The sequence below is a fragment of the Ostrea edulis genome, chromosome 1 (genome assembly GCF_947568905.1).
Source record: "Ostrea edulis chromosome 1, xbOstEdul1.1, whole genome shotgun sequence".
NCBI classification, from domain to species: Eukaryota; Metazoa; Mollusca; class Bivalvia; order Ostreida; family Ostreidae; genus Ostrea; species Ostrea edulis.
This window is the reverse complement of record NC_079164.1, coordinates 66033838-66105926: the sequence shown is the minus strand read 5'-3', so window position 1 is coordinate 66105926 and position 72089 is coordinate 66033838. Positions and strand designations below refer to the sequence as shown.

The 72089-nt window shown below is 35.7% G+C and overlaps 2 protein-coding genes across 3 annotated transcripts in view; both read left to right on the top strand.

Annotated features, from left to right (window-relative positions):
* LOC125664881 (short-chain collagen C4-like) overlaps positions 1-1678 on the top strand; it is a 2617-nt gene extending 939 nt beyond the window's left edge. The window contains exons 2-3 of the mRNA XM_048897683.2: positions 1017-1088; positions 1173-1678. Coding sequence (XP_048753640.2) covers positions 1017-1088; positions 1173-1633 — 533 coding nt within the window. The 3' untranslated portion in view covers positions 1634-1678. The remainder of the gene's footprint in view (positions 1-1016; positions 1089-1172) is intronic.
* A 29231-nt stretch (positions 1679-30909) lies between these two features.
* On the top strand, positions 30910-60526 carry LOC125647036 (cholecystokinin receptor type A-like). Of its 2 annotated transcripts, none has more exons than XM_048873734.2 (4): positions 30910-30965; positions 44755-44848; positions 45353-45578; positions 59389-60526. In XM_048873734.2, exon 4 carries the CDS (start codon positions 59402-59404, stop codon positions 60479-60481), a length of 1080 nt encoding a protein of 359 aa, XP_048729691.1. In that variant the 5' UTR covers positions 30910-30965; positions 44755-44848; positions 45353-45578; positions 59389-59401; the 3' UTR covers positions 60482-60526. The 2 variants fall into 2 exon arrangements, with proteins under 2 accessions (XP_048729691.1, XP_056012953.1); XM_056156978.1 differs by lacking the exon at positions 30910-30965 and adding an exon at positions 33408-33485.
* The last annotated feature ends 11563 nt before the right edge of the window (positions 60527-72089 follow it).

Genomic DNA, 72089 nt, shown 5'->3' with positions numbered 1-72089 from the left:
CCCTTAAGAGTTGAAAATTCCCTAGTTCGTGAAAACGACTTTTTAAAAATGTCAAGATACAATATACCTCATCTAACCAAATATTCATCACAAATCATGAAACAGTAAATAATGTAGCATACGCAAGTTTTGACCATATCCTGAATTACGATCCTCTGTTGCCTAAACACTGTAGAAGCCCCACTCGCGCCGGTAAAGTGAGAAAGTTTTCCAGATTACTTTCGGAAGGTCGGTGTTCTCTTCCCAGGTATATTGTATCTGGGTTCTCTCTTCCACCAATAGAAACTGGGCGCCACCAGATAACTGAAAAAATGTTGAGTGTGGCGGAAAACATCAATCAATCACTGTAGAAGGAACCTTTATCCGATACGCTTCTCGTCGAAGACGGGGCGTATTATGGTATGGCGTCGTCCGTCCGTCTGTCCAGACCTTGTGGGCAGGATGCAGACCAAACCGTAAGCTCCAGGATTTTACAACTTGGTACATTTGATCACCAATATAAGAGGAAGATGCCTATTGTTTTTCAAGATAAAAGATCAAGGTTGTAGTATCACTTAGTAGGAAATCCTTGTAGGCATGATACAAACCGAAACGTAAGCTCCAGGATATTACAACTAAGTTTATTTGATCACCATGATGAGAGGAAGATGCCTAATGTTTTTCAAGGTCAGAAGTCAAGGTCATATCATTACTTAGTAGGAAAACTTTGAGGCAGGATACAAACCAAACCATAACCTCCAAAATATTGCAACTTGGTACATTTGATCACCATGATAGGAGAAAGATGCCTATTGGTTTTCAAGGTTAGAGGTCAAAGGTTAAGGTCATATTATCACTAAGTATGAAAACCTTGTAGGCAAGATACAAACCGAACCGTAAGCTCCAGGATATTGCAACTTGATACATTTAATCATAATTCTAAGCCGATGCGGCGATATTTCAGCCATATACACTGTATTGGCTTTGTACATGTAGTGGATTATTAAATTTATATACATTTCTCTCACTTCTAATAGGACTCGGTGCTGTGTATGTTCGTTGGGGTAAAAAGAACTGTCCTGCCAATGTGTCAAACATTGTCTATACGGGTATGTTTACTCTTATCCTACAAAATTAGAATAAATAAATCATGTCATTTAATGAAAACACTTTCATTCAGTAATATTATTTAGGATTCGCTGCCGGAGGGTGGTACGACAATACAGGAAGTGCATCAAACTACATATGTCTCCCGGCGGATCCGATAGACAGCGGACGAACGCCACCAGATCTTAGTAGGATTTATGGGGTAGAATATGAATCAGGCTTTTGGAAATCGGGATCAGGCTCGGAGGACGCACCTTGCTCTGTCTGCATAAGTTATATGGGAACCAATATGCTGATGATACCAGGACGCAATGAATGCTATGCCGGTTGGACCAAGCAATATGACGGATTCTTAGGATCAAGCCACACAAATCACAAAGCTCAGACTGAGTTTGTCTGTATAGATGGGGATCCAGATTACCTGAACGCAGGTATAGCTGACAGTGATGGCGCTCTTTTTTACCCCGTCCATTACGTGTGTGGAACGCTGCAGTGTCCTCCGTATATACCTGATCACGCTGTTAACTGTGTTGTGTGTGTCAAATGAAGTTCCTTTCTGAAAGTTCTATCATTATAATAAATATAAATTTGTTCATGTTGTACTTCGTGATTATAATTGTACATCCGATATCGATCTTATGGTGTTCATACGGAAATTAATTGATTGATTATGGTTTTACGCCGTTTTGGTAGTATTTCAGCTATTTTACGGTGGTTAACTAATTAATATATGTTTGGTTATGAGTGTTTGAGTTTCCCTGACGGCCCCCAGTCCATATGAAGAAAATGGTCAATATACAATTATCACATTGCAGTTACATGTACATGTATATACATAATTATACAGTAAGCCTTCTGTTAATTGCAGTTTAAATCAGGCAGTAAGAGACAACTTTTTAAATATGAAGTCAATTGTCCACTACAATGCATCTTGTAACAAGGGTTATTGATTCGTTACCTCGCACTAACCCTTGACATTAGTCACCATTCAAAACATGGGGGCGAGACAAAGCATATGATTGGTGTTGCGGCCTATATCGTGGAGCCAATCAGAAAACGGCTTTTATAGCCTGGTGCCCTGGCCTTCCCATAATGCTCCGCAAACGAAGGCCAGGCACGCATCAGCCAATGGTTTCTTCCTATACAACAATTTCCAACATGGCGGATTCTATGGTGAGTAACGTGGATCGAAGTAAACAGATCTATTATAGCAAATCTAGATGTATCACTTTGGATTTAAGCACACCGGTAACATTACCAAGGTCTCCGATGATGTTCTGTACCACCATTTTATGTATTATTCAATCATATCCATCTACACATATAAACGGATGGAGGGGTGTGTGCGTTTCTCGACAGGGTACCTATATGTTGTGAGTATGTAGAATACACACCTGCAATAAAGTCTGACAGAGCTACAAACATCTGTGATGATTAATTAGCAAAACATACCATATAATCACATCAAACCATCTCCGATACCTTTCATGCTGATGAAGTAGGCCCAGCAACTCGAATTTCCTCGGTATTTTGTTGTTTTGAAAAGGAGGATATGTGTGATCAAGGGACCTTCATACAAGCTTTTATAAAACATGTATACTACCTTAAGTAACAGATCAAACTTAATTGCTTGATGAACTGAATATGAATTAATTCTTGAATCATCTTGCAAACATACACATGAATGTTGTCATTTTACAGTTTTTTTTATTCTAGTACAGTATGTATAGTAATACGATTAAGTCTCAGATCAAAAGATGATGTCGGATAAAAATCTAAATTCAAATAGTTAAGGGGAGGGGGATAAACACTCTCGTAAGTTTCTGTCATCCAACATTGATTACTCTTCAGCAGTTCATTGACAAAAGAAAAGACAAATGACTGTTAATATTATATGTTAACGAACATTTACTAGTTATAATGTACACTTTCATTTGTGAATAAACAGTAGAGGTATACAGAGTGTTATTTATAATCGTGTGTTTTTACTTGTTAATCGATTAGTATTAAAAAACATTCATCATATTTAGTTTTAAGGGGGTGGGGGTCTTGTTGAAAAGTATGTGAATTTAGTTTTCTGTCAGACATTGAACTTTTGATCTTGCCCCTAAATGTACACATCTCTCTGCTACATTTAATACATTAACTTTAGGAAGCGGACTTGGTTCAAATGGGCCTGTAGATAGATGTTAAGAAATGGTGACACATTGTGTGAAATTCTAGTATTTACATGTACCTCTGACTATATATGCTATTTATGATATGATTATGTGTTCGTTATTAATTCATATACTAGACATTAATCTAAAAATTGATTTTTAGGGAGATATGTTCCATACATACAGCAGACGAACTGACAAGACACAGGTACATACATGTAGTAATTCATGATGTGATAATGGTGTATGAACAGAATATTTATTTCCGTAGTTAAATCAGCTTACATGAGTGTATTCCTGATCTTATTAAAGTATAGATTATCATTCTACTTATTACTAGTTACTACAGTGTAGGACATGTTTGAATTAATGGATTTTAGTTTAATGATAAATGAATCTTTTATTACATATATGTTTATCTATTGATTTATAGGATGTAAATGTTGAGCAAGAAAAATTCCCCTCGTTTCTTCAAATCCATTCATATGCGAAGCCAGAAACACGGGTAAAATTTCATATAATAACAATAGAAATTTATGTATAACATTTAAAGGGTTTTTACCACGATTTTTATTGTTTGTAATGTTATATGAAAATGTGGTGTTTTGAATCGTGCTATTATTATTTTTTCGATATAAAGCGTGCTTTAGTGATCATTTTGTATCGAAAGTGCAAAAAGCCAGATATGCATATTCTCGTTAGAGATTTTCGCGCCATTAATATGTGACGTCATACGTGTCAATCGCGGTGAAACGAGCAAGCATGAAAACATTAAACAAGTTGCGAACAGCACATACAACAGGCTATTGATACAAAATGGACAGATTCAACAGTTACAAGTCCCATTATATTGTGATGTACAGTATATAGCTGTAACAATCAGTACACAAAAAACGAGTTTTATTACTTTTACCAACGAGGCAAATCGGAGAAATTTTGTGAGCTTAGAACTAGAAATACTTCAAACCAACGGAAAACCATCTTCAATGACGAACTTACATATTGCATTCTAAACCATTTAATTCATGATATCGACATTTCTGTTTACAAATTAATAGGCTCGTTGTCCTTCAGACTGGACATAATCAGAGACTGCCTTCAGTTAAGTCGCCGCGGGTCTGGCAACCACAGAAATTTCTGTGTAGCATACACTTTTTATATATATGTGCACCTTTGATTTCATATGCAACGATATATTGCCCCCCCCCCCCCCCCTTGAAGTTTTGAGTATTGACACCATGTACGAAATGGCCTATCAGACTATCCCTACCTCCCCCCCCCCCCCACCCGATTAAAATAGTAAATAGTAAGAAAATAAAAAAGTCGAAAAAATGCCAATTAATAATCGTCAAAAATGCAGAAACACGACGGCTTTATATATATATATATATATTTTTTTTTTAAAGACGGTGCGTGCCAACGTAGTGAAAAAAAAAATGCAACAATATAATGAATGACAGCCGCCCCCCCCCCCCCCTTATTTTATTTTAAAGTAATGAGAGGGGCGATTATAAGGTAAAGGTTACGACTATTGGCCCCATGTCTCCCCCCCCCCCCCTCTCTCTCTCCCGCCTTCTTAATTCTTTTAAACACACACTATACGATTTAAGAAGTCGATAGATTTTCATCAGATTGGTAATTTTAAAATCTGGTTGCCCCCCCCCCCCCTTGAAAAATAAGATTATAAATTAAATCGATATCGGTAAATAGACTGTTTTCTTCGACACATTGTAGGTCAATGCATTAATTAATAGCAAATTTTCTCTACCTTCTCCAGTGTAACGGTTAGAGAAGAACTGATTTTAATTAGATCATCATCGGCTATTACATGTTACACTCTACATACAGACCTCTAATGCTTTAAAAATATTATGATCTACAAGGGAACACAGTCAAAATGTTTGCAAACGAAATGTCTCATTCAGGTATTTACCAAAAGTTGAAAACGTTCCATCTTTTCTGTGAGCGGGATTTCCGTCCGAGTGGTCAATGTCGATGTAGTATTAGGCTAATATAAATGTTTGCTGAGGGAATTTCTTTAAGATTTGGCTCAGCGGCAGGTTCAAATATGTATGGCGGAATATTAAATACTAACGGGATGTCATCGATGTCGGAACATTAACTATCCATTCTGTATAATTTATGACTTTCAATAGAATCTATTCACACACTCATACATAGCTGCTGCAGTACATTGACACGTATGACGTCATGACGTATCACGTGACTAGATAGCTCATTAATGACGATTTGAGAAGCGGAAGCTTTGAATATATGGAGATAAAATGCATGTTTGTATCATTTATTGGGAGTAATGAAACAATATAACAGCAGAAACGTGCTTTATTAAGGTTACTCCTTCTTATTTTAATTACATTAAAAATCGTGGTAAAAACCCTTTAAATAAAACAAATAACACCCCTGCTAGTCAGTTCATAAGATTTTTGTTCAGTATTATCATAAAATTGAATTGTACTCATGAAAATTTCATCAATACAGATGCTCTTTCTTATTCTAAGCTTACTTATATTGTCTTATCTGTGTAGAGAGTGACAACCCCGAAGAAAGCAGTACAGAAGAGACCAAGGGGGACCCCAACAGGGGCCACACCAAAACAAAGTGATAAGAAACAGGTACTTATATCTTTTTTTTTCTAACGTCATATTATATATATGTATATGTATGGTTGATAAATATAGAATAAGAATAATTTTATGACTGTGACAATTAAACACAATAATAAGTGAAAGAATGTTTGATTTATGTCTTATGCCATGGTTTGATATCTATCACATAATAATATGTGTCTGGTAAGAGGCCTTAATTCCCAATATTAAAAATCAATTACTCATTTTCCCAAAACTTTTGTTGAAAAATTTCTTGAGATCTATGTCATTTTCCACACCACCCACCTTATTGAAATTTATTTACTTATTACACTAGTTGTTGTTTTTTTTTAAGCCATATACTGTACATGTAACATTAATGCAATCTTATTAAAATCAGATCTTTAATCCGCTCCGTTATTCTTTTAACAATAATGGAGTGGATCAAACATCTAATTTTAGTCAGATTGGTATTAAAGGGACTGTATCATACTTTTTTTCAATATTTTTCATTTTAAACACTAAAGATTTAACTCATTTAAAGTTGACAACCAAAATTTGGACTTCCTTAATGCAAGGATAAGAACAATATTTTAGCCATAACTATGTGTCATGTACACAAGACCCGAGCCTTGTTTATGTTGACAAAGTAGAGAAATATTAAATTTGTAATGTAAAAATCTTAATTTTGCACAGATATGACACATTTTATCTATGGAATACTTGAAATGTGATATACAGTGAAACTTCTCTAAACCGGCCAGCTGTCGGACCAAGAAAAAAGGCCGGTTTAGAGGGGTGGCCGGTATACCGAGAATTTAGCATTTAGAGACATTTCAGCTCAATTTTTATTAGATATTTCATTGACATACCACAAACCATATAATATGGTGTTCAATGACTATTATTTCACTATTGGAAATAAAACAAAATAATTCATTAACATGTTTATTTTCAATTTATAGCACTAAAACTAATTAAACATGAATAAAAATGTTTACATTGACATGCATACATAATAGAAAACATTCCGTTTAAATAAAACTGCATTTGATATATGTATAGAAATCTGTAGACTAGCAGCATTTCTGTAGAATTTTGGCTTATGTTTTAATAAACAAAACAAACACATAGCCATTTAATTGCTGCAATTAATACACAGAGTAGGTACAGAGTAGGTACTGCTCACTTTGATATGGCCATGGGAATCTATGATCAATTATCGGTGGAGATCAAACTAGTCCGCTTGTAGCTACAGGTAATTATTACCAGAAATAGTCTTGCTGCAATCATCTAATTTTAACTACAAATTTATAACGGGATACATAAAGAAAACACAGAGGCCTATTATTGGAATTTCTCTTACCTATAAAAACTGTGTTTACGTCCATTGCTTATATCGTTAACAAATTTGTTTTGACGTTTTTGAAAAGTACAGTAGTAAATATATAATTTTAATTTTGATGTTTCTTAGGAATTTTAAGTCTATGGAAACCCCCCAAAAATCATTTATCTATTGAAAATTATCATTAACAGTCATGGGTTTGTTGTTTATTAACTACCGCTTACATCCATGGTGCAACAATATGGCGTATTGATTGTATTCATTCAATATGTGCATATCTGTTTATAACATTTCGTACAAAAATTTGAAAGGGTCACTTGGATTAGCCAAGCACCAATTAACACCCTGGACAGCACAGGTAAACTATAGAACTTATAAAGGCCACTCGTGTTTTTCACACCTCCGGTGGATAATTTCCCACCTGGCCAGTAGGTCAGTCATTTTTCACACATGGCCGGTCTTAATCATCCCTCTGGCCAAAATTTTCTAGTCTTCCAATAGTGGCCGGTATTATAAGGGTAAATTACACGTGTTTGTTAACAATTGTACTTTAAAAAGTGGCCGATGTCCGGTTTTCAGGGTTGGCCGGTTTTGTGAGACTTTCTTTGTAAGGAAATGTTAAGGTTTCTGCCGGGACTTTGAAAATCGGCCGATATTCAGGGAGAACCGGTTTTCTGAGGGGCCGGTTTGGAGAAGTTTCACGGAGAAGTTTCACTGTATATCATAAACTTATATCGATAACCATACATTTGATAAACTTTGTAAACAATCAGATACCTCAATCTTTGTTTACACAAGGAATGATATAAAACTCTATATAATAAAGTATTATCTAATTATTTTGTGAAAACTTTTAGATATATTAAACAGTAAAATAATAAAGACAAAATTTTGAGGAAAATCATGAATCATTCCCTTTAATCTTCAGATTAACTCTATTGTTTTTCTTAGATATAAAGATGAATAATTTTTGCCTGTCAATTTATTCAATGAAAACCTCAGAGTTGAATGAATGCACCAAATCAAGTAAGCCCTGAATATATTATTTAGAATGTAGGATCAAGATGGTCCAACTCTGAAAAGGACTTTTTGATGAAATATATGGAAGATAATCCGCCTCCTGATGCTTCCTGTATTTCCAACATTTACTGGATGGGGTGTGCGGGTGCAATGAGGGATAAGTTGAACACCTCTCGGACAAGTGCGATTATCTTTGATGTAACTCATATATAACCGTGAAGCCAAAATGGTCTTGCATATAATGCTATATGTGATAAGACCTTTTACAAAGTTTTCAGGTGATAACGTTTTTATTTCTAAGACCCAGTGAAATATTGTAAAATGAACCTGATGCATAAGGTGACACCATTATCAATATGATTGTAACTTTGAGCAATGTATCATTTGTAATGAAATTGGCTGTTATCATTTTGGGTAATGATGAGTTTGTCCTTATTTTCACATGTTTTTATGCCCCCGAAATCGAAGATCGGGGGGCATATTGTTTTTGTCCTGTCTGTCATTCTGTCTGAAACTTTAACCTTGCTAATAACTTTTGAACAATAAGTGATAGAGCTTTAATATTTCACATGAGTATTCCTTGTGACAAGACCTTTCCGTGGGTACCAACATTTTTTACCCCGTGACCTTGACCTTGGAGTTAGATCTACGTTTTGAAAACTTTAACCTTGCTAATAACTTTTGAACAATAAGAGATAGAGCTTTGATATTTCACATGAGTATTCCTTGTTACAAGACCTTTCCGTTGGTATTGAACCTTTTGACCTTGACATTTGACCTACTTTTATTTATTTTATTTTTTACATTGGTCATAACTTCTAAATGGTAAATATTAGAGCTTTAATATTGTACATGAGCATTTCTTTTGACAAGATATTTCTACTGATACCAAGATATTTGCCCTTGTGACCTTGGCCATCTTCGGAATTGGCCATTATCGGGGGCATTTGTGTTTCACAAACACATCTTGTTTAAAGGTTATTCTTGTCACTATTATTATAACCGGAACATAAAGGCCACACAGCACCAGGACCCTACCTATTGCAGCACAACTGAAATTGATGAATCTGTACATCCTCTTGGAGATCATTGGAAAGAAGATTCCGGTGTCCAAACTGAAATATCCTTGCCACCAAAATGGTTGGTAGAAATGATGTTCATGTATTTTATTTAGTGTACTAATGATTACTTTTGAATTGAGTACCTTTTCATTATTTTAAGTTGTATGGCCCAAATTTTGTCAAAAACACTTTTTAATTATCACAGATATGCATTAATAAGATGTGAAATAATGTGATTATGTCAAATATTTTTTTCTGAATTAAAATATATTTAAATGTGAAATAGCAATGGTAGTAGCTGATGATTCATTTAGAAATCCATTTACATGCGTTATGAGTCTAGATGGGCATTGGTGAATGCCTTGAAATGTAAATGCTCTCAATGCAGCTTACATTCATGGTTCCTCATCAACTTTTGATTAATAAAACAGAGGTAGCTTAACGATAAAGTGATGAAGAAAACATGATATTTTTTTATTCAAGTCCCAACCTGCATTAAACTTACATTGAAGGTGATTATGAAAGTATGTTGAAACTGTTATTTACAGACAAATAAAAGTTAATATAATGCATGATGTCACTAGGGAATTTAACATAAAGATTTACATTTCACTGACAAAAAATGAATATACCTGTTCAGTTCATGATTTTTAAAGCAAAATTAACATACATATATAACTTCTTTTTTTTTCAACAATAGTAGTATACCTAAAGATGATGATATAAATCTGGCTATTGAGGACAAGTAAAGTGCAACATCGGCTCTTAAAGATCATGGACAGAGGCGGCTAGCAACAGAAGTTAACGATCTTGCTAAAACTCTAATCAAAGACAAAGAATTGCAAAATGCTTTATGGAGATTATTTCTGCAAGAAATAGAAGAGGATGCTCAGGTTATGACTGAACGTAAACTGACATGTTTGAGCAATACCTATTATGAAGGTTTGGCTCAGTTTGACTGGTTTTGTGTTGTAGAAGAAATGTTGAGATTTCAACCATTATTGACTGATGTTCTGTTGGCAGTGTCAACTAGTAAGAAGAATATTCAAAGTGATAACCACTATAGTAGTATAACCAAAGAATTTGGTCTTATCTATGGAATTTTAATGAAGCGACGGTACAAGGACCTTTCTCGCATTCAACGAGTCATGGCTATGAGCCAGATGAAAAAGTTCACCAAAAGGCAAGCTAAATTGTAGAATGCTTTTGTTGTTACTGAGTTTTGTTTTCAGCTGATACTGGTATAATCCAACAACTGATTGTAATCATTCATGGGATTGAAATTGATATGTATCTGAATTTATGTAAAAATCATTTAAAATGGATTTCTTATCAGAAGAAGCTGATTTATTTTATTTTGTAGGCTGTTGACAAATTTCAAGTACTAATTGTAACTCATGACACCATAATATGTGTTTATGTGTAAAATAGAACCATATGCCATTTTATGGGAAGCTTGAGTTTTCTATTTTTCTTCAAACCACTGAACAGTACCAGTTAGTTGTTATTGTTACTAATAATATCATGGATGGAGGTAAGATTTTTTTCTCCAAATAAGTAATCGTTTCCCATGTTTATGAATACCTTTTCATGATGAACATTTATTATTTAAGAATGTTTTGTTAATGTCATTTACATGTACATTGTACATACATCAGAGGTAAATTTTTGCTATCTGCACAAAGATGAAATACATGTCTGTTGAAGGAGGATCTCTACAGTTTCATATTTATGATGCAATGGAACTAAACTCATTCTTCTTCCATTTCTATAATTGCAGTGAATAGAAAATAAAAGGGGGGCTTTAAAAAATTCAGTAGTTTGTAATGTCAATCAACTTTCAGATTTGTTTTGTATTTCACTGAAACATAGTACAGTGTTAGTCAAAAGCAATGCTCTAACGCTTAATTAGTCAGAGCTGGCGGAAGTCGTCCTGTCAGAGTTCTCTATCGGCCAGAAAATACCTCAATGTAATCAAATGGGGTTCACTATATTTACGCAGGAGCGTTCCCAAAATTCCATTCGGTGTCAATTATCACTCAAACATCTAGTTTGAGTTTGACCTTAATTCAATATTCGAGATAAGATTATTTACGTGGAAGCAAGCAATACTTACAAACGAAAATAGCGTTGGTTGCAAGTCAGATACATGTACAGGTAGCATGTGTGAGAAGTTGGAACAATATTATTAAAGAAAATCAACAAACGGAGTAAAGGTAACAAGTCTCTATATGTAAACAGTGAAGGTAATGGATGATAATTTCCCAGGGTTAGACGGCAAAGGGTAGCGTTTGAGGTTGATGTGATTCCATTGTGTTTGTCAAGAATCAATGGCAGCCTGAGTAAAGGTAATAATCTCTACTGCTTAAGACGTGCTTCTCATCACATTAATAGTACTTGTATACATAAGCATGGCACTGTAAACAAGTTACACAGGTACTCGTATATGAATAGAAAGTAAAGCTAATTAATAATTTTGGGGATTTCCCAATGTATAGATAGTGTAATCCCATTGTGCCAACTGTTTGTTAAAGACACAAAATGAGTTAATGGACTTCAAGCATACAAAACGAAATATACGAGGGCTATTCGATATGTAATGTGTATTGTACCACAGCGCGATAACGCTTTGCACGATTTCGTGGATGATGATACTCTTGAATAGCTCTATTCAACACCTTTCCAACTGTAGAAACACGAGGCTTCAGCTCCATATAGTTTTAAACTTATAGTCATTTCAATAGAGCCAGTCGTTTACCACTGTTGTAAAAATGGTTGGGAAACGGATTGCGAATATTGGCGAAATTAGAGCTTATATAAAAGTTCGCACAAAACTTGGTCATTCGGTAATGCATATTTTTACTGAATTGGGGGAAGTTTATGGGTCTTATAAGGTATCTTATGAGACAGTTCGTATGTGGAGAAAGACATTTCTGACTGGCACAGGGTCCGTCAAAGAAGCAGCAAAATCTGGCCGACCTGCGACTGTAACAGGCAAGACAAATGTCTCAAAAGTCAGGGAAATAATTGAAAGTGATGGCAGATACATGATTCGTGATATTGCGAAAGCTGTTGGTATATCGCTATCGCGGGTGCATTTCATTTTGAAGCGTATTTTGAAAGTACGAAAGAGTTCTGCCAGATGGATACCGCAAATATTGACAGATGACCAAAAACCAAAACAAAAAACGGGTACGAGTACAAACCGTTAAGCAATTGCTCAAAATGTTTCCCAAATTCAAGCAAAGACAAATTGCAAAGATTGTTACTGGTGTTGAAACATGGGTTCACTATTTCGAACCAGTAAGAAAAATTGGAAACAAAATATGGTTAACTAAACACGGTAGAAGGCCTGTAGTTGCCAAAAGAACCATAAGCACAAAGGAGGTTCTTTATTGCATACTCTTCTAATGTGATGGTTTAGCCGTACAAATTCGGGTGCAGAAGGGCAAAAGTGTTACAGGTCGGTCTTACCGAGATGTTATATTAAAAAAGCTCAAGAAATATTATCACAAACGACGCCCTGTGTCAGGATTTAGGCATGTTCGTCTACTTCATAATAATGCTCCATCATATACATCTGGGCTTGTGAAGCAATTTTTAAAGTCAGGATAGGTTACCGTCTTGCCATACCCACCATACTCTCAAGATCTAGCCCCGTGCGACTTTCTCCTTTTTCCAAAAACTTAAAAAGTTTTTATCTGGTCGTCGTTACAAGTCCCGACAAGCCCTTGGCTCAGCCATCAGTCAGTGCCTCAGAGTTCTACTTAAATCAGCGTACCGTGACGCATTCAGAAATAGATTCAGAGATTGGAATTATGTATTTCAAACCGCGGAGAATACTTTGAAGGGATGTTATGTTCATTTCACTATTTGAGTCGAATGCTTTTGAGATATCGTACAATGCATATTACATATTGAACAGCCCTCGTATCTTCATAATGTCAATATTATGATAGCATATACGATAAAATTATGAAAGTTTGTTTATAGTTTTAAGCCGAAGCAGCGATTTCCCATTTTTGAAGTGGTTAGTCGTGGCGGCTCATAATAAGTCTCGTCTTTCATTGTACACCATGACGACGGCCTTTTGGACGTTCGTTCATCTTTCTGAAAAGTTCTATCATTGACGATGAGGAACTCCAACATCTTCAGCGTAAAATCAGCGTAGTGTTTAGCGAAGTCATTTTTTTAAATGACTGATCACTAGAGATGAATATTTTCTTTTTCAATTCTTGTTGATGAAGCAACTGTTTAGGATATCGAAAAGTCTAGTCTTTTATTTATCGTTTAAAATTTACTGTAAATCTCTAGAATTGTGTAGAATCCACATTTGATTTGCACCACTTTTGGCATATGTTGTGGCACTATACGTTTTAATTTTCTCCGTCACAGTTGTGAAAATTGATTGTAAATATTTTCGTGTAGATTGATTGTATATTGTTTTACGTCCCTCTCGAGAATATTTCACTCATATGGAGACGTCACCACTGCCGGTGAAGGGCTGCAAAATTTAGGCCTATGCTCGGCGCTTATGGCCATTGAGCAAAGATGCAAAATTTCAGTTTTTCTCCTTCAATTCCTGGAGTATAACTATTTGGAACTTCTAGATCGATTTTTTTATGCATTTGGCTTTAGGTAGTTTTTCTGGGACAAAGGCGTTGTGTTGATCTTTCTCGTTTACGGACTGGCTGTACTGATTATATGTATATTATATATAAAATACGAACTAGAGAGGTGGGCAAACACGGAGCCCTGGATATACCAGAGGTGGGATCAGGTGCCTAGAACGAGGCAGCATCCCCTGTCGACCGGTCACACCCACTCTGAGCCTTATATCTTGATCGGGTAAACGGAGTTATCTGTTGTCAAAATCTGTACCAAGAACGGCCTAACAATCGGTATGAAACACACCAGACAGCAGTTGACCCATTGATATGTTGTATTGGCAAACTAGATCATTATAACTACCATATACATACACACACACAGTGTGTGTGTGTGTGTGTGTGTGTGTGTGTGTGTGTGTGTGTGTGTGTGTGTGTGTGTGTGTGTGTGTAAAATGATTTTCGGGTTTTAATCCATCAAGTGGTGTTATTATATCAGACTTCATAGAGTTATTCCGCTTTTTCTGTGTGACGTCACATGTTCAGATAGTTCGGTTTGCGTGAAAACAAACTCTGGCGGAAGTTTGTCTAATACCTTAGTGATTTATCACGTGGATTGATGGCAGATGGATTCTTCCTTAGGGTGTGAATGGTTTTTTTTATTGCGGTGTTTTTAAGCTTATCGTCGATGATCATAATTTAGTTTAATCCAGATGGCATGAATTTCCAATCTCTACCCAGAGTTGTCGTTCCTTGCTCTCACTTACACCTCTGTTAACGTCTCAAAATGAGCAATGTTATTCCACATGTAAATCCACTTTTTTACGGCTAATAAAACTAAGAACTATTTTATAAAATATCTGGAAAATGTAGGACAAGCAACTATTTGTATATTTTTTCCATTACTATATATTCTTCATGTACCTATCTGAAGGCCTGGTGCAATAGAACTACCCAATATCTACATTTCAACCCAAATCAATGCTTCTTGTGTCACAAAAAGACTTAACATCTGCTTAATATTTATTTATTTACGTATATTTTTGTAACTGAAGTCAAAACCATACTTTATTTGAGCATGCGTGCCATTTTACAAAAATCTTGTAAAACCCTTGAGACGTTTTCAGAGGTGTAAATGAGTGTAAGGAACGATAACTCTGGGTAGAGATTGATGAATTTCATGAAAATGCAGCCCGTTACGGAACATTCGGCATATAATACACTTGAAGGGGGGTCCCTATGCCTGAAACTTAAAATATTGAAATACATTGTTATTACTATTTTGAGAATGTAAGAGGATAGTTAATGATCTGTGAAGTCTTTTATGCCTAAAACTTAACATAATTTGAATGCTAGAGGTGTTCATCACTGAGGATAGGATAATATCCTCAATGTTAATATCCAAGCGGAAGACATGCATCAAGAGGATGGTGATAATCGCGGGGTTTTACACCCACCCACCCTTTGTACGAGAGTTAACCCTTTATACGAGAGTTAACCCTTTATACGAGTTTTATGTTTCGGTTCGTGAGAAACAGATCAATCACGAATACATCCTCTGTAAACGTCAGAGTACAACATAGTGGTGGTGTGTGAAGTTTCTGGTACCAGAAACTACCATTTCCTATCAGTGATTGGTATCGTCCTTCATACACAACTGCACCGATTGCCGTCTGTGGAGTCTTAGATACCCAAATTTTATCATTATGAGCGAAGAATTTTCGACGTGACGTACATGTAAAACAAATAAACAACCAAAACTGAACATCATGTGAATGCTGCAGGATATTAATCACTGGGGACTCACCGCCGGCCTCCGCTTGTGACGCCCTAACCACTAGGATAACGCGACTGATCAGAGATTTGTTTCTATAGTAAATCAAAATATTAAATTTGTTTAATGGTTACTACAGTACACACGTAGATCAAAGTATCGGAGTAAAGAAAAACAGCACTATTATATCTGTAGCAAATCAACGTTGTTACTTTAGTACACTACACTATTATTGTTCGGGTTTCATTTGGGTTAGATGCGGTGTTATCTGGTTATAGGAAATACGTGAGTCACGGGGTATCGTGAATATTTTATTCTCATTAAGATAAATGTACACTCACATCATTGTTTGCGATTCGCTAATTTTGCCGCTCGTGCATATTATATTTCGTTTATCTAGATTAATGTCAGTTATTTAGAAAACGATAATTTGCAATTCTTTGCCCTCTTTGGATGCGTAAAATATTGTTGTGTCAACAGTAACAGTATTTTAAAATGTGTATCTGTCAATTATGAGAATATTGTATTTCACTTTTAACTCATCCGTTTCACAGAAGATTGTTAAATATTTAAAACAAGAAATTCCCTTCTGAAAACTGCAATTATGTCGACTTCCTTGTTAGCTTTTTTCAATTGGAAATTTGTGTACACACAATATGATAAGGACATTTGGCCTATAATATCTAATTTAAGTTTCACGAAGACAAATAAAGATTTGTTTATACTGATCAGTCAAATACTCGGAAGTTTCAGCCATGAAAACAGAAAACAAACGAAAACGTTCGTATTTCTGCATCCTAAATTTATATTGTAATGAATGTTCAAAACCTTGGGGTATAAAAACTATTATTTGTAATGACCTTGGTAACCCACGTTCAATATCTAGACACTGTATCCGATTTTTGTTTACTAAAACGCTGCTTTAAAAAAAACCCAGGAAGTTAATAAATCACACGCAATAAATTTTAAAAAAATTGAATTATTGTCCGATTGCATGGGTAATTGAATGTGGAAGATATCAAATAATCACCACGAGTCGGTAGTGGAAAGACGATCACAGGGGAACAAGAAGAACTGGTGTGTGGGTTGGAAGTGTATTACCAGCGCTTCACGCATCCAGCAAAATCAAAACCATTTATTTCGAAACGAAAGTGTGTTTTTTACGATTGTAAAAGTTTTAAAAATCAATAGGTCTGTCACTGTCTACTACCGCTAACATTGGCATGGTTAAGCCTAATGATTTCAATTCCTGTGACCAGTTTCACAAGCTATCTTACGATCAAAATCAAATTTAAAGAGACTGAAATTTCTTTATATTCATAACCCGTAACTAACACAACTTTCTGAATGAAGAAAGAAGGTATGTCCATTGGTGTTATATTCTGCATATTAACTTAAACAGTGTGATACCCATTTCTTCAGAACGCGAAAACAATTTTTATTGTAGCATTGAGGGGGTTTTCAGTGTTGTTTCGTGTATTCTTAAATAATTTTAGTTGTAACACGCAATTTCATTGGTTGATTGGCATTCAATAAAACGAAAATTAATTACAAATTACCATCTCATAAATTACCTATGTTACTGCAATGTTCAAACCATCATATCCTTCATGTAATACTGCATTCATATATTCTAAAGTTTGTATGACCTTGTACCTTCTACGGAGAGGAGTTATATAGACAGTGCTTGCTGTCCAATCCTATTATGAATTATCATGATAAAATACTGTTTACATTAAATCAATTAAAACGCCATTTGATGATAGCGGTTAGCCGTCCCAATATGTGAGATTTTAATGTGTTGTTATTGCATCGCATTATCTACCTAAATGAACGATCATACAGACGATTTAATGAACAACTCCTATCGTGTTTAATTTTGGTATGTTTCATGCTTGCAATATTCAGTACAATATTCTTTAAGTGCATGTATGATAAACTTTTCGGAACTGCACTTAAATCAATAATTAAGGTACCCGATTGTATAGTTATTAAACAGAATAAATTGATAGATTATATTTCTTCACAGAGATTAATGCCTAAAGGAATATTTCATAACGGGATTATGAAAGGGAAAATATTGTAGGGAATAGTACATTCCTTGTCAAGCGTTTAATCACATGTATATTATACATGTAGCTATGCACTTCATTGAACTCTCTTTTTGATGACTATGCCATTTTTTGGGTTGCTTTGTAGCTGTATTCTTTATGGCAGTCATATAGTTTGACTCTTATATACTTCTGATTATTTGCAGAAAATATGTACAGTGTACCAAAATTTTTAAAATAATTTAAAAACAATAGTAAACAACCCGTGCCAAACATGAGGAAATGATTTAACACAAAGTTAATCTAAGTCAACACCCAGGACAAACATTTTCCACTTTTTTACTAGTATCCTTGATGATCTAAGATGTTGGATATACTTTGGTTATAAGCAACATACGAGCATCTAAATGCTTCTCCAATACAAAGTTGTGGACCAGGGGGCTTTAATGTAATATCATGACACGTTCTCCTGTTGCAAACAACCTTAATGCCAAGTAGGGGCTTCTAATGTGTTTCCATTGCAAAGCTGTGAACAGAACTCTCATCACCGATGAACTTAACCTCACCACATAGTCTTATAGTTTAAAGTTCTACATGTACATTCTATAAGGTCCTTTTAAGAAAGCATGCAACTCTTTTCACGTCTCTGCGCCTGACGCTTTACTTACATTGGATATGCATATACAGTGGCGGATCTAGACCTTACTGTGGTGGTGGTAGTCGGGGGGGGGGGGGGGCTCCCCGGGAAAATTTTAAAAAGATTGATTTGAAATGGTGCATTTTAATACATTTTCGACTGAAATTCTTCTTCCTCCCCCGGTAAAATTTTCAAAATATAGATTTAAAATGGTGAATTTTAATGCATTTTTGATTGAAATTCTTGTTCCTTCTTTCTACCATCTATAGTCATCACATCCTTTATGGGTTTGGGTGTGGTAAAAAAAAGAAGAAAAAGCGGGGAGGGGGGTCTGAACCTCCACCCCTCACCCCTAAATCCGCCACTGATATATCAATAAATTGCTTAGACATTGTACTTTTCTTTCGTGTTTTCGTTCTATTTCTAAAACTCGCAAATATTTTTAAAATTACATCAATCAAATCACTCACAATTGGAGTCAATTTCGTTGCTGTGCACCAGCCAGCCCGAAAGTGCAGGAATACGCACAATACCCACTTAATTTTTGTCTACCTGTGTGGATCCGGGTTAGAATAGGTTACCAATATCCCTTGCTTGTCGTACGAGGCGACACATTGGGGCGGTCCTTTGGATAAGACCACAAAAACCGAGGCTCGTGTCACAGCAGGTGTAGCGCGATAAAGATCCCTCCCTGCTCAAAGGCCGTAAACGCCGAGCATAGACCTAAATTTTGTAGCCCTTTATCGGCAATTGTAACGTTCCATATGAGCGAGATATTTTCGAGTGTATATGGTTTTTGTATTTTCTGTCCATATCTGTAAGTCTGTCTGTCACAAAGTCTTAAATTGTGCATTAAAATGCTTCTCCTCCTGTATGGATTATCTGATAAACTTGAAACTTTGTACAATGCTTCATTGCCATTTGCAGATGTGCACATTGTTGGGAGAGGATTTATTGTTATCCTAAAAGTTATAGTGGTTCGATCCAAGAGGGATGCGGGTGTAAAATAGCTTGTGACCATTTCTCCTAGTTGCAAACATATTGCAGAGTCTTGAATTTTTTTTAATTTTTTTTTTTTTTTTTATACAATACTTCATTATCATTTAATGATGTCTAGATTTCTCTGACCCAGGAATCTAATATTTTCCTAAAATCTACAGTGGATCAAAAACAAGTATTTTAAGTGTTGTTTTTTTTTTTTACCCTTTATTGAATAATCTTTGTAAAATTGCATGTGCAAAAGTAAAGATGCTTTGAAAATTCAATTACAAAATTAAACATTTCACTGGTTTGTTAAGGTACTCACTACACTAAAGCTTTATGACACTATGTTACAAGATGGCGATTTAAATGTTTTGGGAAAGTATTTGTATTGATCGATTTATTCGTCTATAACACCATAGCTAAATGGTTAATTAATAAAGCATTGGGCAAGAGAGAGAGAGAGAGAGAGAGAGAGAGAGAGAGAGAGCATTGGGCTGGTGAACTACAGATCTTGAGCTCAAATCCACCAGTCTTTTGTTCATGTGTTGAAATAATATTTTTGAAAATCATGTTTTTATCCAAATTTGCATTTTTTGCTGTTTTTGGCATACACACTTATTGTATATCATCAGATCTTTTTTAAAATATTAAATCTATTTGTACTGATTTGAGAAACTATTTCCCGGTGTAGTGAGCCACCTTAAATGTAAACATAAAAAGACTCCAGTCTTTGTTTACATAACACAGAATGAAGGCTAAAATATTGCTTTTATTCCTGCATCCAGAAGGTTAAAATTTTGGCTGTGAACACAGATTCAGTTATACTTTTCATGTTTAACATTTAAAAAAATGAAAAAAAAATTAAAAAAAACAAACAAAAAAAAAAACGTAAACGTCCTGTTTGAGAATTTTTCACTTGTATGGAGACGTCACCATTGCCAGTGAAGGGCTGCAACATTTAGGTCTATGCTCGATGCTTATGCCCCTTTGAGCAGGGGTGGATTAATATTGTGTCACACATTTAGGTAATGTCATATAACTGTAAACAATGTCTCTAGAGGATTTGGGTGTTGCTCAACCGGAAATTTATTAAATGAATGCATAAGATTGGATCATACTTCTTTTTGGACTAGAACATCCAGGACTGAACTTTCTAAGGGTCGAGATGTCTGTTAACCGTTTATTCGTATTTACCTGTCAAAGTCTTTTTGACGCTTCAGGTATAGGAGAAAGTACTTTGACTTCAGAATGAATGTGATTGTCAGAGGGAGAATGATGGACCGAAGCATGCATTTTGTAAAATGATTCTTGTGTTGTTAAATCTTCGAGAATCTTGTTGGAGATGTCTGATTCGGTTCACGAAACAACTTAGCATCATCTAGCAGTAGCAGATTTCACCGTAAGCACTTAATTAACACTAATTTTAATATATTGTAAACAAATTGTAAAGTCTGTAAGCTTGGCTATTCCAAAATTCCACAACATATCAGAGGAACCGGTAATTTAGCCTGTACATAATGATAAGAGTAGGGGTATATACCACACACCCCTAACAAAAGCACTGGGATTACTGAATCAGAATGACAATTGGGGTGGGGACAATAAAAGCAGAATTTTCGAATTATTTTGAAGCGAAGTTTTGAGTAAGAAATGGTGCCATTCCTTTTGGGTTATTTTTTTTCATTGGGGATGGTACCATAGGGCCTACTATTATTATTACAGACAAAAATACCGGTTCCTGTGAATATTCACACCTGACGACCTGTAAAGGGTTGTAAATAGAGAATGTGAACAGCTGCATGTAAATAAGTTAGTGTTCTAACTGCATAATTTAATACCGTTCAATTTTATTCTAATATTTTTGTGATAGGGTTATATGTATACAATTGAAATTGCATGGGAAAGAGTTTAGTAATGCAGAGCTCTAATATAATTTAATTTCTCATGTTGTTTAGACATTTATCCATTAACACATGTATAGGTCTACATAATTTAGGAATGTAATTACTAGATATAAAGTTAATGTCATTCCTTAGCTTGCAAGTACATTCTTAAGAATCATGACAAACAACACTCTTTAAGATACAATTTTCTGCTTTATTACTATATTCATGGGATAAAAGTCCCCATCCTGTGTTTTATTTGGGATATTTATTCCCATTCATGCTCAAATAGGATATTCACTGCCATTTCATGTTCATTATGGGACATTTCCTCCTATGGGACATTGCATCCCATTTTGAATTTAAATATGGGAGTTAAAATCCTATGGGAGAAATTATATTTTTCCTCCCATGGGATTTTTGGTAGAAGTGAAAATCCCCCAAGTGGGATTTAAAATCCCTCCAAAATCCCATGGGATTTTTTGATTTCAGGTGAAATATCTTAAAAACTACAATAGTTACAAGTGTAAATGTTGGTGCATGTCTTGTGGACATAAAATCCCATCTTTTTTTGTAAAGGGTTTATTTGTATCCTTAATAAAAGGGTTGGCGAAACTCTGGACTTTTGTCGTGTCCAGAGTTAAATGTCGCACTGTTATATGCAGGTGATAATGGAATATTGCTACATAAATATGGGAAGTTGACGATGGAGAAGCTGAAATCATCCCGTTTGTCATATAGTTGAGTTGTCAGTTTGCCGTTAATGTCTACTTTCAATAAAATATCTAAGAATGATGAAACCAAAAGGATTGGGAACAAGTTGTAACAACTTACAAGTCCCTCTCCCAAATAACAGAAGAAACAGTACATGTAAGATCACGCTAGTCATACTGTTGTTGATGCGTCTGTGTAATGTGAATTCATTTTCAGGGGTTTTTTTGTGATCATTTGGGGCCAAAATATGGTGTCAAACATTTTCATGGAAATATAGATTGCTAAAAAATATCTTTTAAAAATCAGAACAGCCGAGCAATGACAGGACCAAGGTTACCACTCATGTGAACTATGTGGCCCATGGGCCTTTTATTCTCAAACCTTTTCCCTTTAGGTTTTCAAAGTTCATGTAACCTTTCGCCCACGTTATTACGCACTAGGTATATCAACTCATAGAATGGCGACAGTATTGAATTGAATAATCATGGCAGTAAATTGGGTCATTTATATATTTGTTTTTACATGCACCTTAAAACATCGGACCTTTCAGTTTTCTGTTCAATGCAACTTAAACATAAAATGATTCCTTTGCATTCAGTTGATTTAATTATCAATGAGCAATGCGACTTTTAATTACCGGATAATATCCGGTAATGTTGGATATTATCCGGTAAGATTTGACACTTTAGAAATTCTTAATTAAGCCCGCTAACGACATCAGCAGGAGATAAATGTATCCAATGTTCTTTTTCTGAATCCGCGCTATATCGATGACAATACACCGCTCCAACTTTCTACATGTACGTTTTCAAAAATTTCGCCCTTGTATCCACTGTGACTGTGGGAGAATGCATCCAGGGTTCAACAAGAGGAGTTTCACGCTTACGAAGCGAACGCTCTACCACTGAGCTACTGCGACCGGTGTAATGCATGTACATGTATGTTAGAGAAATTCAACTTTACTTATGAAAATATACGGATTGAATTTTGATGGGGTGGAGTGCTGTATTTAGGACCCCTGCAGGTCCTTCTATAGATTGTATATTGTTTAATGTTCCACTCAAGAATTTTTCACTCATATGAGGGCGTCACCATTACTGGTGAATGGCTGCAAAATTTAGGCCTATGCTCGGCGTTTACCGACTTTCAGCAGGGGGAATCTTTATTGTACCACACCTGGTGCGACACGTGACCTCGGCTTTTGTGGTCTCATTCGAAAGGAACGCCCCATTGAGCCGCCTCTTACGACAAGCAAGGGGTACTGAGGACCTATTCTAACCCGGTTCATCATGTGATCCTTTCATTTAGATACCAAAATTACTATACCATGCACTTTAATATGACAATCGATACCTAATATATACATTCAACTTGTATCTCTGTAAAGTACATGCGTATTGTGTTTTAAATGTTAGTTTTGATCCGATTTTCTATGTTATCCACTGTATCATCATCATCAGTGAGGAGTTCTTTTAGTTTGTCCTCTTCAACTGCCAGTCATTTGCACTTTAATAAGCGATTTGATCTTGTGGCAACAATGAAAATAATAAACAGTCGTTTGCCAACCGCCAATAACAAAGTTATCATTACTATATCAAAGAGAAAATTGTCCCCATTATGACGCGTTGCAAAGAAGATATGGTACACTTACTAATATCGATTAAAAGAAAATATCACTCCAAAATTCGATAACAGAAGCACACAATTGTAGTCAATCGAATTTTCGCTGTCATTTGAGCGAACGAGTCACGTGACTCAAAACAGCTCGACAGTTTGTTGAAATGTTCTCATGAGGCTGTTTATGTGATTAAAGAACCCATAAATTCGATATTAGTAAGTACAAGAAGCATCGTTTTATTGATTAATCATGAGTTTAACATTATATTCGGCTCGCAAGTATTTAAAATCGGCCCGAGAATGCCGCCTCCAGCTGGAGGCGGCGAATTTCCAGTTTACGTAATGGCACCGGTTCTGACGTTTTCCTGGCACGGTAAATATCAAAATCATAAAAAAAGCCAGGAAAACGTAAGATATTTCGGACTACCCAAAAATAAGCCCATTTACTTATTTAAATACCTTTCCAAGCAAACATTCAAATTAATATAAAGTATTATGATTCCAAAAGTCTAGAATTCTACACTGTTATTTTATTCATTGACGTTTAGTTACACATTCCTCCTGTATATACGTTTTAACAGTTACAAACTTTTGGCAAACCTATATAAACAATGGTCACCGAAATAGGTGACGTCACCGTTTTAGGACCACAAAGTGACATTTTTTTGTTACGAAAATATATTCAATTAACGTACCAATGAATTTGGAATTTTTGGATGAAAGTAAAGGGATTTAATTACTTTAAATTATTTAATCCAAGTGATTAATGAGAAAATCGCGGTTTATCACTAAGGTCACCGAAACTGGTCAGTCGACGATATATACTTATTTGTTTAAACCCATTATTTTTCAGGGTCATAGATCAAAGTGAAAGGTCACTGGATGGATTCGTGTTTGTTTTGTATGTTGGTTGGTTGGTTGTGTATTGTTTAACGTTCCACTCGATTTTTCACTCATATGGAGACGTCACCATTGCCGGTGAAGGGCCGCAAAATTTTGGCCTTTGTTCGGCGCTTACGGCCTTCAAATAGGGAGCGATCTCTATCGTGTCACAACTGCTGTGACACGGGACCTCGGTTTTTGTGGTCTCATACGAAGGACCGCCCCATTTAGTCGCCTCTTACTACAAGCAAGGGGTTCTGAGAACCCATTCTAACCCGGATCCCCACGGGACTGTTTTGTATGTAGTTTAACGTCCTATTCGAAAAATGTTCACTCACATAGACACGTCATCAGCTTTAGATAGAATGCACATTTTTTTACTTACATGATCAAGGTCGTAGTATTCCTTTTTTTTATCGTGCGCTTTTTGTATCGTGCCATATACATGTATCTTTATCCTCTGCAGCTTTAACCATGGTGGAAACTTTTGGAAGGACTTCACGCTAGGTAAACTGAAATTAAAAATTTGATGCTTTGACTGCTAAAGGCCAAGTTTATTAATTCAAATTTAATTTGGTTACGCTCAGGGAAATATTATTTCACAATCACCTATTTCAAAGAAACAAAAATACACAGTGAAATTATTTGTGAATCATTCAGTGAAATAATTAGCTTCCTTATCCATCTTCTCAACATATTTCTCTTTTTCATCGTAAGAAGGCGTACAGATGTCAAGTACCATATTGAACAATGATGTTTGAATAAAAGCATGCTGTTATAACAACATGACAACGATACTTTATGTCAGAATGTCGATAGGAATTGTAAGATAAATCATAAATAATCTAACGTTATAGGACATAATAATAATTGAAGCCTTTTGATATTCATCAAACAGCATAATTTTAGCAGATCATCATATATTCCCATAAGGCAACATTATTACATAAAGAAGCAGAAATTACGGGGATTTATTTACATTATCGCATAGTTACTATAGTGATTACCTGTATCATATATCACGTAGTTATAACAAAATGTTTGTCAATGAGACTTAAACTTCCTTGTGTTTAAGTTTCGTCATCAATAGCATTTACGTATGGTGTAATTTTGCCTACACTTGAGAGAGAGAGAGAGAGAGAGAGAGAGAGAGAGAGAGAGACAAAGCACTAAAATTACCAACGACACGAACAACCAGATTGTCAAATTTTCGTAAAGAATTACATAATGTGGCCAATATTAACAGAGAATGATAACAAAAACTACATATAAATACATCTAGCACTACAACTACACTAATCTACAAACGTATTTACAACGTAGACTACATCTCTTTGGGGGGGGGGGGGGGGGGGGGGGGGTAGGCTTGCCAATCAATGTTAAAAGCGGAGCGAATTAGGACATGCATTATTCGTCCAAAGAGCTGATCCAAAATGTACTTTGTATAATTTTTTGTATTTGACCTTAGCTTGTATCCATGTTTTGGTGGATCCGACACTTTTAGGTATCGGGTGTTGTTGGAACTTAGTGCTTATATATATATATATATATATATATATAGAGAGAGAGAGAGAGAGAGAGAGAGAGAGAGAGAGAGAATATGCTCCTCCTCGATCTCTGTCATAAAAACATGGTCTCTAATGGCTTTCAAAGAAATATGGCATTTCTCAAGCCCAAAATTTCTTGAAACCAATCTACCAAGAAACTGATGGCACCAGAATGTTTTGAATTATTGCTGCAATCACTGGAAAATAACACCATAGACTGTTTAGTTATTACGTGTTGTAGTGTCATAAATATAAACACTATTTAACCAGAAATATCTCTACACCGTTGTTCTATGATGGCTAAATAACAAAGCACTTAACGGATTCGATCCGATAGCCACGATACTTATCGAATGGCACTCCTCCAGGTGACAGCCTGTTAAGAATATCCACACCTTCTCAAAATTGTGGCAATAGATTTTCATTGTAAGAGAGACGTGCGTTTATTTTCCCATATAAATTACCAGTATATCCCTTATTGATTATTCAAGTTCTACCGTCACTTTTGGATAAGTTTGCAGAGGTTCTCACGGTAAGTTAAATTAATATAGCTATACAACTGCATATTGTTCAAGAATTGCAAACATAATTGGATCTTAATATATAACAACATGCATGTATTACGTAGGATTGAATGAAATTGACTGCACAAATACGTGTATTTATCTCTTTTTGTTAGGGGTGGGTTACATTTCGGTCGACTTCCGTTAGGTACGAAGCTTTACACGAGGTGGACTACCAAACGGCATATGAAAAATTGAAATATATATGTCATGACGTACTGTAGATATAGCAGCAATAATGTACACTGTACTAAATGTTTGTTACATAGATAGGGAAATATGACAGAGATGTGTTGCCTGCTCGCTCTGGTGTTCATCGTTATGCCCCTGTGGAGAAGTTAGATATGGGTATCTTGATTTATTTCGTAGTCATGAAATCTACCTGGCTTCCTGAGGACATTATCATTCAACTGACATATAGTCTTTCTATATTTACTCCGCAAGGGAACTACCCTTCTGGATGAACCCTGATCTGCATACAGATTAACTTCCCCTGTCATGTTCCGTAAATTTTGTTCACCTGCTAAAAACTCTCCAACACTTCTCCGGTAACACCGTCGTTTGATCTGTAAACCCGAATAAAATCACTAGGAACCTTGATACAGAGATTTATAAGATGTAGTTGAAATCGGATACTAATTCATATACAAAATACGGTACACCCATACTATATATACTCAAAAACCTTGTAAACGAGGAAGTTCCCTAGTACTGACCTTAATACAAGAATTCAAGGCAAGTCGCTTGGGATTCATGGCAAGATTTCTATTTAAGGTAGAATAAGTGTTCCCTCAGGTGTGATAAAACGTGACTAAACTCTTGCACGAAAGGGAAAACCAACGAACGAAGCATAACAGCAACATCATATACAAAACTAATACCCTATTCCGAGGGAATAAATCTAGAAGCAAACATTCTTTTAAAAATTCTGCTGTATCATTTGATCTTTATGATGAATCGGATATAGTTTATGGTTTAAAGTTAATTATTGATCATCATTAATTTAGCAATATTCAGAAGATAAAAATGAATGGGATCTGACTTTAGAGGCTCTTTGCTCTCCGGTATACTGTACTGAGTGAACACGGACTGTGAACTCCTCAGTTTTGGTAAAAGGTTCTCAATCTCTATCGCTAATGATCAATAGAATACAGTAAAGGCACCATGACTTTATTTAAGACCTGTGTCTACCTCTTTTGGGGTATTTTTGTCTTGTTAGACCGTCATAGAATGAAAGGTGACTATAAAGAAGATTAATCAATCTCCATACAAAATAGAGAGTTGGGCAAACACGGAACCCCCTGGACACACCAGAGGTGGGATCAGGTGCCTGGGAGGAATAAGCATCCCCTATTGACCGGTCACACCCGCCGTGAGCTCTATATCTTGATCAGGTAAACGGAGATATCCGTAGAATACATCGCATAGAAGAGAAATTCATTGTGTCTGTCTGTCTGTCCGCTCATTTTCAGGCGTCTAAACGTTGTCATACTCATGTAATTGTTGATGTCATGCACACGTACTTTGTACGCTCAACAGCTCAGATATTTCAGGCTTGAACCTTTCTACTTCACAGAGTAATTGTATCAGGAATTGAAGACGGTATGTTGTATGGATTTTCCAGAATTGTAAAGAAAGTAATCGATTCTTGAACTTCATTTCCAGGCATATCTCTCTATGGAGGGTAATATGTGAATTGTGCATCTCTTTGATTTGTGTGACTGTATTTTAACGGAAAAGGAAGAGACATGTTTATGTTCTTGCGTGAAACACAAATCTAAATTGTAAAACAGTATGAATGTGTCGGGTTTCTTTTGCCTAAGCCATGTATAAATCACTTGAGGATCATGCATTTTGACAACGCCTATCGTGACACATCGGGTTTTGTTTAGGGTTATCAGAACAGTCGTGATGCATATCGCAAATAACCACAAAACAGTGCTCCCTCGTGATTTACATGCCTACTGCATGTAGATTATAGACCATTAGTAATTCATCTCATTTACGTATTGAAGATTATTTTGGGGGTTTACTGCATGTATAAGCAGCTCACCTACTGAAGTATTACTCACTACAATGTCTGATCGGCCCATGGGCTTTAACAGCCACTTGATCAGCAAGCAAAAACTCTCCGAAGGATAGCTTAATCAAACAAGGTATTAATTTTTTTTAATAAATTAAATTGTCTGTAGCTTTTTAGATATAGTGGTTGCTTTTCTATATCCAAGAATAAAAGAGCATTTTAAAATAACATTTAAAGAAATCCATTTCGGCCTGAACTCCTAGCCCAGGGGATCCAGGTTAGAATAGGTCCTCAGTACTCTTTGCTTGTCGTAAGAGGCGACTTAATGGGGCGGTCCTTCGGATAAAACAGCAAAAACTGAGACCCCGTGTAACAGCAGGTGTGACACGATAAAGATCACTCCCTGCTCAAAGGTCGTAAGCGACGAGCAAAGGGGTAAATAATGCAACCCTTTGCCGGTGTTGTAGAGTGAGCCTTCCCCCATAATGAGACTTTCCCCCGGTGAGCCTTACCCCGGAAGCCTGGCTCTAGAGTGAGCCTTCCCCCTGGGGGAAGGCTCACTCTAGAGCAGGAGAACCCCCGGGGAAGTCTCACTCTAGAGCCAGACTTCCCCGTGAAGACCTACTCTATCACTAGTTGTAGAGTCAGACTTCCCCCTCATAGCAGGACTTCCCCCTTCATTTATTCCTGGTAAACTACTATCACATGGAGATATGGAGATTGTTTAGATACCAAGACCTTTTTCAGCAGGACATTACATGATTTTGCTTAAAGAAAGACTTGGGAGATTTTACATATTAACTAAATTTACTAGCAAGTATTATCACGAGTAAAATGATCTACAACCCAACCCCCATTTTGACCGCTGTTCCAAGATAATGCTAAAAATAATTTATATACACCTGAATGCACTCAGTAATAATACATAAATACCGGATATGACGTCATAAGTGTGAGACGTAGACAAATTTCTCTGGTGTAGCATACCTCCCTAAGTCGTTCATTAAACTCAAGAGAAGAAAACGGTGAATAAAACACATTGGAATTTTGTTTGGCCCATAGACCTTGAACTTTGTCCCACACAATACCTATGCCTTGGTTAGTTTTAGAAGTTTGAAAATGAAATGAGGAAATTTCGAATTTATGTTTCTTCTCATCTGCGTACAAATATCGGTTATGCTTTTAAACTTGTACAACTTGAGGTAGGTAGGTAGGTAAGTAATTCCCTGTCCGATAAACTAAAATTTATTTCATAGTTTGCGCAGGATGGGATGAAAGCGGGGGTTTGCCTCTGGAGCGAGACTTCAAGAGGGTTTTATGGCTCTAGAGTGAATCTTCCCCCTGGGGGGTAAGGTTTATTCTAGAGTAAGTCTGCTGGGGGGAAGGCTCAATCTAGAGCGAGATTACCGGGGGAAGGTTCGTCCTAGAGCCAGACTTCCGGAGGGGAAGGCTCACTCTAGAGCCAGACTTCCGGAGGGGAAGGCTTACTCTAGAGCCAGACTTCCGCGGGGGGGGAAGGTTGGCTCTTGGGGGAAGTCTCACTATGGGGGGGGGGGGGGGGGGGGGAGTCTGGCTATATAACACCGGCAATGGTGACGTCTCCATATGGGTGAAATATTTTCGAGTGGAACGTTAAACAATATATACATGTATGTACAACCAATATACAGCTAACCAACCTAGCCCAGGGGTAAGACATTTAGCAATTTTGGTAGACGATACTAGTACACACTTTTTATAACACGCATACAGTAGTCCATCACTACTACACTGCAGTAATGAAGAAGAAACTTGAATATTAAATTCCTTTTCACAAACCCGCTTTAGGGCCTGAAACCATAGCCAGGGATAATGAAATTATGATTCTAGGTGCGGTCTCCATGCTTGCCTATTGTTTTTATGCCCCCGTAATAGGAGATTCGGGGGGGGGTATAGTTTTTGGTCTATCTGTCCGCAAAAATGTTTAACCTTGGCCATAACGGTTGAATGGTTAGTGACAGGCCGTTCATATTTCCTATGTGTATTTCTCGTGACAAGGTCTTTCTTTGCGTACCAATTGCAAAGTTTTTGATAGAAATCGAAAACAGGTAAGGATAGGCAATTGCGATATCAACTTTAATATGCTCATTTAAAACTTTCTCTGCAATTTTCCAGTAGTATTGCGTACGCGTGAACAACTGAGAAACGAAACAACTATTAGCTGCAAACTTCCGACAGTGTTCGTCTGCACACAAACCAAATCTATATAAAACGAGGCCTCGACGGGGGAGTTTGCTACATGTATCAGCTACTGTAAATGTCGCGTACCATGTGACTTTTGTGTGTATTTTTCTGTGTTTCAGAAGAAGAAGAAAACCGTTGCAGCCATTACATGTGTTTGTCAACCCCTCAAAGTATTCAGTCATCGTAGGTCTTAGCATGACACAAATGAATCCATTGTAGATATACTTGCACGTGTTTTACAAACGCACAAGCACAGAAAATGCCACTATTTAGCGAAGTTTAAGAACTACAGCAAAACCATTTCATGCATTTACATATCTTGTCATATGTGGACGACAATAGAGGTACAAGAATCCATTAAGTGATCAACCACATTTTTTTTAAACTGATGAACTAAAATGACCAAACGTTTTTTAATGCCGCCACTCTCGATATAACGCCAAAAACAGGCTGGGACAAAATCTGGCGATATACCGGAGTAACACTGTATGTACAGTTGTCTGCTAGACTTCCCTCAGTCAAAAATATTTAAAAAGGAACAAAATGTTTTAAGAATTTGACACCACTCCTTGTGCCCAAGGGGCGTAGTGACCATGTAATTTACAACTTTAGTTTCCAGTTTCCCAAAGATGCTCTATAATGAAAATTGTCATGCATACTTTCAGCCAAGAAGAAATAGACTATGTTCTAATGTTAACGGACCAATCGCAATAGGTCATCAGAACGGCATCCAAATTCAATCATTTTCTATAAATCATTGATTGAATGATGCATTGGTCTAGTATACACTGTAGGTGTTGACATGAAAACGTATGTTTGGCGATTTTGCGAGAAATGCCGATTCTGAAAATAATGATAAAGACAGGTTTGTTTTTTATTATCGGCTGCAGGATCGAGCGATCTATTTGTAGCTGTGTTAGAAAGTGCGCATGGGGGAATGAGAAATAATTTTTTATTGATTCAGAAGAGTAACAGGTATAAAGGTTCTGATTAAAAAAGAAATTGAAATACATATATCTAAATATAAGCCATGATTACTGTAAATCATTACGTTTCATTTTTATTCATTATTAAACATTAAAATTTAAAAAGATGTGGTCATTTACCTCACAATTCTACTGTCACAGAATATAAGTGGTCATTTACCTCACAATTCTACCGTCACAGTAAATAAGTTTAGTGACCATTTACCTCACAATTCTACCGTCACAGTATATAAGAAGTGGTCATTTACCTCACAATTCTACCGTCACAGTATATAAGAAGTGGTCATTTACCTCACAATTCTACCGTCACAGTAAATAAGTTTAGTGACCATTTACCTCACAATTCTACCGTCACAGTATATAAGAAGTGGTCATTTACCTCACAATTCTACCGTCACAGTATATAAGAAGTGGTCATTTACCTCACAATTCTACCGTCACAGTATATAAGTGGTCATTTACCTCACAATTCTACCGTCACAGTATATAAGAAGTGGTCATTTTCCTCAACTCCTCACACGTTCTAACATGATTAAACAATAGTAAGATAATAAGATGCAATGTCTGAAAATCACAATCAAGACAAAGTTCTCCGCACAGGAAATATCTAATTTACCCATAACAATTTCAAAGAGTCTCAAATCTTAGAACTTCACATAAATGGGACGGTGGACGTAATTGATAACGTGGGAACAGGGAAGGCCTTCAGTATGAGTAAGCACATATCACAACTTAACAGTATTTAAGTTTGATATACTGGGCATCATTATGACACCCAGTCTCATATAAAAGTCAATGGCTTCATAAACCACAAGTATGTATTCAATAATGATTGATAACGTTCCTTGACCTCTAATCTCTTTGATATTGTAATTACTAAACATTATTCCTCATACAATGTGATATACTTGTTCTTCGATGATCATTGTTTTCGTACAAATGTATCAGTCACCATTGAAACACGTTGATATACAATTACTTGATGCTGTGTATGTGTGTGTGTCTCCACCATCCCTTCCAAGAATAGCAAAATTGGGACTGACTTAATAGGAGTAAATTTTCATATGAAGTGGGAGCTTATGGACTTAACTCCATGTCTGGAGTAACACCACAAGATTTCAGCACAAGTGCTTCTTTAGAGAGGGGTGAATGCAGACCTCGAGGAACACCTAATTGATATTTGGTATATATTATGATAGTCAAACTGTAACTGTCATACAAATCGAAGTTTTCAGTCTACATGAAAATTTTCCATTAAAGAAACATTATACAAAGACCAATTTTTCGTCATTAGTGATCAAGTTACAGTATATTATTAGTCTGTAAAATGTTTATTATTTTGTAAAGCTCCATGTGATATAATCACTGTACCTGCATATGTTAGGTAAACAATGCAAGGCAAGCTCCCGTGTTATTGTTACGCAGATTATTTTGTCAAACAGAAATTCAAATAATGCAGCAAAACAGAGCGGGAAGATATTTTGTTAAAGAGGTAAATTCATGGGAATATTTTGTAATCTCCAGAAGGAAGTTGTTCAAGGTTCAATTACATAATGGGTCAATAAAGAGAGCTAAATCAAACAAACCCTATGTAAAATATTGCTAGGAGCGTTCGGTGATAAAACGGCCCTCGAACTGGGAAGCTAAATACACATCCTTACCACCGCGATAAATCGCGCTTTACATCCGGTGAGCAATCATTGTGAAAGAGCACTGGGTAAGTGTTCGCACGTTTTCTCTCCCTTTTGGTATATTTTAAAAATATTGCAAGAGACAGCTAGGTGACTAAAAATGAAAATGCAATGCGACAATGATTATTAGATTTGTAGTTTTGCGCAAATGTTGGAATCTCCATTTTCGGTGTGTTTTGGGGTTATGCAGAGATATTTAACTATTAGAATGTAATGAATTCAAAAACATCAATATTATATGTCTAGTTTTCTTGATATTTATATCTTGATTGAACAGCTTGTAGAATAATAAATAATACAATACTCTAATGTTGAATTAATATAAAATCCATATATAGATTAAATGAAAATGTTTTTCCAATGTCGTTAACTAATATGGGTTTTTCATCTTTCAAGTTTGTTCATTGAATGTTCATTTGTATGTGTCTCTGCTAATTGTTGATTGATGTGATTTTTTTTTCTTTAACTGTGTTATTTGGTCAAGTAGATACCAAACTATTCATCAAAATAAAAAGTGATTATTTGGTTTCGCGATAATTGATTTAGATTTCCATCTTCTTGCAGTTCACGTCAACGGTGACGTGCACACCTCAGCCATTAATGAGATTTACGAGTGCTTGCAGTTCAGTAAAATAGCTGTAAGACAGTATATGCGCCATTTTCTAAAATAAGCGTTTTTGCCAAACAATACATAATATATGTGTATAAATATTTCAAAACATTTCTTCTTTAATTATCACATAGCTGTGGGAATATTTCTTTGAGGTAGAATCTTCCATCATCTGTAATCACTGTTTGGTTGGGTTTACGCTAACAGAGGCCAAACGACGTTCTCTTGTGTAAACCCTCTTATCAGGAAGTTTATAGGCCTATACTGACGATGAAATGCTATTTAACGATGGTGAATATTGGGGTGATGGTTCGTGCGGGGAAAATGGTATTTGGGGCAATTAAAATGCGTCTATTAGGTAACGCAAGTTACTAGTTCACAGCTCAGCTCGTCTGTATCTTTCATTATTTATATTTTCATAGATCAGAATACTTACCCATCTTTTTCTCATTCCAGTATTAGCCGACAGCATTGATCGGCACAGTGACATAATTAAATAGTTTGTTTATTTTTGTGCCTCTCTATAAAATATGAAAATCTTGTCCTTGGCTTAATATCTTCCATGTATTCAAGAAACGAAAAGCTTAGCCATCTTTCATCACAAAAAAAATACGCTTGAAACACTTCGTTATTTTGTTTTTACATCATTTGGCTTAAGCTTCTCGGGGAAATTTAATGATCCTGATGAGCTTTCTTGAGGAAATCTCTCCGTTATAAATTTAGACAGCCATAAAGTTTCTTTCCTTTACATATAACTTTAACACTTACGGAAGCCCATTTAGGACCTATCAAAAACATGTTTCTAATTTGAAATAACGAATTTCAGAATTCGTTATTTCGATTTTGATTCGTTATTTCGAACATTGAAATTCATTGTAACGGATTAAATTTGTAAACTTCGTAATAACGGATAACGAACAGTGATCAATCTCATAACTCCTATAAGTAATACAAAATTAAGAGTTGGGCAAACACGGAACCCTGAATATACCAGAGGTGGGATCAGGTGCCTGATCTTGCGACATTTTCATCCAACTACATTTGATTAACTACTCGTTTTAACAAATTGAAATTAATTTGTTTTAATGAATCAAAATCTGATTTAATAACAAATTCGTTATAACAAATTTAAGCCGTTATAACGAATTAAAAAAATTGATATAACAAATTAGATCTTTAATAACGAATTCTGGAATCCGTTATTTCAAATTCAAGAATACTTTTGATAGGTCCTAATTGGGCGTTCGTAAACACTCATTAGGAAGCAAAACAATGTATATTTTCTATGAATTAATGTTGTATTGAAAGGGTGTTGAGTATTTGCAACTTTAGTACTAGACATTAAGAAACACTTTTATTTGTTAACATCTACTAGATATACACTGTACATGTACCTCTGACGCCTGGTACATTGTATTTAGCATTCTTTGTACATGTAGCTACATGTATTAACAAGATATGAAACAAATAGCAATGTTTTATACATGCAAAGGATAATTAAGTAGACGGCTGTGAAATACATATATTTACAACATGGATTGGATCATAGCAGATGTTTGCGCTACAGTTAAAGACGGAATAAAACTTACATATCAATGTGATACATCAATCTAATTATATCACTACACAAGGATCTAACGAAATCGCTTACGGAGGTCAAATCTAGTGACATTTTAATCATGCATATTTATCGATATGTTCATCCAATCAGAGAACTTTTTAATATTAGCATTGGTAAACGAAACGAAAAGTTCGGGAAAACAACAATTATGGCGACCGACTATTGGCGCACATTATAAGTTTTGAAAGATTGCAAGATTCATTCTTTAAAAGAGAAACAGAAACATGTGTTAATAGCTGTGCGGAATATTGTAGTTGCGATATAAGTGAGCGGATGAAAGGATCTAATTTTAATCAGATTGTGTGATACATGTACCTGCTCAGGTGAAAGCCAAAAGTAGAGTTTACTGCAAACACCCCCCCCCCCCCAACAACAGTAAATCCCAACACAAAACGACCCTAGGGTCCTTTTTGACAAAGAGGGGCAGTGTTAAACGTAACACGTAGACAGTCTCCCAATTTCGTCACAGCCTTGGTTGTAGTTGTGGTTTAAAGGAGGAAACTTTACTACTTGTATTGTTAGATGCCACGTAGTCTAAAATATGTGAAATTCATATGAATATTTGAAACTGTGTTTACATGTATTCAAATATATTTATATTCACTGTGTGTTTTATCGTTGATTTCTATTGAAATCCATTGTTTCTCATTTGCAACAAAGAAGACACATTTTGTCTCAATCTAGTTAGTTCCCTTCAGATGAGACCGCAAAAACCGAGGTCCCGTGTCACAGCAGGTGTGGTACGATAAAGATCCCTCCCTGCCCAAAGGCCATAAGCGCCGAGCATAGTACTAACTTTGCAGCTCTTCACCGGCAATGGTTACGTCTCCATATGAGTGAAATATTCTCGAGAGGGACGTTAAACAATATTCAATCAATCAATCCCTTTCAGAAAATGACATTCTTCAAAATTATTTTTCAGTTTTAAACACATCAGTCGAGTTACCGTACCTGTACTGGATTCCGAAACCTTCACAAAACCGTTACAAACAGAGAAACATTGCTGGATCAAGTAAATGTTCTACCAAGCTCCCGATCTTTAACTCCTCACGAAAATAGTAACTGCTGTGAAGGAGTGACTTTAAACGTACTGTGCCACTAGATATGCTAGAAGTGCTGTAATTCAAATGTGATTTGAAATCGCAAAACCTTAACTTTCTCAAATTAACAACATCAAATCGCACCGATTTTCAACAATTTACAAAACCATTCCTCACGATAAATTAAGACTAGGCTTGTTGAAACCATAGACAGCTGCTTCTTCAATACAAATGGGAAAGGGAAATGTTTTATATCTTGTGATCAGTCATACAAAACATTACTTTGTTAACACCATTCTGATTTTATGCTCACGTACTCTGAAGTTGATATTAAAACGATGTTTGAGTTCCTCATTGACAATATCTTCGTAGTCTTTGGTGATCCGGTCTTCCCTTGGTCTGTTGGAGTTCCCGTGGATACGAACTGTGCTCCTTTGTTAGCTTTTGTACGAGGCAGAGTCCTGCGTGGGAAGGCGGGGGTCTCTTGCTGTTGTCTTGGGCTCGACATTTAGATATATCTATTGAAAGTGCTCGTTTCATTCATATTATACATGCTAGAGACAACCCATAGTCTTCCACATCTCCTTCATACTTGGATATTCTACTGAATTTGGATGTTAACGACAAACTAACAGCTCCACTTTATGACAAGCGGAATGACTTCAGTTTCTTCATCGCAAACTTCCCATATTTATTAAGCAATATTCCATTGTCACTTGCATATGGTGTTTATGTCTCCCAACTGATTCGATACGTAAGAGCACGTTCTGCGTAAGATCAGTTTGTAAATCGAGGGAAGCTACTGACAAGTAAGTGGACTTAAAGGGGTTTAGATAATCAACAGTTTGCAATTTATATGGTAGTTATAACGTTCTAATTTACCAATACAACCTGTCATTGCGTAAAATGCTGTTTGACGTGAATACGGATTACAACATTTACCTGATCAGTATAAAGGGCTCGTGGCGGGTGTGTCCGGTCGACAGGGGATGCTTACTCCTCCTAAGCACCTGTTCCCACCTCTGGTGTGTCCAGGGGTCCGTGTTTGGCCTAATATTAATCTAGTATTCTTTGTGGGAATTATGAGATTTATCATTGTTATCGTCACCTGTTTTGTTATGATGATTTACTTTATGCATTTAAAGTTTGTTCTTTTGGAAAATTTCCCTTTACCATCTTTCAAAAATGGAAATCATTACCACATATGAAGACAAATCAAGGTCAAGTGAATTTAGCTGTCACATTAGGTGCCTTACATAATTTCTGCAATGTTTGTGACCTTCATATTCTGTTCAAAAGTAAATATTTTTTTTATTATTTGATTGAAAGTGAATCAAAGCGATATGATCATTGCATATTCCTTTCCTAATCTAATTTGAAACCATACTCAATAGATTCATTCAAGATAAATACCACACATGAACTTTTATATCAAACATTCCTCCTGTTATAAGGAAAATGAACTGCTGGCATTGGCTTTGCTTTCATCCTTTGTACATGATTATATCCTCGATATGCATGATTACAAGGCATTCTAATTCAAAGTTCATTGATCTGATTATGATACACTGCGATACTTGATCGAGGTTTCCAATATAAACCTGGAAAAATGACTGCATCACCATAAAAGGCATGTGCGCTGAGTTAATTTGTTTGTTATTAACGTGGTAGGGAATTTCCCCCTGATATGGAGACTTTACTAGCTGTAGGTAGAGTGCTACAAGTCTTGACCTATGTATGACACACAGGACCGAAGTAATATGATTGGTTTTTTGCTTACCGAGCCAATAACTGACACGAATCCCTGTTTGTAAGAAACCATGACATTTGCAAATCGTCTTGGTAGGCGTGACGCGGCCGCCGGTATCGAAAAATCGCCGCCGGGATTTCACGAATGCGAGGCAAGCGCCTTACATGTAATTACTAGGTTACCGCGACTGACATTGACTTAAAGTTCAATACGCCAGATTTTATCCTCTCTGTCATCCTTCTTTCAGATATCCTGACTTAAGGTGATTGTTACACCTGCGTGTTTTTGTTGTTGTTTATTTTTGCGTTGTTTGTTGTGTGTGTATGTGTGTGTGGTTTTTTGTTTGTAAACAGTAAATATCTCCGATAGTGATGTACAGGGAAGGAGAAAAAACATACAATCACGATAGTTTGCAGTGCTCAAAATAACAATGAATATATCATATCGTAAATCAATCAAACTCTCTAAATAATTTGGATCATTTAGATGAAGAATAAGCTTTAAAACAGAGAAATCATTAACAATTATTTCCCGATAGAATAATATACGCAAGATACATAAACACAGGTAATTATACACGAGTTGTTCACCGAAAGCAAAACAAACAACCCCCAACCCCCTGAAAACCACACGCATTGAATGCTGACAACCGTTTGCCTGGGACTACTGTAACGAACCGGAGACGTGCACTTGTCAAAATTATTACTCCATTTATTATAAAAATTTCCACAAAATGAAATTTAAAAAAAAAATCCATTTCTATTTCTACAGTTAACACGTTGTCACTCTATTTACATGAACCGTTAATATTGACTGTAACAATAAACGTAGGAGTCTATACCATATCAACCTCTAATAAAAACACAAGAAATGAAACGAGTTTTACTCAAAATGTCGATTCAAAATAGCTAAAACAAATTCTGCTTTTATCGTCACCTACCCAAACGTTCTTTCTGATCCAGTAATTTCAATATTTATGTCATTGATAAGCCATAAAAGAACACTCCTCATCTACACGTATAACAGGATTCGATGTTTGTTCTGTCATGATGAATTTTCGGCCCATTCCCTTGTTTGTCCTGGTGGCCATGAACAATGTCACTTTCGGTAAATATGTACTTTCTTTTACATTAATCGAATAAAATTATGTGAACCTTTTTTTTGTGTTAACACATTTATGTTTGGTATATTTAAAGAGATAAGTTGTTTTTCAATATTCTCAATAAAACATTTAACTTTCAAACTTAAGTTACATGTATCTGCCTAAACCGGATACCGGTAGTGACGTTGTTCACGTTCTGGCTGAATGCCTATACTGTTTATATAATATAATTTACTGTTCAGAGTTCGTGCAGTTTGAGAGAGAGAGAGAGAGAGAAAGAGAGAGAGAGAGAGAGAGAGAGAGAGAGAGAGAGAGATGTTTGTTGAATCAGAGGGGATGTCAGGTTGTACATTTGAGGAATATAAAGAAAATTGCGAGTGATAATAAAGGAGAATCATTAGTTATATTTCGAAGGGAATCAATTTTCATGAGTACCCCATTCCCACGAATTTCAAAGCAGAAATAAATGCGAGCAATATTGCTACTGGTAACCATATGTCCCTCACAAAAAAGTTAAAGCGGAAAATTCTCATAACACCTGTAAAATTTGTAGAATCAAAATCATGTATAATGAACTACATATTGTGAATAATAATCCTGCAAAATTTGAACAAAATCAGCACAGCGGAGTCCGAGGAGTTGCGTCCACAAATTGTTCGTGTAGTGTAGCATGTGCAAATTCAACAAGTAGTGTAGCATGTGCAAATTCGACAAGTAGTGTAGCATGTGCAAATTCGACAAGTAGTGTAGCATGTGCAAATTCAACAAGTAGTGTAGCATGTGCAAATTCAACAAGTAGTGTAGCATGTGCAAATTCAACAAGTAGTGTAGCATGTGCAAATTCAACAAGTAGTGTAGCATGTGCAAATTCAACAAGTAGTGTAGCATGTGCAAATTCAACAAGTAGTGTAGCATGTGCAAATTCAACAAGTAGTGTAGCATGTGCAAATTCAACAAGTAGTGTAGCATGTGCAAATTCAACAAGTAGTGTAGCATGTGCAAATTCAACAAGTAGTGTAGCATGTGCAAATTCAACAAGTAGTGTAGCATGTGCAAATTCAACAAGTAGTGTAGCATGTGCAAATTCAACAAGTAGTGTAGCATGTGCAAATTCAACTAGTGTAGCATGTGCAAATTCAACAAGTAGTGTAGCATGTGCAAATTCAACAAGTAGTGTAGCATGTGCAAATTCAACAAGTAGTGTAGCATGTGCAAATTCAACAAGTAGTGTAGCATGTGCAAATTCAACAAAGTCCTATACATCCAGTAAAATGTATTAAATCAACATGATGGCACAATATGATCAACTTCATATGGTGACTAACAATCCTACAAAATTTGAACAAAATCCGTTGAGTGGTTTCCGAAAAGTATTCCTGTAGTGTGCATGTAGCATGTGCAAATTCAACAAAGTCCCATGTCTTCTGTAAAATTTTCGAATCAAAATAGCGGCCCAATAAAATCACCTTTAAATTGTGACGAACAATCTTACAAAATTTGAAGAAGAGGCCCACAGGCCTTATCGGTCACCTGAGTATTAGTCTATTTATTTTCAATTTAGTACCAATAGCATTAAAGAAGATATTATCTAAATGTTTTTTCACATGTATACAATTTTGGTCTCATTGTGGGATCAGAACGTTTACCCCAGGGATCATGATTTTGGCCCCACCTGATATCAAAACCCCTACTCCTGGGATCATGAAATTTGTAATTTTGATAAAGGACTACCCGCTTCTTCTAAATATCTCTTTAGTTTCAATTTAACATCAACAGCACTATGGAATATGTTATCTAAATGTTTTACACATATACATTGTATACTAAGTTTGGCCCCTGTCCTGGGGTCAGAACATCTACTCCGAGGATCATGAAATTTACAATTTTGGTAGGGCGTTTCTGCTCTACTTCACTCTCTAGTATCTATTCAGTTTTTCTTACAGATGTAAAGAAGATTTTTGAAATATGGTTAATTGTTGGCAGTTGTTGCCCCGTCCTTAGGGCCCAAGGGGTGCAGGGGTCCTGGAAATTACAATTTCTGCACACATACACACCCCTCCCCCTTGTCCCAAAGATGCTTCATACCAAATTTGAAAAGAATTGGAATGGTAGTTATCAAAAAGAAGCTAAAAATGTTCTATTGTTTACATGTTTAATAACTGGCCATTTTGGACCCCACCCTGATACCAAAAAACCCATATCCCTGGAATCATCAAATTTACAATTTTAGTAAAAGACTACCTGTTCTTTCTAAATATCCATTTAGTTTCAATTTAGCATCAATAACACTAAAGAAGATGTTATTTAAGTGTTTTACACATAAACACTATATACATGTACCAAGATTGGTCCCGCCATGGGATCAGAACCTTTACCGCGGGGACCATGAAATTTACAATTTTGGTATAGATCCTCCTTCTCTGCATGTATTAACTTTATAGACAGGACTAACTGTTAGCTTTATAGACAGGGTTAACTGTTAACTTTATAGACAGGATTAACTGTTAGCTTTATAGACAGGGTTAACTGTTAACTTTATAGACAGGGTTAACTATTAACTTTATAGACAGGATTAACTTTATAGACAGTGTTAACTTTATAGACAGTGTTAACTTTATAGACAGGGTTAACTGTTAACTTTATAGACAGTGTAACTGTTAACTTTATAGACAGGGTAACTGTTAACGTTATAGACAGGGTTAACTGTTAACTTTATAGACAGGGTTAACTGTTAACTTTATAGACAGGGTTAACTGTTAACTTTATAGACAGGGTTAACTATTAACTTTATAGACAGGATTAACTTTATAGACAGTGTTAACTTTATAGACAGTGTTAACTTTATAGACAGGGTTAACTATTAACTTTATAGACAGGACTAACTGTTAACTTTATAGACAGGGTTAACTGTTAACTTTATAGACAGGGTTAACTATTAACTTTATAGACAGGATTAACTGTAAACTTATAGACAAGGCTAACTATTCACTTTATAGACAGGGTTAACTGTTAATTTTATAGACATTGTTAATTGTATAGACAGGATTAACTTAGCTTTTCAGACTGGACTAACTGTTAGCTTTATAGACAGGGTTAACTGTTAACTGAATAAATAGGGTTAATTGTTAACTTTATAGACACGACTAACTGTTAACTTTATAGACAGGGTTAACTGTTAACTTTATCGACATGGTTAACTTAGCTTTTTAGACTGGACTAACTGTTAGCTTTATAGAAAGGGTTAACTGTTAACTTTATAGACATGATTAACTCTTAACTTTACAGACAGGATTGACTGTTAACTTTATAGACAGGATTAACTGTTAACTTTAGAGACAGGACTGTTAACTTTATAGACAGGGTTAACTGTTAACTTTATAGACATGGTTAACTATTAACTTTATAGAGAGGATTAACTGTGAACTTTATAGACAGGATTAACTGTTAACTTTATCGACATGGTTAACTTAGCTTTTTAGACTGGACTAACTGTTAGCTTTATAGAAAGGGTTAACTGTTAACTTTATAGACATGATTAACTCTTAACTTTACAGACAGGATTGACTGTTAACTTTATAGACAGGATTAACTGTTAACTTTAGAGACAGGACTGTTAACTTTATAGACAGGGTTAACTGTTAACTTTATAGACATGGTTAACTATTAACTTTATAGAGAGGATTAACTGTGAACTTTATAGACAGGATTAACTGTTAACTTTATAGATAGTGTTAACTGTTAACTTTATAGACATGATTAAATGTTAACTTTATAGACATGGTTAACTATTAACTTTATAGACAGGATTAACTGTTAACTTTATAGATAGTGTTAACTGTTAACTTTATAGACAGGATTAACTGTAATCTTATAGACAAGGCTAACTATTCACTTTATAGACAGAGTTAACTGTTAACTTTATAGACAGGATTAACTGTTAACTTTATAGACATGGTTAACTTAGCTTTTTAGACTGGACTAACTGTTAGCTTTATAGACAGGGTTTACTATTAACTTTATAAACAGGATTAACTGTGAGGTTTATAGATAGGGTTAACTGTTAACTTTATAGACAGGATTAACTGTTAACTTTATAGATAGGACTAACTGCTAACTTTATAGACAGGGTTGACTATTAATTTTATAGACCGTGTTAACTATTAACTTTATAGACAGGACTAACTGTTAACTTTATAGACATGGTTAACTGTTAACTTTATAGACAGGAATAACTGTTAAATTTGTAGACAGGGTTAACTATTAACTTTACAGATAGTGTTAACTGTTAACTTTATAGACAGGGTTAACTGTTAACTTTATAGACAGGATTAACTGTTAACTTTATAGACATGGTTAACTATTAACTTTACAGATAGTGTTAACTGTTAACTTTATAGACAGGAATAACTGTTAAATTTATAGACAGGGCTAACTGTTAACAATATAGATAGGGTTAACGGTTAACTTTATAGACAGGGCTAAGTATTAACTTTATAGACAGCGTTAACGGTTAACTTTATAGACAGGATTAACTTTATAAACAGGGTTAACTGTTAACTTTATAGACAGGATTAACTGTTAACTTTATAGAAAGGGTAACTGTTAACTTTTTAGACAGGACTAACTGTTAACTTTATTGACAGGGTTAACTGTTGACTTTATAGACTGAGTTCCGAGCCATTATACATTTGCATTTAGTTTAGATGTTAGCAAATTCCTCTAATAAAATTCTAAGAAACAATGAACTATGAATCCCTTCTTAGTTTTACTCCATTTTGATCACAATTCATCTTGAGAATGTCCCTCAGATCAACAGCTTTCGGATGTATTGCACCTTCTAAGAATCATGGATCCGTTTATTGTTCCCATCGTAAGAGATTAACATAAACATTTCCTCGCAACGGAATTAGAAGGGATGTAACGCAAATCAGTGCGCACGTATCGCCGATATAAATCAATGTTGCGATAGCGTTGTAAATATGTCCAGTTACGAGGTGATGCCCCGCTTCGAGTGTTCATATTTCACTTCGAACGGGTATTTAAGTAATCTCGATGAATGTTCATTCACAAAACGAATTTCGATACTAGTTTTGCTTTGCTAAGGACTGTAGAATACAGTATAAAATAAGGTAGAAAAGGCGTTTACTCATTTCTTTTTTTCTATTTTCAAAGATACAGTAGTAAGACAAAAGTCCAGGTCCAACAACGGGTTCAGTCAAGTCTGAGGAGCAGTGGTCATATACTTCAAAATAAATGTAATATCTAGGTGAGACCATGCATTCTGCTATTTGTCATTTTTATGCTTGTCTTCAAAGATTACAAAGTCTCTGTCTGCTATGCTTTTTGCAAGATTCAATTTGGAGCATGAACTTATGTATAATATAATTGTATTTGCAAGTACGAATTAATAATAGGGAGCTCAAACCACCGTGAAAGTCACTGATTGGTCATTTCATATAATTCCCTACAGGTGCATTTTGATTTCATCAAAAATAGAGGCTATATTTCTTCAATGGTGGTTTTTTTTTGTTTACTGAAAAGCTCAAGAAAATATGGTTAAATTATGTCGTGCATTTATTATTATTCAAACTGCATTTAGTTTGTTTTGGCAGAGTAATTTTGTTTAGTTGGGGAAGGAGTTTATTAGAATAAGGATTCAACATGACAAAAATGTATATGGTCTATGGAAATTAAATATGACGTGTGATAACGGTAACACTTATTTTACACGACAGTAACAGTGCGATGTAAGGATGTTGAATTTTATCAGGTACGTTTCACGACAAAAGAGTGCTCGCTGAATGACTTAGACACAATCTCAAGTGTTGAAGATCAATATCACCTATGCGTCGCTAAAGAGTCCTTCTATCTGAGTGTCTGCAACTTCAGCCAACGATTTCGCAGCGCAACAATTTGATCAGTGCTCTCGTTGTGTTGGAGGTCGGAAACTAATACCCTGAGTGATATATGGATGTCTGAACGTGAAAAATTATAAGGTAAGACATGTTATGTTGAATTTTGTACAATTCTACACCTGGTTGAATGTTGTATGCAAAATATTATTGCCATATTTTTAAGTGTTTATGCAATGTTCAGTATTTTAGACGATATTATGCGATATTGCATTATAAGGGATTACCGAATCAACATTTTTGGGTACTGTTATTTATGAATTGTAAAATGCAATGTATTGTCTTTCTAATATATTTATTTTACTTAGTGTATGAAGATTTGTATTTGACTCATTTCTTACTCTTTAAGTTGTGCTTAAACATATTATGGTAACCGTTGATTATTTAATGAAACTCGAACCAAAAAACAGTAAATACGAAATTTACAACTATAGTTTGAACATGTATTTATTGAATTTCATTAATTCAAATACAACTTGTACCGAAACACAATTCTAAGATCGAGGAATGTGTAACCAGCGTCAGTCATATTTAGAGGGTTTTGCAAGACAACAATATATGTGTGTTGTGAAATGTATATTAATATTGTTTTGAGGAAGATGCACATTTGTATGCGTGAAAAGTTTTAAATGAAACCGTGCAACATTGTAGTCATGATTACTGTTGATAATACAATATAGATATATGCTACAATATGTTGTTTGGGTTTTTTTATATCTCATATATTCTTTCGAAGCATTTCTTAATAGATCTAGAAATAGAACCAGAAGCGCTTAAATACAGACAAATGGTCTTGTAAACCACCTCTGCATTTGATTTTGTTACAGACATTTTCTCTTCACAAGGCATGAAAAACTGAGTCCAGCGAGATATAAAAACACTGCACAATTTCATTAAGTGGAAGGCATTCGGACACATTGATAGCAAATCGTTCACGTTTTCTTTTTTTTACCATTAGGATACTGTAATTAAACAAATGTCAGTCCGTCATATGTTTCTGGCTTTTCTGACGGATTCCAGTTTTTCTAATTGAAAATTGTCTACTCTCCTGAAGTTGATGTTTCAAATGAAAAACTGCATTATGGGTTCATGCCTTCTGAAATCACCACATGAATTACTTTCTGACAAATTTCACCACATGAACACTGCTGTCGGAACACTTTCAGACAGACACTCTATAGTACTACTCGTACTTTGTAGAAGTCAACAATAAATACAAGCACGCCATTTGTCTGTTACTCAACAGTGTTAAGTAAATGCATGTGTGTTTGTTGTCGACAGATATTCAATTGACACAGCTGTGGCGTTCATGCTATGTTGTATAGCGGGTTGAAGTACATAAAAAGTGACAAAAATACAACTTGCATTATCGATAATAGAAATGATAGTAGATGTAAATTTACATATAGATTTTGAGGTATCAATGAATCTACATAGAACTTACTGAAATTGTTCTTGGCATGAAGAAGTTTATTCAAAACTGTGTTTTAGCTCACATGAGTTAAAAGCTGACGTAAGCTTGCCCGTCGTCTGTCTATAAATAAGTCATCTTTTCTAAAACCACTTAACCAATTTCTACAACACTAAAACAAAGTATTCTCCTGATTCAAATTGTCGAAATGAAGGGTCATACCTCCTTCCCAGGGCAGATTATTAAGAAATAGTTAAAATAGGGTGGGTTGTTTAAAAACAATCTTTCTAAGAATTACTGTAGAAGAAAAACCAAACGTTGCAGGAAAACTATTTTATTGATACATGTATAATCATTGAAACATCTTCAAACCAGCGGGGGGATAATAACGTTTTATACATTCTGGTTGTTGTTCATAGTTTAACTTACCATCAAGAATGTGCAAGAGAGTATTTTGTTTTAAAAAAAAATCTTTTTGTCAAGAACAGTTCGATTTGTCAAATCAATATGCAAACATTTTTAGGTAGTGTAGATTAATGCATGTTAAAGTTTGTTCAAATGTAAACATGCAGTTAATATGTCTGGAAAATCACGTGGAAGTCTTTTAAATTTTCTTCTCAGTATCCATGTACATGTAAAAGGGTATGTACATTATGTAATTAAGTATCATTGAGACCCTGTGGTCACAGTATAGGAGTTTAAAGTTGACATAATTACGGGAAAATGTAAGTACTCAGTAGGGGGATACGCCAGTTTCGAGATACGTCCAAGTTATTTCCCATTGGAGAATCCTTGTACATATAAAATGCAGCGCGAAACAATTTGTTTACATGCGGGAGTGGGACAAATGACCATCACTGCATAAGTGATTGTGCTCAGTACGTTTATCATACGCAGTTTTATCACCACAATCCGACTGATACACAAACTGAGTAAATGATAAGTATTCAGAGAGTAATTAAATATATGGAATTCTTATCATATAACGTTATTTTACACAACTGTATCTAGGATTGATTGATTAAATACTGTTTAATGTCCCTCTCGAGAATCTTTCACTCATATGGAGACGTCACCATTGCCGGTGAAGGGCTGCAAAATTTAGGCCTATGCTCGGCGCTTACAGCCTTTGAGCAGGGAGGGATCTTTATCGTGCCACATCTGATGGGCCTCGGTTTTTGGGGTCTCATCCGAAGGACCGCCCCATTTAGTCGCCATTTACGACAAGCAAGGGACACTGAGGACCTGTTCTAACCCGGATCCCCACGGGATCTGTATCTAGGATATTACTTGCAAATATGGATACAGCTTGCAAATATGACATTGTTTTTATGTTTTCACTTTGGTAAAACATTGCTTTCGATAGTATTTTGTATTTCCTACATTTACATATAAGCTGGTTTAAATACATTTTATCGTCTTCCTCACTTGTAGTTCCATTCTGTCCCACTTAAGCATTCAAAGTTCCACTAAATGCACCTCTTACACAGAAGAGCTCTTATCGCGAAACTGGCGTATTTTACACACGTTGATGCAGCTGAATTGATAATGTACGCAAGAATCACGTAGAGGGTGATTTAATTTTGAAAGACTACATTTATAATATTTGATTATGGTTCGTATAAAGGACAGATAACTTGAGAATGTACCCAACAAATATAGAGAAAATATTTCAAATTTGCATATGATTATCTTATATTGTACATGTGCATGTATACACTAGCGGTGTACATGTATATAAACTATTATACGTTTCATGTTATAGTCTAATAATTCCAATATCATTTATTACAATTGTTTTGATTGGACAAAAATAAAGCTGAACAAGAGTTTACACATCAATAAATCCGAAAACGCGATGTATTCATACACGCCTGAAAACAAATAACATAGTGCAGGGAAACTATTCAAATTTTTGCAATTGTTAATAAAGTGAACGAATTGGAATTATAAGAATCAAACATTCTTTTTGAGGAATTTATCGATGTGTAAACTCCGGACATTTTACTCACAAACTTAACATAAAAGTGCTTCGCACTTTTATTCAGTTTGTGAGTAAAATGTCCGGAGTTTACACATCGATAAATTCTTCAAAAAGAATGTTTAATCCTATATAATACCATGATAAAGTATTCAATGATAAATTAAGCATAGTCATCGTTGGACTATGTAAGTTTTTATCATTCGAAAGAAATAAAGATCAATACACACGATCAATATTTTCAAAAAACATTTACACATAAATGGAAATATTTCACCAATTTGAAATATTGGTCTTAAACATAAGAGTCGACCGTACGTAAAATGGGCTACGGGTGAATAATTTCGTGAAATCTTTTAAATGAAATTATTTTTATAGGGTCAAATGCTGTATTTCATGCCGATTGTTTGGCTGTTCTTGGCACACTGATTTTGACTACGGTTTACTCCGTTTACCTGATCAAGACATGGGGCTCACGGGGGTGTAACTGGTCGACAGGGAATGCTTACTCCTCCTAGGCATCTGATCCCACCTCTATTATATCCTGGGGTCCGTGTTTGCCCAACTCCTTATTTTGTATTCCTTGTGAGAGTTATGAAATTGGTCACTGTTCGTTATCTCCGCATTTCACCATCTAAAAGCTATCATAAGTGTATATGAGGGCTTCGACATTATTGTGTAATTTAGTAGGTCTTATCTTTAAAAATATTTTAAAGACTCACAGATCAATAATACGATTCCTGTTTAAATTATTGTGTGATGTATGGATTCTCAGATGCATTCAATTGTGAAGAGTTACACGTATCATAACGTCAACGATGTCAATGTGGTTAGCCAAAACAATGTACATGTACATTGTAGAGCTCTACAATGTAGTCTGCAGATAAATACCTTTGTAGATTTATTTGGGCAAGTTTGAATATAAAGATACAATATTAATAGTGAATAGTTAGCATCTTCGCAAGACAAGGGTGTTCCGTTCACTCCGCTCCCCACGTAATGATAGTGAGGATCATCATTCTGTGCCATGGCCTACATTTTTACAGTTACTCTCCTTACACCGGAAGTTTGGAGCGTGCTTACGATTGCGGACCTAAGCTTCACATTAATAGTGTTAACAAATAGTGTATAGTAAAGCTTACGTTACCAATTTTTTTATTATGCTGAGTTTAAACGGGTTGTATTATATTTTCGACAAAAACAAGGTGTAATATTTTCGACTTTATGGAGAAAACTTAAAATATGTACGTCGTCAAATTGTAGAGTTTGGAAAGGGGGAGGGAATGTTTTAGGCGTATTTGACGCGTATTTCTGTCCAAGTTATAATGCAATTAATACCAAGAATTTCAATAGTAATTTGTTTTAAAAACAACAGATACCTAGAATTAAAAGCACAATAAAAGCATGTGTTATAATCCGGCACGCAGCATCGTTTAAAGGGGTGGGGGATTTAAGTTGACTTCATAATTCTTGACAAGTAAATTTAAAAATAATTAAAAGAGGGAAGGCGGCCAGGGTTAATCTTTGTTCCATTCATCGGTTCATTTTTACATTTCCATTACCATTCACAATGCTGGATTTGTTTTTAAAAGAGGGGAGGGGGGGGCTATCTATAGATCGATCTCTGCACGTAAAAATATCTAACTTTGCATGTAATAATAAGGGGGCTGACCCATTGTTGCTACGTGACTGATAATTGTTTTTGTGCTCATTTGAGTAATTCAGAGGCATAATATAAGTAACTGAAGTGTAAGAAGAGCTTATATATTGATACAAATTAATCACGAAGAATTGCTGATATACTAAAGACATCTTGATTGATTTTGATCTAAAGAAGTCGAGGACTAGTTAATATTTACATACTTTTGTTACATCATGACCATACATTGCTTGTGAGAAAACATATACTAGTAAATGTAATCAGTGACTAAAATATTATTGTTCAGTCATACTATCTTTAAGGCATTCCACTTGATTCTTAGAAAAATTCCTTAACTGGCAAGTGATTTAATACAATCAAAAATTGTAAATTTTCTATTCATTCCTTATATGACATCGTCTACTGAGGACCTCAGTGTTCTGCGCGCCCTCTGTAATCAGGGGGAAATAACTCACATAGCATTGCGAAAAATGCAGCCCATTATAAACCTCCCGAATTTTATTGAGGATACATGTGCTTAATGCTTCCGAAAATCCATGTTCATCTCCATAGAAAAAGTAATTCAGTCTTCAGAAAAATAATTAAATATTGGAGAAAGGTCATTCAAAGACTTGAAAGGTGCAGAAATGACCATACAGGAGCGTGTGGTAATACAGTCAAAGTACGTTTGTTACAGAAATGATCATGTGGTTCTTTGTTTTGTAATTTGATTGTGAAATGCAATAAGAGTCGGAAAAGATATCCCCTTTTTTATAATAGTAAATGTTTTAAGAAGAAGCAGAGGAATTACGCACAGAAAACCTAATAATGGCCGAGTGGAATGGAATTAGGAAAGACGAAAGTCAGTAGTTTGTGACACTAGAAAACGATATTGATTGTAGTGTTTACTGCAGTACCCTAGCTCTAATGGCTCTTTTATGAGTTGGCTTGTAATTATCTCTTGATGTTGATCATTTTCTATCATCAATTGCACATGTCCATTCCGGTGAAAAATAAAACCACCCCAATGGACAATGTGAAGACACCTTCGTTCCTATTTAGATAGAGGAAAGATGGGATGGAAATTCACCTGACTCGATATTGATATATTTCACGTACGGATTATGAAATGAATATTGGAGAAGAATAGTGAAGCAATTTTATATTTTTAATATTGGAGAAGAATAGTGAAGCAAATTTAGATTTTTAATACTGTCGTTTATTTCAAAGAAAATAAAGTGGACCGATGTAACTTCTAACTTTCAAGGAATTTTAAAAACAATTTTAAGTAGCAAACACGAACGATTTGGAAAGGTATGCACAAGTTTTAAATTTGTAATACATAAATAACAAAGCGCTCTATGACAAGTACGGTGTAAATAACTAAACAATATATCTGTCAATAATTACATCATGCTGTCTTTATAAAATCAAATTTATATACATCAACAAATGATTGATTGAAATACAAATGGACTGGTATCCATCAACATCAATATTAATGTTTTATTCAAACAATTAGTGTCTGACCACATTAGCTTTTCATCGACCTCTCCTTCAGAACAAACACTTGTCTAGTCAGCAACTTTTGTGCGACTGATCTTGAAAAAGAGAAAGATATTTTCCCAGCTCCATTTCACAAGACCAGAAAAGTTCATATTCATCAATACCTATAACCAATTAAGCGGACTTTTTCTGATAGAAATCCAAAGTTCAGTTTATCCTATAGGGGCTACTCAGGTGTGCAGACTCTGGTAATGGAAAATCTTCGAAGAACTCTTTATTCCCAAAAGAATTGTGAAATTAATATTTCTGCATGTGTAGGTGAGAGAAAACTTGAGTAAATCACCACTAGCTGATTTTTCCTTTTATTAATCTAGAAGAGGTTGGTTGGTTGTAAATTGTATATAATCTTTCACTCATATTTAGACGTCACAATTGCCGGTGAAGGACTGCAAAACTATGTTCGGCGTTTATGGCCTTATGAGCAGTGATAGATCTTTATCGTGCCCCACTTGCTGTGAGACGGGGCCTCTGTTTTTGCGGTATCATCCGTTTAATTGAATGCATCTTGTTTAACATCCTTCACGAGAATTTTACACTCATATGGAAACGTCACCAATACCAATAAAGGGCTTCAAATAAAGGCATATTCTTGGCGCTTATGGTCATTAAGTAGTGAGGGTTCTTTAACGTGCCACACCTACTGTGACACGGGACATCCGTTTTTAAGGTAGTCTCCGAGGACCCGTGACATTCACACCTGATGCCGAGCATTTGGTGATGGAACTGTCACTACCTGTTTTAACGACTTAGGTCTGTGTCGTAGCCGGGATTTGAACATGTGGGGCAAATGCTCTACCTCTAAACCACAGTGGCGGTTGGCCTCATCCGAAAGACCGCCCCATTTAGATGTGTCTTACGACAAGGAAGGGGTACTAAGGACCTATTCCAACCCGGATCCCCACGGGATGGCGTACTTCCATAAATTCTATACCGATTGTACCACAACATATACCAGAAGTAGTGTAAATCAAATGTGGATTCCAAAAAACATCTAGTAAATTTGAAATCACAAAGTTTCCCTCAACCCAGCAACTCAAAACGTATGACTTTTCAACACTTTCACGACAAATTAAGACTTTTTGACATCATAGACAGTTGCTTCTTCAATAAAAATGAAAAAAGAAAATATTCAATAGAAATACCTTGTGATCAGCTATTCAAAAACTACATTGTTCAATACCACTTTGATTCTACGCACAAGTAATATTAACAATAATACATATGTAATATCGTTTATTTATACAGGATTGTACTCTGAAGTTGAAATTAAAAAGATGTTGGCGTTCAATGGCAATACATGTATCTTCGTAGTCTTTGGTGATCAGGTCATCGAGCAGTCTGTTGGAATTCTCATGGACACAAATTGCACTCCTTTATTAGCTGACCTGTTTTTATATTCTTACGAGAATTTATTCAAAAGCTTCTACATAAAAAGAAAAAAATTGATTTGCCCTTTAACTCGAAATTCAGATATGTCGACGATGTTTTTATCTATTAGAAATATTCATTTTCATTCATATGCCAATTTTTGATATATCTCAGTGAAATTGAAATAAAAGACACCAGAGTACTCCACATCTGCCTCGTACTTAGATATTTTATTAGACAGAGATGTTAACGGCAAACTATCAACTCAACTTTAGGAAAAACGGGATGACTTCAGCTTCCCCATCGTCAACTTCCAATAATTACAATATATGTAGCAATATTCCAATATTACCTGAATATGGTGTTTATCTCTCGGATGATACGACACGCTAGAGCTTGTTCTGCGTATGATCAGTTTTTAAATTCCTACTGCCAAATAAGTTGATGTTGCAGGGGTTTCAATAGTATCGTCTAACGTCAGCATTTCGGACATTTTATGGTCGCTATAACGATCCAATACAACCAGTCATTGGGTCAAATGCTGTTTACAAGTTTCATACCAATTGTTAGGCAGTTCATTACACACTACCTCTGACTCCGGATTATTCCGTTTACCTGATCAAGATATAGAAATCACTGCGGGTGTGACCAGTCGACAGGGGATGTTTACTCCTAGGCACATGATCCCACCTCTGGTATATCCAGGGGTCCGTGTTTGCCCTACTCTTGATTTTGTATTCTTTATAGGAGTTATAAGATTAATCATTGTTCGTTATATTAACAGTTTTATGGCCATGTTGATAATTGTGCTAAGGTTTCTAACAATATTGATTAAAATATATAGAAAAAATAGAAAATTCAGAATGAGGTTTTACTTTTTCGGCGTATTTTAATACGAGCCAAGATATTGTTAAAGGGATATGAACTGCAGTATTGTCACCAAAATTGAATTCAATGAAAATTACTCTACATTATATATTTCAGTAATAACAATAATTCCAGTATTCAATTATTTCAAACAGTTTTAACCTCAAAGCAAGCATGATTGTGTACGTTTGGTGATTAAATAATTGTCTTGAAAGACTAATTCTTCCCTATATATTTTTTAAAACTAGAAGCGGTTATGAAACGCAGTTTTATTCGGTTTTTCTTGTTTTTGTGGAAAATAAATGTTTTACAAGTGATTAATATATATTCCTATGCCATTGAAATATTTTGAGAAGAAATTTATTGCCATCACTTTCAAAGCTAATACCCCTTTAATTTCATCATTTTAATAACGAATTCCGATATAAGTTAATTTGCACCTTTTACACACACATACATTTGTTGCAACAATGACTTCCCAAGCAAGATTCACTGCTATAACTATCAATACAATTATATATCACACTCAAGATAGGAACTTTTAAATTTGATCCCAGAACACGGAAGTGGCAAAATGTCTAGATTAACCTTTCATTGTACTATGCCTACGAGGTAAAATATAAGGATAACCATAAGATATTAATCCTTCTGGAATCCTTGTACTTTACACGAACATTTTCCACCATTTCTAAATCACATCACTTTGTGTGTTTCAGCTTTGTATTATTAATTCGACCTTTAGATCAGATAATGGCTTTGAACTGAAAGTTCTGGTTATGTTCTTATTGTTTTACGCCTTACTTATTATGATTTATCGTCATGTTCATTTCTCAGTGACGGCTCCTCGACCTGCATTATATTTTCCACTCGGCGTTTGGTTGGTTTGCTCATATGTTGCTTTACGTCTCATTCGAGAATTTCACTCATGTAGAAACGTTACAAGCTTTAGGCGAAGTGCCACAGATTTTGTCCTATACATAGCGCTTGCGGTAGTAGCAGCTGGTTAATTTTGGTCAACCGAGTCACTCGGGTGACCTATTATTTTTGGTCAACGTCACTTGACATCTGTCGTGCGAATTGGATATTTGTAACTTTTTCTTGATGAAAGGTGAAGATAACGAACAGTAATCAAACTCATAACTCCTATAAGCAATACAAAATAAGGAGTTGCAAATGGTGTTTATATCTCTCAATTGATTCGATACGCAAGAAGTTGTTCTACATATGGTCAGTTTTTAAATCGAGACAAGCTACTGACAAACAAGTTGATGGTACAGGGGTTTAACAGTCTCGTTTAAAGACAGTATTTCGAAAACTCTATGGTCGTTATAACAATCTGGTTTGCCAATACAACCTATCAGTGGGTCAAATGCTGTCTGACGTGTTTCATACCACAGGGGCTAAGCCCGTTTTGGGTCCGAACCCTGTGATACCATACATATAGAAAGGGGTCTAACTCTGACCCAGATAAAAAACTAATCACTCGCTTCAAATGCCTAAAAAATCTTAAATTAGGCACGTTATGCGTAATTTTCCGGTCTCCATGCATATATTAATGTTTTAACTACTTGCATGCCAAATTTCAAGTCAAAGGTTTTTAAAATAACAAAGATATACGTCATCGTTCTCTCGATTTCACTTGTTTAATTTTACTAGGACATTTACCGGTCCAGGTCACAGAGTCGTTTCTCGCCTATGACAGCAGCGAAATTCAGACTAGTGTGGAAGATTTCGGACCGGTCAATTAAAATTTCACATCAATTATACGCTACTTACTTCCTCATACCTTAATAAAGTTCTCTATGTTCGCTGTATCTGGGTCGCTTATTTTACAAAACATCAACTCCTGACTCTAACTGCCATTTTGAGAAACGTACTAAAGACCCGAAATATCTAAACTTTAAAGCAGGGGAGAATGGGCAAAAATAATCTAAATGAAATAAACAAAAACAAAAAATTGAGAAAGCCAAAAAATAATGTTCAATTTCCTTCTCTAGGTGCAATATCACAAGAATAATGTTTTGATCAATTTTAAGGTATTTGAGATTTTTAAAAGTCTATCGGGTATTTAGTGCTTTCATTAAAATGGCAGATCTTGTCAACAGTTGATGCTGCTGAGGAAAAATAAGTCGTGTAACGCCTACACGAAGAACATTATCAAAATATGAGGAAGTAAGTAGCGTATAATTAATGTGAAATTTTAATTGACAGGTTCGAAATCTTCCATATTAGTCTGAATTTCTCTGCTGTCATAGGCGAGAAACGACTCCGTGACCTGGACCGGTAAATGTCCTAGTAAAAATAAATAAGTGAAATCGAGAGAACGATGACGTATATCTTTGTTATTGTAAGAACCTGTGACTTGAAATTTGCCATGCAAGTAGTTAAAACATTAATCTATGCAAGGAGATCGGCAAATTACGCATAGCGTACCTAATTTAAGATTTTTTAGGCATTTGAAGTGAGTGGTTAGTTTTTTATCTGGGTCAGAGTTAGACCCCTTTCTATATTTATGGTATCACAGGGTTCGGGCTTAAAACGGGCTTAGCCCCTGTGAGAACTGCCATAAAGCTATTGTAGTATTTTTGTTTAAAATTCGAATATTTTTTCAATAGGAAAGTACTTGTACTGTAAATCTAAAATACACACTATTCTGACGAACAAAACGCGTCACGATTGAACTACATGTAGATAAAATGCAACTTCATCAAAACTGGAACCACGATTTCTGGACCAAAACCAGCAGCGGAGTCATTGCATCGTACTAGCATCTACTTGGAAAATACCCAGATTTAATGTTGCCCATTTCAAAGTATAAAAACAATAGACAACGTCGAGTTTCTAAATCAACACGAAGTGTCAAATTAAAATTACTATTTATAGAAAATAGATGCACTTATTATACTATAAGTGCATATCGCCACGTTTAGTTTGTTTTTCTTTTTATCTAAGCTTGCAAATTGGTTTTACGAATTTCTGTAACAATGATTTATATTTTTGAGCAGATTGTAAATAAGAGATTTCTTTCGTCAAGCTTTTAATGTGTGATCTGTGATTTTGTTTTTATGTGTATCTATTTATTTCCCTAGAACATTTATGCCATGAGTGTTTTAGCTTTTATTTTTGTGACGCTGTTTTAGAGTTCGGGTAGGTACATTTGGAGGACGTGATGTTTGTATGTTTAGTATACTGTAAAGCGCTTTAGCGTACTTTTTAGATAATGTATTTTATTATACTATTAAACTATGATTAGTGCTTGTCAACAAAGTCATGTCAAAGTCTTAATATGATTTCATATCAAGTTATAGGATATATAATACCTGAAGGGAAAGACACTATAATTATTGATATACTATTGGTTGAGCAACTCATGTGATTGAGTTTACATTCCCCTCGATGTGTCTCGGGACGTCGTGTACGGCATCCCCTCGGAGGACCTCGTCTACTTTCCATAAATTCTACATCAAGGTAAACCGTGATTATTGTGACGACACAATACATCCGAGTCCTTGCCCGTAAGTGGATTCTCATACTTTGTAACGCACAGAAGAATTTTTCATACACTAATTTCTTAGACGTTTCATCACCGACCGTGTTAAGTAATCAGCATTCAGGAAGAAAGGAAACATAAATGGTTTTTATGAAAATGTGAAGATAAAGAACAGTGAGTGATCAATCTCATATCTCCTATAAGCAATATAAATAGAGAGTTGAGCAAACACGGATCCCTAGACACACCAGAGTTGGGGTCTGGTACCTAGGAGTGAGCATCCCCTGTCGACCTGGCACGAGACTGTTTGAACCCCTGCACGTACAAGGAATATATATCTAGATTTCCAAGTGTTCTAATCCCTCTAATTTTTGTTTTAAAACTAGGCATATATTCCTTTTTAAGAATTAAAGTCTTCTTGAAGAACGGGCATTGAATTCAATCAATGATATTTTGAAATACACATCGCTATGTATATTTTGTGGGAGACTCACGATCATCAATAATATTGACAACATATGTCACACCTGAAATGAATGCCTTCTTCGGAGCATACTTTTCTGTTATTTGAGATAGCGAATATACAGTAACATCACAGTTAAAGTTCGCGTTGGTGCCAATGCATACAACTAATGGTGAGATATTACGTGCTAGAAAGACATGTATCAACTCTACATTGATATCTCACACATAATTTGTTGTTTACTGTGAACGCAGGGGAAATACATGTATTCACTGAAATATCAGTAATTTTAACACTTTGCCTACAGAAAACCTTTACATAAATACTTGCTTTCATAATAATGACCACACTAACAGCAAATATTGCGTGTGTGGGCTTCACATTACGCCGTGTAGGCATCACAGTATGATGTAAGTAATGAGATGAAGGGAGTGTGTAAAGTTAGGATTTCTCTTCGTAAGCCATATGATCAGAAACCGAAGACTTTGTTACAATGTTTTACTATGTACTCTTCTTTTAAGGAGTGACGCATGACTGAGTGTTCTGTTAATGTGTTGTGTCTTTTTATTAAAGTGCACGCGATTTAATAAGGTAGGCACGCATTTAATTTCCAAATACTATTACTTTGCATTGCTTAAAGGTATATATATATATGTCATATTATATAGTATTTTTTCCCGATTTTGGAAACCAGACCAAAATCTTGCATGCCAGTATGATAAACTTTATGATGGATTATTAGAGGAAGATGACTTCGTTTACAATATGTAGTCGTAAGAAAATGATTTTATGTTAAATACGTGTATGAAATATAACTGCCCGTCATATGTCCATTGCTCAAAATAGTTGTCCCCGCCCCGTTCCCTATCTGACGACCTTTTATCAGTGATCGTGTTATGCCAACATCCTGCAGACCGTCCACGCTTTCGCATCACCATGATCATTTAATTCCTGTATGTAAATTTGGATTGCGACGTCATGTAATCATAAATATTTCGACGTGCGTGGGGAGTTTATCATCCGACTCGGAGATAAATTGCATCATTTGTAAGTGTGTATAACTCATTTCAAATACAAATGTATCTTAGATAGTTATATGTTTATTTCAGGTTAATCGAAGATATGAATGCAACACTCAATACCCAGGAGACTGTAAACAGCAGTGATGCGATTCGTGAAGACGGAGGGCCAATATTGGCGGTTGTGGGAATGTTGTCTTTCTTCAGTGTCATTGGGACAATAGGCAATGCTTTGGTTCTCTATGTCTACACAAGAAAACGCAACAAACTTGCTGCAACAGTTTTTATCATTTCGCTTGCAACTACCGATTTAACAACATGTATTGTCGTCATGCCATATACCATAGTCATCGAATACCTGACGTACTACGTGAAATACGATATATTCTGCAAAATGTATATGTTTTTCATTACTTCCAACGTTCCTTTTGCCGCATTTATTATGGTCGGCATTGCGTTTGATAGATACTTCTGCATTGTACATCCATTTAAGCATCTTATGAATGCACACAGGGCTAAAATTATTACAGCATCTATGGCGGTCCTTGCCTTTTCGCTTGGGATTATAACAGCGTTGAACTACAGTGTTTACGACATTCAAGACTGTGATGAAGGTAATAATACAACCTGCGTAAAATACACGGGTGTTTGTAAACCTTCGGAAATCTTACTTCCACATCTATTCACACTGCATTATCAAAAACTTTACACAGCGCTGTTTTTCTTGGCGCTTGTTGTAGTTATCATATTGTACGGACTGATATACAGATCCGTTTTGATCCGGCGAGCCAAACGAAGACGTCAGAGAAGATCAACTTGTTCTTTACCTCTTACCAAGGAGTCCTGGTTTTCCGATTACAGATCTTCGATGATGTCCAGTTTACGGAAAGATTCGGACGAGAAAACAGAAAAGAACAACATTGAAACTGAGCTCCTTCGACAGCTTACCATTCGTGAAAGGGGACTTGTTGCCAATATTAAGACAGCATTGATGTTATTTGTTGTAACCGCAGTGTTCATCTTAGTTTTCTTACCAGCTTGGTTAATGGCACACCAAATTATTGAGTATAACCGAGTGATATTTTACATGTACTTTGCATATAATGTAGCCAATCCTATAATTTATGCATTTATGAACAAGGCGTTTAGACGCCAGTTAAAAATTGTGTTCAAATGCATGTAATTCCTAATCTATACACCAAATTAAATGTACCAACGCTAACCCTATTTCTTTAGTCTAGTTTTAAGTTTGCTAGTTGTGAACTTGGCCACACTCGGGGTGACCTAATACCCCTAAGTTATTTAGAGGTAACACATTGCAACCGTGTCTTTCAGGGCTGTATTTCATGGTGAAACACTGTAAACGCAATCGCTCAGAAAGGAGGGTGTACGCCTGCTCGTGTTATAAAACTTATGAAATGAAAATTTTGTGGTCTAACTTTCATGTTTGATGTACGAGGGCTGTTCGATATGTGATGTGTATTGTACCACATCGCGATAACGCTTTGCACGATTTCGTGGATGACGATACTCTGGAATAGCTCTATTCAATACCTTTCCAACGGTATAAACACGAGCCTTCAGCTCCACACAGTTTTAAACTTAAAGTCATTTCATTGAAGAAATTAAGAGTTTATATAAAAGTTCGCACAAAACTCGGTCGTTCGGTAATACAGATTTTTACTGAATTGGGGGAAATTTAATGGTCTGATAAGGTATCTTATGAGACAGTTTGTAGGTGGAGAAAGACATTTCTGACTGGCACAGAGTCCGTCAAAAATGCAGCAAAATCTGGCCGACCTGTGACTGTAACAGGCAAGGCAAATGTCTCAAAAGTAAGGGAAATAATTGAAAGTGATGGCATATACACACGATTCGTGATATTGCCAAAACTGTTTGAATATCGCTATCGCGGGTGCATTTCATTTTGAAGCGTATTTTGAAAGTACGAAATATTTCTGCTAAATGGATACCGCATATATTGACAGATGACCCAAAAAAGAATACGAGTACAAACCGCTAAGCAATTGCTCAACATGTTTCCCAAATTCAATCAAAGACAATTTGCAAACATTGTTAATGGTGACGAAACATGGGTTCACTATTTAGGAACAGTAAGAAAAAGTAGAAACAAAATATGGCTAACTAAACACGGTAGAAGGCCTGTAGTTGCCAATAGAACCATAGGCACGAAGAAAGTTCTTTATTGCATATTCTTCTCATGTGATGGTATAGGCGTACAAATTCCGGTGCCGAAGGGCAAATCTAAAGTGTTACAGGTTTTTGTATTTTGCTGTTTTCCGCCACACTCAACAATTTTTTCAATTATCTGGTGGCGCCCAGTTGTTATCGGTGGAAGAGAGAACCCAGATACAATGTACCTGGTAAGAGACCACCGACCTTCCGAAAGTAAACTGGGAAACTTCCTCACTTACGGCGCGAGCGAGATTCGAACACGCGCCGAACAGAGGTGAGAGGCCGTGAGATTTCGAGCACGATGCTCTAACCACTCGGCCCCAGATGTGTTACAGGTCGGTATTACCGAGATGTTATACTAAAAAAGCTCAAGAAATATTATCATAAACGACGCCTTGTGTCAGGATTTAGGCATGTTCGTCTACTTCATGATAATTCTCAATCACACATCTGAGCTTGTGAAGCAATTTTTTAAGTCAGAGAAGGTTACCGTCTTGCCACACCCACCATACTCTCAAGATCTAGCTTCGTGCGACTTTTTCCTTTTTCGAAAACTTAAAAAGTTCTTATCTGGTTGTCCTTACAAGCCCCGACAAGCCCTTGGCTCAGCCTCAGAGGTCTATCTAAATTAGCGTACCGTGACGCATTTCAGAAATGGATTCAGAGATTAAAATTATGTATTTCAAACTACATGTACGGAGAATACTTTGAAAGGATGTAATGTTCATTTCACTATTTGAGTCGAATGCTTTTGAGATATCGTACAATACACATTACATATACAACAGCCCTCGTAACATATCAACATTGTATGATACTCGCAAGCATTACCAAGCACTTGGAAGGAACAGGAAAAATTAGTTAAAATATTTGTAAATAAAAAAAAATAATGTAGAAATTATATTCAAATACAACTGAGAATTTAGAAATAAAGTATACAGTGCTTTAAATTTAAACCCACGAATATGGAATATCATATATGGCTTAGCTTCTTAGAAAAGCTATTTGAGATAACAATATCGAGATTAATATCAGTTCCACAAACAAGTACGTTTCGCTTGGGATTGAACGATCAGGTAATTTAAGGTCTGAAAGAAAAAATGGAGGAACCTTATTGATATTATTAATGATTTGAACAATACAATGCTGAAATCGTTTGCCGGTGACAATGTTTTGCCTTAGAGGTAATACATGAACACGTGAATGGCTGGTGTCCTATAACATCGGTTACAAGATGATAGTGAATACAGCTTAACTTCGATCCTAATTATTTTCACCACATATTGTATACATTTTTCATTTAGTTTTAGATTCATGTTTTTAATGAACTTAAACGTTAATGGTTGGATACATTCTCTATAGTTTTAATTTCATGATTTTCAGTACAAATAGTAAACATAAAGCTGCGGTCAATATAAGACCATATATGGTACATGTACATAGTTACATGCATTTAATGAAGTGAAAATGTATCTATTATTTTCCAAGATATTGCAAATGATAAAAATATATTTTCCGAAACTAAAAGAATCTGATATTTAAAAAAATTCTGTTTTCATTTCTAAATTTATTTTACATGTATGTCTTGTTCTTTAACTTTAACGTTGTATCCTGCTATAAAACATCACATAACTGAATTTTTAAAACTCTCCGGTAACAGCTGTTGTCACGATAACGAATTATATCGGTGAACTTGTTATTCCACAAGTTGAACTTATGATAAAGCTAGATAGTCTGATTCTTTTCCTATTGTGATATTTCATTTCTCTCGCACATGTCGGGGTTGTCTTTTACGCCTTTCGGAGTTGTTGCACGAGATTCATCGATGTATCTGCTCCTTAACTTGTTACTGACATTGCACCTTGATTTAGAGGTCCCTTGAGTTATCGTTCTTGATATCTCTTGTGTATCTTTATGCCCCCGAGATCGAAGATCGGGGGGCATATTGTTTTTGTCCTGTCTGTCATTCTGTCTGAAACTTTAACCTTACTAATAACTTTTGAACAGTAAGTGATAGAGCTTGGATATTTCACATGAGTATTCCTTATGACAAGACCTTTCCGTTGGTATTGAACCTTTTGACCTTGACATTTGACCTACTTTTAATTCTTTTTTTTTTTTTTTTACATTGGTCATAACTTCTAAATGATAAATATTAGAGCTTTCATATTGTACATGAGCCATTCTTTTGACAAGATATTTCTACTGGTACCAAGATATTTTCCCTTGTGACCTTGGACATCTTTGGAATTGGCCATTATCGGGGGCATTTGTGTTTCACAAACACATCTTGTTTTGTCATTTATTTGTTTGAAAAAAGAAACATTTCGGTATATATGGTCCTTTCCGCATGACAGACATACATGCATGTATTATGACGTTGTTTACTGTGTATATATCACAAATTCAGTTTGATCATGATATATGTTATGTAACACCTACATATAAAATGGCGACGGGACAACATCAGGAGTTATTATTTACACCGCGTCGTCTTTCAATGTTGGCATATTTCTGCAGCCGCTTGCGAATAAGTCAATTTGTCAGAAAATCATATCGAACAATCTTGTCAGATAGTCTTGGTACATTTACACCGTGCTTTCTCTTTAGAGAAGTGGGCAGGCTTCGCTTTGCAAACCTTCATGTTTTGATTCTGGAAAAGAAACAAAATGTACGCATTTGTGATTACTTTTAATTAAATTTTCCTACTTTCGATTTTGTTTTCTACCGTGAATAGAAAGAAACAATTGGGTTACTACAAATTCAAACCCGGGACAGAGAACATGTGAAAAACGGATTAAGAGCCAGTAAGAGTTGATTTCCTTGTGACAGATTCATAGTGATTATGTTGTGGAAATAACCTGTCTATTATATCTGAGCGGAAACGTTGATCGAAGCGCAAACCGTCAACGGTTTCGGCATTTACACGTTTTTCAGAATCAAAACATGAAGGTGGATGTTAGCTATGCCTGTCCACTTCTTTAAAGAGAATTATAGTTCACCGTAGTATTCATTTTGGCCATTTACTTGTCAATATAATTTTCTGACAAATTGAAATAATCATCTAACAATAGTTTGCTCATTGATGTTGACATTCGAACAACGCGTACTAATGGGTATTACCATCTATACATTTGGTATTGTCTAATTAAATAATAAGGCTACATGATTGACTGACAAGTAGGAGAAAATATACAAATGTGCACACATTTTCCCTTCACATCAGAATCACTTATGAATTTCTTTCACAAGAATTAACGAGAAAATTTGGATGACCTTGTAACTTCTCTAACTGAACGCATTGACAGACAGGTAAAGCCTTTCTGGCACCATCGTGTAACCTCAAAGGATAAAAGCAGGCTCCATGCCATTCTGTAACATTCCACAATCGCCTCCATGAACTCGGGGAGAAGAAATAGGACTGTTGCCATGAATACAGTAGAGGATATTCAATCATATGAAAGGTGAAGATAACGAACAGTGATCAATCTCATAATGTGCAGTCCGAAAATGTCTCAGTGTTCGATTAATCAAACAATTATAATTTTTTTAAAAACCCAAACTACTCCCACGTACATGGTTTGAATCATTTTTTAAAATTACAATTTAAAGTTTTTGACAAATTGTCAAGCTTCAAAAGCATGTACATGTATATTGTATTCTGCACTGCTTCATTTTCCAGATTTGTCAGACTGGTGAGGTACACATAACTGTAAATCTGGTAACAAACAATCGTAGCACGAATTGCAATCGAACGATAGGAACTCTATCTCTCTTAAAAGTATCAGTGATTTCATGAAGTTTTCATGATTTATTTCAGAAGTTTTGATCAGCTACCCAGCGGCGCTGTTATATTGATGCTTCATTGTATTAATACAAGGACAGTATAGGACACTACATTTCCATATTTTTAATTTTAGATGACGGCTCTGGTAATGTTAGAGATAAAGTGATATGGAAATATTATTGACATTCCGATGCAATGAATTGTATCCCCAACACCAAAGGCCGTTGATATATTTCATCAATAATGTGCTTCTATGTAGCTAACTATAAGATGTTTTATAATGCATAATGTTTGCATTAATTTTGTTAGTACACGATCAGCGGTAATTTGATTTGCAGTCCAGGTAGGCTGATATACATCAGGAGTTCCAAAGTTATTTGATTAATGCGTTTATTAAACATGAACTTTCTATATATAATCAATGAATGAGATAGAAGAGTCGCCCATTAATGAAGATCGATACAAATTTATAGTGCATTGAACCACATTACATGTAGCCAAGATGAAGTGGAATTCATTGCTGATTCAATGTGTCATGTTGCGCATTGTTTTGAGTTTTGATAATTCAATGATAGTGCCTACTTGTGTACCTCGCCCTACTCCTTCATCTGTATTGGGTGGAAAAGGAAGGCGTGTTTTTTGTTTTTATTTAAAATCAATAACAACTTTCTTTGTAAACAATCATTTATACTTTTGAAATATGATTAAATATTAGGTTTAGACAGTTTAATTTGTAAATAATTACAGAGGTGTGAATAAACACTAAAACACAATGACTACAATGTTATCAATCATTGTGCTGGCGACAATACACCGTTTTCTTTAAATGAGAAATGACAAAGCTAACCCTCAAGCACGAATATTAGACAACAGTGTAACGTATCCTAAGCAATGCTCATTTACGTTATTGTCCATCCCACTCACCGTTTATAAGGTTACCAAGTGATTTGAGAGAAAGGGGTATGTTAGTAACTCTATAATATATAAATAACAAGAGGTCCATGGGCTACATTGTTTCCTAAGCCATCTGAGAAAGCATTTGCTTGTTAAATCGGGCCACTTTGGTTGTCAATGTTGCTTTACATAGTCTATCAAGCCTCAATCGGACGTACATGTATATGATTTCCGCTGCGTTTACCAAGATTGTCAGTTGTTAAAGTGCATGTATATATGCAAGGTTTTCGTTGCATAGTTGGTGAGTCTGTTGGTCTTCACTGGTGATGTATTTTTTTTAGGTGACTGCTTAATGCACATCACGAGCGATTACAAAGTCGAGCAAAAATTCATAGCGAGTCGCCATTGCTACAAAACAATACACGAGTAACAAATATAGATTATGAAATCTATTACAAAACAGCAGGCAGAGTCCTCAGGTGATATGTTGCCTCCCTCTGAATATTCATCATTAAGTTAACATCTGGTTAACATGAAGATTTATTCAAATATTCACAACAGCGAGGTTGATTGATTGATTGATGTTTTTCGCCACTATCAACAATATTTCAGTTATATAGTGGCGCCCAGTTTTTGTTGGTGGGAGAGAGAACTCAGATACAATGTAACTGGGAAGAGACCACCGACCTTCCGAAAGTAAAGTGGGAAACTTTCTCACTTACCGGCGCGAGCGGGATTCGAACCCCGGTAATTGAGAAAGTTTCCCAGTTTACTTTCGGAAGGTCGGTGGTCTCTTCCCAGTTACATTGTATCTGGGTTCTCTCTTCCACCAATAGCGAGGTAGACAGGAAGCAATAGAAATTATTGTAAAATGAATGCAATGTATAATGGTGTTCAGAATACGATGTATGTATTAGTTTTCTTCAAGAACTAAATGTGATCATCACTTCCTCGCGATTTTCTTATATTCCTGAACATTAACATTTACCGAACCTTTTCACTTATATTTCTTTTGAAGTTGACATTGCTTTCATCATAGACAATGGATAGATGTTTGTTGCAAACTAGTTCGATCCTATTTTTAGTACCTCTGGTCCGCGTATTCATTACTAAATATGGAGCGTTGTCAAGTTCATATAGGTGTATTGGCTGTTCCGTTTAAAGTAATGAATGGGTCAACGGTATGGTATTTTAGTACTGCTAGTTTGTATTTTCTAAAAGTACATAAAATATAAACAATAAAATGTCTTCCTTTGTTGTTTCATCGGGCGATGAAGGTGGCAATCATTGCAGAAAATTTACATAACCCGCTAACGCAGTTTATGCATTTTTTCTGCAATGCTTGCTACATGTACATTCATCACCCGATAAAACAACAAAGAAGTTATATTTACAGTACTTTCTTTCGTTTGTATGGAATTTTGTATAGAGGGGCGTGACAGCCGAGTCGCTACACAATAAATTTCATACAAACAAAAGAATGTAATGCAAATGTCTTGTTTATGAATATTCATAACATTAATGCAACGTTGCACGCGATGTGAGGTCATAAGTCTCGGGTTGTCAAAGGTAGTCGCTACATTCGACATGGAGATAGGTGGCATTGCGTTATCTCATATATGCATGGTAATGGATAAGGAAAAAAGCGCGAATGAGGGATTGGTACAATAAGTATTCCGCAGAGTTAAGCTACATACACAGTGGCGGATCCAGGGGTTGGAACACACATACCCCTTCGTCAGAAAATTCTACTTAAAAAGGGTAAAAATAACGCATTTTGAGGGTGGACCCCCCTTTCAAAACCCTATTTAAAGGTAAACCACCCCCTTTAAAAAATTTCTGAATCAGCCCCTAATGCAACACGTGCTTTTTGCAGTTGAGAATCATTACCATGGTAGTACAGAATCATTACATGCTTTTATATTGATGTGCGAGTGGCGGATTGAGAGCCCCCTTTTAGCCACATATTTTCAAGGCAATACTCGCATGTATAGTTGAGCAAGTTGAAAACATTCAAACCCTGCACAGATCATACTGAAATCAGAAATAATGCTAATAAAACTCCAGATTTGGCACCCAAAACGTCGGAGTATTTTGGCTATTACGTCCCCCTTTTTTTGGAGATCCTGGATCCGCTACTGTGTGTTAGAATTGAACATATAAATTATGCTTAATTTCTTATGTTTTCATCATTGATTAATGTTACAAAATTGTTATGTTTGGATGTTGTATAGTACGATTGCGTGAAAATTGTACCGCTCCGCTCCCCCCCCCCCCCCCCCCATTGGCAGTTACTATACGTTGGGTTTCTGTCAAAGGGTTTCTGTCTGATTTAAAGTATGGCTAAGATCAAGGGAAAAAGTGCAGCACCATGACACAAAACATTTTATTGTTTATAGCGTACATTTTTAATACTTCACAAAAATATTTTAGTTCTTACGTTGTGTAGCATTTCGTAATTCAATTATATTGACATTTTTTAAATAAATATACTTCGCAAAAATCCACTTTAAGATTACCTACCTGAGAAGTACAATATTCACCAAGGCCGGAAGGCGAGGTATTAAATATTGTACTTGGAGGGTAGATAAAGCATTGATTTGACCGCGAAAATCTCAAGAATTGCTTTGTTCTATGACTGAATGATTTAAAACATCGAAACCCAGTCGGCCATCGTTGTTTATAGCTACAATGTAAGACCTCGTCAAATGTGATTAGAGACGCGATTTTTCATTGGAAGACCAAAACAATAACAAATCGAAACAATTTTGAAATTCCCGATCTATTTCGGTGTTGGAAAAATTAACTTAAAGTTTGACTGATCTCAAAGGAATGTGGAGATGAATATTACGTTCTATTTTTCTTGTTTGTTGACCTTGGCCAATTTTTACAATCATATAACAATATTTATCATTAAGCTTTTGAAAACAAATTCGTATTTCATTATAGACAGATGCTTCTTCAACAGGAATGGAAAACGGATATACATATTCTTATCTAGTGATCATTAATCCTAAAAATTACTTTGTTAAACACCACTCTGATTCAACGCACTAGTACTCTGAAGTTGAAATTTTAAACAAAATGCAAGAGTTCCTCATTTACAATATCTTCGTGGTCTTTGGTGATCAGGTCTTCCATTAGTCTGTCGGAATTCCCATGAGCACGAAATGTGTTCCTTTATTAGCTGACTTTTTTTTTATTCATATGAAACAGAATTTATACAAAAACTTCTACGTGTGAAGAAAAAACCTCTTGCTGTGGCCCTCAATTCGACATTTAGATACAATAATTTTCATTCTGACATATGTCGATTCGATATATTCCTGTGAGCTCGAAATAAGACACCACAGAGTCGTCCATTTCTGCTACATACTTAGATATTTTATTGAACGTAGACATTAACGGCAAACTGACAACTCAACTGTATGACAAACGGGATGATTTCAGCTTCTTTATCGTTAACTACCCATATTTATGTAGCAATATTCCATTATCACCTGCATATGGTGTTTATATCTCTCAACTGATTCGATTCGCAAGAGCGTGTTCTGCGTATGGTCAGTATTTAAATCGAGTATAAAGTACATATGTACGTGTGTTCTTTCCTTTCTCTACCCTGATCCCATAGGTGTCGCTGCTCCCTACATGTAATACATCTGTCAATGCCGACATTTCAAACTTCTTGTAAAACGCTTTGTAAATTCTTATACAGACGTTTAACGTCGCTTAATCAATTTATGATGCAGAATGTTAAGATAAAATTGTTTTACCGCTTGTAAACAAATTCCCGCAATTTAGATTTTAATCATAATGAAGTATTTTCTTCCCAATTTTGGTGTTATCTTAGCTATATTATCATTCTAATTCTTAAATTCTATTTCGTTTTCCGTTCTGTCTTCCGTTCCGCGTTTTAGCAACACCCAGCAAGGGGTACTGAGGACCTATTCTGACCCGGGTCCTAACAGTCCTGCTTGATTGATTGATGTTTTTCCGCCACACTCAACAATTTTTGAGTTATCTGGTGGCGCCCAGTTTTTGTTGGTGGAAGAGAGAACCCAGTTACATTATCCCTGGGAAGAGACCACCGACCTTCCGAAAGTAAACTGGGGAACTGTCTCACTTACCCGCGCCGACAGAGGTGAGAGACCGTGTGATTTTGAGCGCGATGCTCTAACCACTCGGCCACGGAGGCCCCTTGCTTAATAGAAAATATGGTAAAACAAAATGAGATGTGACAAACACTAGAAAGTGCTAGTAACTAATAATTTTTAAAAAAAATCTGCTTTAAATGACATTGTTAATATAGTTAACCTATGGAAACAAAAACATGACATGAGCCTTGTTTACATAAGAATTGTGAGCTCTGTATCTCTCTTGCAAATCAATAACTGACATACACATTTTTTCTGACCATTAGAAATATCTGAGTTAAGCGTTGTAAACATTAAGAATAGACAAATAAATTTTGAAAATGTTCAGCTCAAATCGTGTCTATGCCCTAATAAAGTTTTAGCGGACAAACAGACAGCCATACCAAAAACTATATACCCCAGAATCTCCGATTGTGGTAGCATACAAATTTGACTCCTTGTGAGATGAAACATTATATAAAGTACACCTTCATTCATGTTCTTTGAACCCGTATAGATCAGTGGTTAGGCAGTAAGATCTGCAACCAAAAGGTCTCAAATTCCGTGAAGTAAGCAGATTTTCTCATAAATCACATATGTACATCTGTACATGGGATTCTTTGTTCTAGTGATATCCATCGAGCTCTTGTCAAATCATAATTTGTTTCCTAATGATTTATTTACATTCACAGGCATATCAAAGAAAATATTTCATTGAGCTATATTTTTAAAGAGATTATTTTGCTTTAATAAACCTTTATGATCAATAAGACTAATAGCAAGTGTCCACTTGTGTCTTCTTGCCATGTCTTAGATATTTATATTAGTAAAGTCTGCTTCAATCATGATCCTGGGATCTGGGCTATTTGATGTACATGTTTTATAATGAATGCCAGTCAATATGAATGTCATTTGGCGCCTGTAGTCGTTTTCGTCGGCGGAGCTGTAGCCGACGTTACAGCCTCTCCGGGAAGCAAACCTGGGCGGGTATATCACTGTCCCACTCTCGCCGATGTTATGCAGAGGGCTGGAGATCCCGTACGTCTGGCAGACTGCAGCAGATGCCAGAGCGGTATTCACGTGCATGTCGGTGGGGCTACAATCAAGATGTTTTGTACGGGTTGTCTACCTTAGCCTTTGGAAAAACCAATAGATGACCACAAGGCAGCGGTGAAACTTTTTTTGTCCCATAGTTAGGAGCTAGATTAGCAGACAACAGGGCATCTCCACACATCGATGGGCCATGTCATGCATTAATGGGATTAGTCTCCCCCAAGACCTTATGGTTCTGCTTGGGGCTGTAATGTACCCAATGTTTAGTTTTCCCATATCTGGTCCACATAGGTCTGACTGTAGAGAGGCTATACCTGACGGAGAAAGCTTACTCGTTCTGATCACTGCTAGCAATGGGAAGTGCTGAAAGCACAGACAATCACACACACCGTACGTATTACACAGTCATTCAGCAGACATGTATTAATCACATGGAACATTTTGTGTATAATTCATATTAATGTAATGTATAATATTTCTTAGGAGTTTTGATCCCAGCATGCCCGAGTGTCATTACCATTACTGCACTTCACTTGCAGATTTAGCAGATAATGTGATTATTGTACGGTGCTACCTCGATATATTACCAACTTCTGTTCAATAAAGCGAGGATGGCAATATAACGAATTCACCATTACTGATAATTCACCGAGCAGTCAAAACGAAAATCAGTCAAATAATTTATTTGGGCTGCATTCTGTATCAACAAATTACATACTGTGTGTACA

Bases quoted from the DNA above. Each gene is read 5' to 3' on its own strand.
- LOC125647036 (XM_048873734.2), top strand. From the start codon at position 59,402: ATGAATGCAACACTCAATACCCAGGAGACTGTAAACAGCAGTGATGCG.